This window comes from Chaetura pelagica, unplaced genomic scaffold (genome assembly GCF_000747805.2).
Source record: "Chaetura pelagica isolate M959 unplaced genomic scaffold, ChaPel_1.0 scaffold20, whole genome shotgun sequence".
NCBI classification, from domain to species: domain Eukaryota; kingdom Metazoa; phylum Chordata; class Aves; order Apodiformes; family Apodidae; genus Chaetura; species Chaetura pelagica.
The window spans coordinates 1,428,125-1,500,213 of NW_009951958.1; positions in this window are offsets into that span (position 1 = coordinate 1,428,125).

Genomic DNA, 72,089 nt, shown 5'->3' on the forward strand with positions numbered 1-72,089 from the left:
ATTAATCAATAACCATTATAAACTATTTAACCATTATAAATTTGGAACCTGAAGTAACTGATGAAAGTAATCTTCCATTTAAGTGATCCTCTATATGTATTCTGTTGAACACAACATCCCCTTTATTTCTTTTATGTTGACCAAGGAAATTCATTTACTTTAACCCTTCTGCTTGCATCTTATTTACTAAATCTTTGAATAGATTCAAGCACTGTCCCTTTTTGTTTCTAATTCAGACATATAGTAGAATGTACTAACCCCCAGTAATGCATTGTTCTAGGTTCCAAGTTAGCAATTCCTGTAAACAGCAAAGTGACTGCTTATATTTCTGTCTTTCTTTCATTCTCTAATGTTTTCACCCTAATTGTCATGTCATCAGCCATACCTATAAAATATACACTAATTTACCAGACAAATTAAGGTAATCTTCCCTTTCTAGCCTGTGTGAAAATGCAAGGCCTGGTTCCAGTAATAGTTTCTGTTAGGCTCTAGTTTCTTTAAATAAGTTCTCTAAATCATTTTTTTGAGACAGTTTTAAGAAGTAAGGATGATTAGAGAGCTTACAATGGCTACTATAAGCTAAAACTTTATTATCAGAAATCTGAAACCTGTTTTAAGATTTATTAGTATTTTTATTGTATTGGTGACTGAAGCTCTAGCTAGTGGTCCAGACCCTTTTTATTATAACATAAGGTATAAATACAGAAGTAAAAGATAGACCCTGACCTGAAGAACTCATAGTCAAAGTAGAATCATGAACAGAGAAAGAATGAGGGTGTCAGAAGTCTTTCATTAGAGTGATTGAGAAAAATGATGCATTTGGGGAGGTGTCAAAGGGGAGGCATTAAGAGATATTAGAGATACTAGTTGGAGTTAGAAGTAGGGAGAAAAAGACAACCTTGAGCTTATTTCTCAGAAAAGCTTTTATAGTAAACCTTTCAGTGCTATGAAATTCACTGGACACTAAGTCTATGTAGTTGAACTAAGGACACTCTTTTGAAAGAGTCATCTGCTCATTATTCTTTGCCAACTTGTTTTTGAGAATACCAGAAAAAAAAAATCATTTTTCCTATTCCATACAAAAATATAAGTATCTATACATAAGAACACCATATTTTCAGTTAGCTCAAATATTCTATTTAGACTTTTATGTGTGCTATAGATGCCTTTTGTGGGTATCCAGGTACCCATGCTCATGAATCCTGATTTAGATTTCTAATAGTTTTCATATTGATTCATGGAAGATCCTTATAATGCATCATTTGCAATCTTGTGGTTTTCAGTGTTTCAGTGCTTTTGATAATACTGTAGAGACATTCGGGTGAAAAGGGATAGATACTGTCAACTGATGATTGGGAAGAGCATAATTGCTTTTCTGTGACTTCTAAAATCCACATTCATCAAGAAAAATGTTTAAGTATTAAAAGGAAATCTACTTGCTTATAAACCTTTGGGAAATTGTCATTTTGTCAAATATGGTCGTACTGACAATTGTCTTAGAGCTTTGGTAATTGTCAGTAGCTCAATGATGGAGTACTTCAGATTACTGTGTCTGTTAGGTGGGAGGCTGGAGATACCTCTAGGAGGCTTCCCCAAATGCTTTTGTGCTCCTTCTGATTGTTTCCATCTTCTCTTGCTGGGTCCTAGGCCTTCCTGGCCTTCTGGACAACCACTGAGAACCCATTCTTGACCAGGACCTTTCATGCTGTTGCTTTCTTACAGTGAACAAGGCTGACAGGTGAAATAATAAGGGGAAAAAATGAATAATAAAATTATTTTATCAATTGCTTCCTGTTGGTCATCAGAACCTAAGTTAACATTTTGCCCAAATGCTTTTTATAGGTCTTATTGTTTATAGACACCTTTGTAAATTTACATTTCATTGATGGTGCTTTGAATAAGAAGGTTCTCTTCTTTACCTGCTTCTAGCAGATGACAAAGGAAGGAAACATAAAGATTTTGTTATAAATTTTATTTAACCATTTTATTGCTCAGAAGACCTTTGGCTGTCTTCCCTATATGCCCTTTCCTCTGGGGACAGAAGGAGGAGGTTGCAATCGGTTTCCCTTGTCTGCACTCATGCAACCTTGTTTCACGGGTCACAGATTTGTTAATCTGGGCCCGACAGGTCAATAGGAACAATGAGTGGGTGTTTGTCTTGAGACTTAAGCAGGCTACCTGCTTTAAACTGGGGGAAAATAAAAATTAAGGACTCTATTTCAGAAACTTTATTTCTGAATAGTTTTTTTTAAAAGATATGTAGAAGAAAGTGGAAGAAGTACAGATAGCTATTGTAGCTTCTTAATGAAATGTGACAATGGCTGGTTGATTCTTCTCTCCTCCTGCTTTCCCCCCCCAGAAGACTAAATCTAAGCAAAATTAAATATATTGCAGAAAATGTCAACCTTCCTCTTTCTATAAGAAATGTTTAAGAACTGTCAGGGTTGGGGTTTTTTTTTCAGTTTTTAAATTAAAATGTAATTGTTTTCTAAAAGCATGAAGAAAATAGTTTATCTGGTAGTACTTGCACTTACGTGTTCTTCAGTAGTGGAAAAAGATGGGCTGCACAGAGAGGAAGAATAAGACAGTAGTTCATGCTGTGAAGGACAATTAGAGAGGAACCTATGCTGAATGTGTAATCAGTTACTCAGAAAGGTGAAAGGCCAGGAGAAGACCTCCAGCAGAAAGGCCACCAATGGTGTGAGGTGTGAGGGAATCCAAAAAGAAGTTCCCTTGGCACAGAGAGAGGTTGTATGGCTTGAGATAATCTGTCAGAAATCCATCACAGATGAAGATATGCTGAGGAAGTGGGCTTTTGTAAAAGAGAAGAGGAAGTGAAGGTGCAGGAAAGCATCATAAATTTCATCCCCTTTCTGCAGTGGAAGGACAAAGGTATTTCCAGTGTTTGGCAGCTCTGGTCAGCTGGGTCTGAACTCTTTGGTTTTGTAAGTCAGGAAAAAGTGAGAGTAGGGTCAGCCAGTCTGGTGTCTGCAAATGTCTGGAAAAAAGCGAGTGGCCCGACACACTGTTGCTGATTTGAATCCAGTGAATGCTGCATGTCATGTTCCCTATCCAAACCAAAGCACACATGGGCAAAGACAGTGGAAGATCTTTACTTTAGACTGAGTAGTAACTGAATAAAATATGGAGACTTTGCTCTGTATTATGAGAAAAAACAGTAAAACAGGGAATTAAATTGATTGATCTTATTTCTGATACAGTCTCTGCAGTATGTACTAAGTCTTAGCAGAATCAAAAAGTGTTTTAGAACTGAGGCTATATAAGATTTTTGCTAATATGAAATCTCGCTTGACTGAAGAAGTTCAGATTATTCAGTATGCAGGTTCCTATTTGTTATATACTGACAGGTATCTTCATTACTGCAACAGGCTAAATATTTTCTACGAGTCAAAAGTATGAAAACTACCCAGATTTCTGGTAAATACTGTCAGAAAATAATTGCACATCACATCGTGTTGAACGGTATTTAAACACTTCTGCTTACTGGGGTCATATCCAGTGGTTTGAAAGATTAAATCTGATTTTAAAACCTTGCTATAATTAAGTGCATGGATCCAAACACTTCTACTTTGAGATCACAAGATGATGTGAACTATTCATTCAGTTCCAGTCTGCCAAATACCCAGTAGAATTGTGGATTCCTTTTATTCTGATTATTCTAACTTAGATGAGACCCCAACCAACCACATGAGATCTTTTTATTCCTTTTCTCTATTGTATGAAAATAGTGGGTCAGATTAGAGAATCTATATTCTAAACATTTCCAGTGCTGAAATGCAGACCTGGGACTACTTAAATTGTCACTGGGATTCTGTCTGGCTTTTTGGGAATCCCAAATTTACACAGTGTGTGTTCTTAGAGCTAATGATCCACATCCAAGTGAACTTTTTTGGAATCCCAGAAGCATCTGGGCTAATGCACTATTCCAAGCACTGTAGTTTATCTCTCAGGTTCTACTGAGACTTAAATAATTATGATATTAATATTTTGCAGCTTGAGTGTCTTGAACTCATCTTGACATATAAGCTGAAACAAGGTCAGAAAGATCCGAAGACTCAGTAGGATAGAGCAGATTTTGGTCATAGTATTGTGGGAAACAATTCCAGTTTAAACAAAACAAAGCAAAACAAATCCTCTAAAGCTAGAGAAATAATCATTAACTCTTTTGTGATACAGGATTTCTTTGGTTCAGAAGATATCACCCTCTATTACCCTTGCCTTTGCGTTTCAAGAGGGCAGGAATACACATGGTACTTGCTCTGCCACCTTAAACTTTGACTGAGGGAGGCAAGGGAAATGCTTAGAGCAGAGTCATGGGAGGGCAAGGTTTTAAATAAAAATTGCATTGTAACACAATGCAACTCTTCAGGAGTATGTATCCTGTACAATTCAATCCCTGTCCCTGAAATCTTCAAGGTGACCTCCCACTTGTGTTGAAAAAAAGTCTTTGGGAGGGACCACCCGGCTAGGAACTGGAGCTCTAAGTGTTGCCTTGTAGGTCTAGTAGAGTTCAGGAATGTCCCTGTTTAGATTGCTTTGTATTTTTTGTTTTAATTGTTCTCTCAAGTCTGAATGAAAAAAATGAACAATAATAGAGCTGTGTGAGATTGAAATATATGAATCCATAATAATTTCCCTCAGCTTTCAGGAAAGCTAAAGAGTAAATATCAAACCGCTCAGAATTAGTGATCTCTAAGTCTTCTGTCTCTTCTGACCCTTTTTAATTCTAGTCTTATATCGTAGATTCCACATTGCTACAAAGCAGCATTTAAAGTGATCTGAGAGCTATTGTAATGTTTTTGGGTCATCAGCTAGAGTGAGCTAATTTTAGGCCAGCAATTGTTCATTCTCCCTTTCTCTCTCCTAATTTTGTTTCATATTTGCACATATTTTGGGGTCTTTTGTGCGGTAGGTTTGCGTAAGGTTTGTATGTGGTGATCTTCTCATTTGCTCTCATTATTTCAAACTTAAATAAGAATTAATAACAGAACACTAAACAAAAACAAATAAATCCTGTTGTGAGGGTAACCCAGGAAAACTTGGTTTACTGGTTCAGGTTATGATAGAAGCTAATATTTTAATCTCATGAGAAGTGATGTTTTATGGTAATTTTTGTCTAAATAAGTTAAAACAAAGGTGAACAACTTCAGGCTAAACATTTCCTGCAGTCACTCTAATGACTGACTTCCTCTTACAGTTTATGGGATTGTCAGAGCAAATAGACTAATGGCAAATGTGCCTATTGAAATCTAAACTCTCTTATGAAAATGAGTTACCACTGGCATCTCCTCGATTTAAATACTATGCATTCTGCTGTATTTTCTGCATTTAAAGAAAGTCACGTTCTCTTCCCTGCTGCCTTCAATGCAGTCAGCATCTCTTTAATTTTTTTCCTGTAATATTGCAGTACTTTGGTACTCATTTTAAAGATAGATGGGTTGTTTTTTTTTTTCTCATAAGGAAGAACATTGTGGGGTAAAAAAACCCGCTGGATGTGATTTCAAAAAATGTCAAAATATGTCAAATGCAGAAACCACTCAAGGGTTTCATTAGCTGAAGCTTTGGTGATAAGTGTCATCTTGTCAAAGACCCACCCATCTCTCCCAATACATTACCAAATGTACTAATTTCCTTGCTGAGCTTGATGTTTATTGTATAGCTGAAATTGAAAATGGTCGGTAATGGAGTGAGCTTCAATCCAAGACCAATTCTGAATCTAAATTACTTGCTTCTTTCAATAGCATTGACAGAGGAGAGCTTTGTGCACCTTGTACCTAATCAACCCTTACTGTGACCCTAAATTCAGCAGTCTTCAGAGATTAATAATAAAATCCTCAGTTCAAACAAGTATTTGCCCTGAACAAGTTGCCCATTTCTTATGCTGAAAATGAAAGAATGTGACATTTTTTAAAGCTCTGCATGTTGTGGACCCTCACTAATTTTTGCTCTTTGACCTAAGGAGGCAGTTTTATGACTAGATATCCTATGTAGGCCTGAGGCACCTGCTCTTAAAGAAAACATCTTTTTTTAAGTAATAAATTTAGTCTGTTTTAAAATAGAAATTAAATTATAACATCTATTTATAGGTGTGAAATCAGTATTGAAATGTATTTTTCTCCAAAACCAAGTGTACTTCTGTAGAAGGACAAATAATTAAGAGGACTACATTAAGAAAAGCATAGGTAATTTAATTGTATTTCTTTATACATTATAAAACCTTGTCAAGCTAGTGATTTACCCAGTTTTCGAAGTTTTCCCTAGGCTACAAAAGTGTGAGAGCTGTTGCGTCTTGGACTTTGTACAATCTGTCCCACAGATGGTACAAGTCATTGTACAGAGTACTTGGTTGTCAATTTGGAATCTGAATCAAAATATTTTGAGACAAAGGGGGAAAGTTGGTTTTCCTGAAATCGACAGGGGGAAGTTGTTTTTACTAAAATCATCAGGGAGGAGTCCTAACTGGAAAAGGAAAACGATGATCCAAACTGATGGGGCAGAATGAAATTTCCTTTTGTTTAGCAACATTCAGTTTCAGGGCAGGAGACCATGACATGGTCTTTAGTAGCTGAAAAATGCAGGCTGCAGGCAGCTTAGGAAGCAGAATTTTCTGGCTCCTTTAGGTGAAATCCAAGAGCATGATGAACGGGATAGATAGATGGATAGATGTAGAGTGAAGTACACTGGTTTCCTTCAGGAGAGGGCAGTGGTGAGGTATGTGACATAGTATTTGTGTAGTAATTTGGTGGAAATAAATGTGAGTGAAATTTGAGATTAGCTGCTCCTTATAGAACTCTTGCATCAGCTGGTGTTTTCCACCCCATGTTTTGTTTGTGGTCCTTGGCCACAAGCTCCTTCCCGCATCCAGCAGGCTCCTGTGCATCTCTCTTGGAGTGGTTAGTTTGGGTGGAGCAGCTGAGTTATGATGTCCCAGTTGCTTTGGAGATCAGAAAGAGCTTGTTTCAAGGAGATCCCGTGTAATGAACCACATTAAATAGATTTTTGCTGTAAAACCAAAGAAGCAATAAAGTATTGTAGCTGTGGATAGTTAGCATGGTTAGGATGTATTAATGTTCTTCCCCACAAGAACTGATGACAGTGAAATCTGTAAATGTTTTTGATAAGCAGCAGTGGAGCACATACAGAAGTTCTTCTGTGTGCTGAAGCATCCTTTTTTATTATGGGTATTACCAAAACGTTGGAAAAACTCATAGGCTTTTGTTTCTAGACTATCACATCAGGATGTATTTCAGGGAAGGTCTGTGTGTGTTGAGTTGAAGACACCACTGACCCATTATCTAGAAACCTAATCGCTGACTCACATCACTGATCAGTGTCCCCCAACCTTGTAATTTGTGTTGACAGCTTTGGGCCCTATTTCTTGAATTTGTATTGATATAAACAAGATTTAAAACTCTCCATCATAGTTATCCCACTCTTGGTGTTCTAGTGTCAACACAGGGAATTTCAGTAACACTTAACTTTGTCCCAGTCAAATGGTGCAGAACACAAGAGATGCAGCCTCCACAGCAAGCTGCTTGTTTCCTTGCAGAGTGGCTGCAGACTACTGACTCAGAATTGCTACTTGGCAACGCTTATAACAGTGTCTTTCTTGCACTTTGCAAAGATTTAAATGAGTAAATAGCAGATGATGGAAAAACAAGCAAATTTCCCTGCATGCTGAGAATCTCAGATTATGGGGCAATTTTTAAGATCATCTTGCATATTCATTTCAATAAAAAGAAGAGGTTGTTTTCCTGCACATAACAGCAAGCACTGAAAGAAATATGTCTGCTTATTATTCACTCATCTCATCTGTAAAATGGGAACTTGTTTGCTGGGCTGAATTGAAAAAACTCTTAATTTTTTAAAAAAACAACCCCAAACCAAACAAAAGCCACAACACTTTTGGTGAGGCTAAATGGTAGCTGCGAAATTCTGCGTAGTTGTGTATGCTAATTAACAAGTGTGGCAGTCTTGTCTCTTGTGCTGCTCTTCACTGCATCTCAGAACTTAAGTCTCAATATTGTGCCTATAGTCCACTGAAATAAGTCATAAAAGAAAAAATTTGTTGCACTGGAAATAATAAGTGGCATGGTCCTGTTTTTTTTCTTAAGTTCTGCTCCCATAGCAGAGTGCTACTAATCTAGAGTAATTTCTGAGAAAGCATTAATACTTGAATCATTTCTGCCCAGAATTATATGCATAGCCAATATGGTTTTTAATTTAGGTCACTAGACTGCGTTTACCCCGGATGCTTATTGGCTGAAAAAAGGGGTCATGTAATTATTCTTCTGTCCTAAAAACAGATTCTAACAGAAACCTGTGTTCTATACTTCAAGGGCTATTTGCTGAATATTTAGTGAATTGCTGCCACATTGCTTTTTGATGAAGCTGCAGAGCACTTTATACTAATCTACCTTATCTCATCATGTACTAGAATCCTCTGACCTCTCAGCTTTTTTCTCCAGGATTATTGTTGCCTCTTTCATTCCCTGCATTCCAACTGCTCTTTTGAGTGATAATTATTTAGATAATCCACACCTTCCTGAAGTTGTTACCATATGCATGTTTATGAGACTGAACCTATAAGCTGGTATAGATCACTGACATAGCTGAACTTGCCTTGTAATAAACCTCCCACATATTGTATCCATATTCTAATTAAATATTACTTCTCTCATTAACATTTTAATTAATACTTTCTTGGCTATAGCTCAAATATCATGTGGTTATTACTTGCTTGTTTAGTAACAGATGGTTGTATCTGACAATACTTAAAGTGCCTGTGGGCCTGTGGTTGGTAGAAGGGCAATTGGGTGTGGGTTTTTCTCCTCTTTTCAAAGCCAGATATAATTTGAGGCTTAATTCAGCAAGACGTGATCACCATCTATAGAATACTTTGACAAATTATAACGCCATTTAATCTGTGTATGCACAAGTATGTGTGTTTGGATACTGATGTCATTCAGTACCCAAAGTTGTTGGATTTTTTGTTTATCTTAGCTATAGAGTAAGCTCATAGCTCCAAGGTCAGTTCCTGTGGGAAACACAAATGCATCTGTGGATATAAGCATATATCCCATTTTCCTGTATAACTTGGTTGAACTTGAGGTTCATCATCTTGTGAGCAGTTCCTTATTCTTCATCTTTTCATCTTTAATTCAGGGGATGGTATCTTTGTTTTGTTGGGGGTTTTTTCCACCCTGCTTCCCTGAGAGTTTTATTGAGCCTGGGTGTGATCTTTGGTCCCAGCTGGAGACCTGTTCTTCAGTGGGCCCTCAGGATTTTTGAGGATAAACATTTTGGCAGGAAGATAACTCCAGACCCTTTAGAGTAATTTTCCATATGCACTTTTCCTAACAAGATTAGACTTACTCAAGGCAGTCTCTGAATTCTGTATAAGACACTTGTAGCATCAATGTGCCATGTATGATACAGCTTATTAGTAATATCCCTTGTCTTGTGCACTGAACTAAATTTTGTGTTTAGTGCAACGTTGCACCCAGTGAGTGGTTTGTTAAAATCTTCCATTAGTGCTCTATATATCATTTTACAGGCTATAAGAGATGGCAATAACAGAACTTCCATGCTGTTTAATCAGTTAGCAAAACATCACCATGGATTTTACTATCCAATAACTGATCATTGCCTCAATTATTAATCTGAGCTGAAGATGTAGCTGGCTAATAGATGTCAGAGTCAATTTTCCAGCATAAAGCTCGTAACAAAAATTATCTGTAAGCCTGCAATAGGAAACAATGGCATTGAGCTTGATTCATAAAACTCACAACAAATTTCAAGAGACTGAATAACTTGCAAGATTTACTAACATCTTTTTCCTTGAGTGTTATGGGATTATGGAAAATAAAAGAGGTATATTTGGGTTAATCAGTCTTAGAGTTCAGAATTACTTACCCCTACTTCATAGCTACATGGGTTGGAGGATTTGTCTTTTGGGCACTTTAGCTGCATATTTGCTGTGTAATTTGAGGATTTCAGGATGTGAGCAATGCTACCATAATGGTTGGCAGGTACAATGGGAGTGTGTTAAGGCTTCAAGGAATCCTGTAATTTAGAAAAAAAAAATCTTTATGCCACACTTAAGTTTCTGGGGGGACCTTGTGTTAACTGTTGCACGCTTTTGTTTGCATATTTTCAAAGTGAACTGGTTTTAATTCTTGTAATTTTGTATATTTTTTTTATCTCTTATTTTAGTCTGTGCTAATACACCTTAAAGTGGAGTAGACAAGAATGATCACAGTACACATATATATTTCAAAAGTTCTGGATTTAAATAGGTGGTCTGTGTGCTTCCTGCTCATTGCAACAAGCAGTCATCATGAGAAGTCATAGTTATCAATAAACTGAGTAGTTAGCAGCTTCTCACTTTGAGTAAATGACTGACTTCCAACCTTAAATCTTCCTGCCAGTGTGCTCAGTTGTTCAGTAGTGTTCAGTTTTGATACCACCAAAACAAGGAAGCTGTTGGAAGAGAGTAGAGGGGAAGAGGTCAGAAGCTATCAGGAACAGAGCAGAGCTTCAGCTCTCCTTACAAACTACAGAGAGACACTGAGCAAATTAAAAGTCCAGGAAGACCTGCAGAAACCGTTTGTAGTCTTTAGCTGATTTTATTACAGAAGTACTGATGTCTAAACTGTATCTGGAGCCTGATTATACTACTCATTGTATAAAAACAGAACAGATACCCCCAAAGAATTTATACTCTTGATAGACAGGCAAACAAAAGAGCAGGAGAACAGAGGAGGTGATTTGTCAAAAGCATACTGGAAGTCAGTAACAGAGCTGGGATAAAACTGGGAGTCCTGATGCAAAGTTTATTCCATAATCAAGATTGTTTTACTTGACCGATCAGGTGAATGTAATAAAGTTAATTAGCTATACACTTTGATGTGTCAGGGCTCCCTATGACCATTATCAAGAAAATCATATTGATTTTCCCTGCTTCTCATTTTCAGATGAATTAAGAATAATTGTATTAGACTCTAGGAGATGTTTTTGTATTTTACCTGAAGTAGATTGAGACCAAGTTGCACGTCACTCTGTCACTGGAGGTCACGTTATTTCCTGTTCCAGGCAGCAAGACACAAAGACAGATTTAAACCGGTGCCTTGGAGTTTGCTTGCTTTTTTCTCTCAGTTGGACCCTTACTATTGATTGAACACACTTATTTCTGAGGCTTAAAACGAAAATTTCCTGAATTAATAGAAACAGCAGTAACAGCATTTTGTGGCATTCATGGATATTTGCAGCTGTTTGGTTAATAGTAGTGTTTACAGGTACTGTCAGACACTTTACTTATTAAAAAGCCCAAATACTTTAACAAAAGATCACAAAATAAAAAAGTAACTTGAAGTATGTTCTTTGAGAGCATGTGTATGCAGCCTTGTGACAGTGCTTCACTGGGGGAGAATTCAGACAAATTAATGAATGTAAAAATCTGACTTGTAAAGTTCTATTCATGTTGTTGTTAATCTATCACTGAAAATAACTTACAAAATATTTGGGGGTGTTTTGGATGTTTTATCTCCCCTTAGTATGTTAAGGTGTTAAATTGTCAGCAGATAGGATTTGACATCGCTCTATGAAGATTAAAAGGACAAAGATGACTTACTGAGGATCAGCATTTATATTTCAGTTAAGTATTTTTAGGATTTCAGACTTTACATTTTAGATAAAATCATGCTGCAGATACCAAGCTAAAGGGCGTTGTTTAGGTGAGTTGGTGGAACCTATCTTTTTACCCTTGTGTGTAATTCTTCACACAAGCATTTTCATAGTTCTGCAACCCCTTGCCTTTAGCTGATTACACCAAAGAATGACAGGGCAGTCTTACCTCTGTTGGGTAGATATTTTGGCCAAGCAGATATATCCTAGCAGTTTGCCTTGTGCTCATTGCTGTCCTTTCCAGCAAGCAGTACAGAAATAAGAATGTGGATCATGTGTATTCACTTTAGTTGTCTTCATCTGGAAAAAAAATGTACTAGGTTAGATTCATTAATTGGTAGAAATCATCAGGAAGAGTGCTAAGACTAGCAAATAAGTATGGGAATTTTGTAAATCATGAACTGAACTTATCCCCAGCAAAAAAATGGAAGATACTTTTGAAAAAGTGAATGTATTGAAGTACCTGAAGTGGAATCCTCAGCTTGAATCACATGGGTAAGTAATGACTGAGAAACAAGATAAATGGAATAGAAAATGCATCCTGGAATAAGCAGCTTGGGAAAACTGGAGTCCTTGAAAACATACTTTCTTGATTTAACCCATCTTTTGACATTACAACTTGCCTGGTTTCCCCCATGTTCTATCTGAAACAAGAATACAGAAAAAATCTCAGTATGTCAGCATTGTATTTGGGATCAGTATTAAGAAGTGACAAAAAATAAAGTGGCATCTTGAAATGAAAATAACTTGACTCTTCACTACACAGTGCAGAAGTCATGTTAAGATTTTGCACAACTCTCTGTTACATCCTACAAATGTTGCTTGAATTCCCCTGGATGCCACTGATTATCATACTGGCTTCTTCTATAGACACAGGTTGTCTCTGTGGAGGGGGAGACATGGGCATGTTAAACGAAAGCTGATGTTAGAGAAAGCTGCAATTAACAGCTGGAATAAAGATGACATCGGGGACACAAGTGTGGCATTGCAGCACCCTGGGCTTCCATGCAAGTTGTTTCCCTCTTCCACTGGTGCTGTGGGATCAACAGCATTTCTGAATCTGTTTCAAAACATTTTTTGGTTCTTCCAATGGAACAATCTTTTGTCCCATTGAGAACTTTTCAGAGACTTGATCTTATTTTATCCCCTCTTAGGAGTTTTACTGTAATTTTGTCAAAGGAGGTGACACTTTGTACTCACGTGTTGTGCTGTAAAATCTTTGTTAACAGCTGGGGAAAACTGGAATTCTTGAAAACAAATGCATTATTATCTTCAGATACTCATTACCAAATGTCAGAGAGAAAGCGCTGCAAATTACAACTTGAGGGAGATTAATCAAATGCTTTACATGCAGGGGATACCCAGGAGCTCTGTTGACAGGAATTATTATTCCAGCAGACCAGAAAGAACCTAAAATATTATACTTGCACGACATTAAATTGGTTTCTGGTGTTTCATGGCCTTATTTAGTTTCATTGAGAAACTATTTGAAAATTTAATGTTTGTCTTATTAGGACCTTTTCTTCAGTTGGAAGTGAGATCCAAAACTCCTGCAACTATGGATGTTGATGGGGAATAAGGTCCATTCCCTGAATTTCGTTTTAAATCTGCTCCTGTGGAAAGGATCAGTAGAGTAGGATCTACTGAGTGTCAGAAGGATGAGTGAAAATTAGCTGATCAGAGCTAGGCTGATTGTACACCCCCTCCCCCCCAGCCTCTCTGTCCGTTGCTGGCTCAGCAGAAATATCAGCACTTTTACTTAATTCATATGATGGAATGGACCAGAAAAACTCATTAATTTGGGAGAAATGTAACATGTTGGGATAAATTCTGCCAACCTATACTTGATGAATACCCAAAAGCTAAATGCAGAATAATTGCACAAGTTTCTTACTGACTTTTACCTAAATTAGTTTTCTGGCTGTGATTTCCAGACTTCCATTCACAATACACATAGCAAATTTGATGGAACAAATACTGCAAAATCTTACCTACTTAAATAATGTCAGAATTTTAAAGATCCAGAGTTTTCTTATGTGTTTTGCAAGTAATAATTAGATCATCATGAACTTGTTTGGACTACAAGTGTCACCTAATATTTTTCTTCTGTTTCAGAATCAAGTCCACAGGCCAAAGGTGACTTATATTGTGTGGTTTAGACTCATTCTTTTAATAGAATTTTCCCAAAGTTCTGAACTCTGCTGTCATATTTACAAAACACTAGCATATATTAAATCATTCAACTGCTCAGTTTGGCAAAGCAGTGCCCTGCTTGATGATTAGGTAGCACACCGCTGTCAGCTTGCTTAGATGAACAACTATCACAGAATGCTTTCACACTGTTTCCTGAGTAGAACTGCTTAGAAGGCCATTCAAAGGAGGAATGAAAGTTACTGACCTATAACTGCATTTTTTTTTCAAAATGGATTCTCTATGTTCACACTCCCTATCAATCTTCCCTTCTTAAAATTCTTAATTTCATTCTTGTATTTAGATAGGCAGCACAATTTAAGTTGATGAGCGTCACATCCCCTTTATGTTCTTGCAATTCAAAACCCCCAGGAATGAGGAGGACAGGAGCAGAACTGCAAGGCACCGCAGCACATGCTGCTATAGGAAGAAGCCAACGTCAGAGGATCAGTTGATGTGGATCCCAAACATACTGTTGTAAAGAATGATTAATTCTAAATAGGACTTGTTAAGTTCTAAAGTATGTTTAATGTAAATTTTCACTATTTTGTAGATTCTATCTTGATTTAACATATGTTGGTCTGATTAAGTTCTGGACAGCTAGGGATCCTAAGGCTCTGTGAAACTGTGGAATCGTGTCTTTGTTCAAAAAATTGATCTTTTGGAACAAGTTTATACTGGAGATTGATTGGTAGTTGCTTAGGTGTGCCTCAAAAATGCTCATGTTCAAAGAGAATCGATTCCAGCAACACAATGTTCTAATGCTCATAGCCACCCAAAATACAATGTGCTATGTTCCCATGAACATACAACTTGCTGGTTTTAAGCTTAGTTTAGTGGACAGTTGTAAAATGTAGAAATTCATCAAAATCTTAAGTTCTAAATCTGAGCTTTCTCAGGACATGCTAATACCACTTTTGGAGTAACTTGTAAAACTCTTCACTCTAGATCCTTAGCACATGCAAACTACTCCAGCTCCTCTGACTTCAGTGGAGCTGAGCTAATGTGCTTCAGCTACCATTGTCACACTATTCAAGTGAGTAAATTAAATATTTCAATTTTTTTAATCTATAGCAGCTTTAAAAAAACAAAACAACAAATGAACAAAAAACCACCAAAACCAAACCCCAGCATTCTGGTTAAATGATCCAAACTACATCAAATCTCACTGTACAAATGAGAAAGTTCCCTGCGTATTTCTATATGTTATTTCAATAGCATCCACAATTGGGGACAAAAAAAAATATTGAAAATAAGAATATAACAATCATGGTGAATGTAATATGCATATAGAGTGTGCATATTTTCAAGTACTGCTTTTGTAAACATTGCTGCTTTGGAATTAATTTTATGCTTCTTAATGCTAGTCCACACTGTTTCAGTTCTAACAACAAATGAGATTTTTATGAAAAAAGAAGGAAGGTTTGCCCCGTTCACATCTTGCAGGTTACAGTATATTTAAACAGATATATTTTCTTTTAGTCTAACCTTGTCTGGAAGATATAGGAAAACTAATTTGCCTTATTTACATATGGCACAATCTATCCAGTATTCAAGGGTTTGTCAGAAACAGGAACATTGTGCATTTCCATGGTAACAGATGGCATGCTGACAGTATCTGGCTCGTTGCAGCTTCGTCTAGGCAGGCCAGCAATTAATCAGCCATCTACATGCACAAAATTCTTTGTGAGTGAATGGCACTGCTCCTCTGTAGTGCTGCCTGTGCTTTTACAATTTTTGTATTCCTGCAGGGCAAAGTACTTTTTTGTCTCTTATGCTCATTTTCTGTAGATTCCAAAAAAGCCCCGGTAAAGAATACAAAAATAGAAACAAGTCTACACGTGATTTAGAAAAGACATTATTTCTTCAGCATGTAAGATGTTTGTGGATGTTGTTTTTATTCTACTGCTTTCCTTGTTTACTAACCCTCCCTTCTTTTCATAGGCTTTCTATGCCATGTGTTTCCTCCAGCCTATTTGACATAGACAAGGGTTTTGCACACAGATAGCTCTCCAAAGGTGTGTAGAGAAGGAGTTGTCAACCGGGTGACCAGTCCAGGGTTTTTATGCCAAGTGGTTAAAGCAAGCCTTGAGCATGCTAAAAGCCCCCCATTGCCTGTTTAAATGGTATCTTATACCTCACTGTTTCCCTGCTGGCAACTGCATTGCACCATCAGGGCTGGGGAACTGACCATGTTCTTACATCAAGTGATCAATCTTCTTCATAATTAATGGAAGACTTAATTTATCAGAGTTCTTTTTCTGCTCATTCTGTATGTGCTGTGAGAGAAAATAAGATCTCTAGGATGTTTTGTCATTCCTTGTCTATAAGGCAGAACTGAGTCAGAGCTTTGCTACTGATATTCATAGATGTAGTTACTATTGACAGCACTTCATATCCAGCTGCATAATGAGATCCCTCTCCCTTCATCTTCTGGAGAGATCATTCATGGAGTTTCCCTTTCAGGATGGTTATTTGCATGACTGCTGCTTTACTAAGTTCTAAGCAGAGTATCAGTGTTTGGATTGATTTCAAAGTCATGGGATGTAAGACTTCAGAGGGTTATATTGATGAACTTGGGATCCAGTGGCCTATTTCAAGGTCAAAATATTTGCAGTACAACTGGATCTGTGAATTTTCTTTATTTAAAAAAAAATCTGTGATACATGCCAAAGCTTTATCTCTGAGATTAAACTTTATGTTGAGTAGGATTTAGCTTTCTTTTATTGTTAGCCTATTGGCAATCCAAGCAATTAGGAGTTTTGTCTTTGTTAGAGGGAAAATATACCCAGATATAGCAATTTTAAGAAGAAATTTGTTTCTCAAATATTCAGTTTGTAGTATAGCTGAATCTCTTACTGCAATTGAAACAAATAAACAAATTCTGCTTCTGTAACTAAAGGTGATTCAAAAGAAAATCCAAGACTAGTCTTACTGTTTTGCTTCAAATTCATTATTTTTTGATAAGTTCCAGGTATCTAGCCTCTGTTCTAAAGAAGTGACAGCACGTGTTTTTCAGTGGTAAGAATGCTTTTGATAGTCAACTTCCTTAGTCTTTGTTTCATCTTTTGTACCAATTTGTTTCTCAAAGGTGTTTTATGCTTGTTATGGGTTTTAACACTGCTTGTTTCTCTTCTCCATTCTAACTGTCTCTGGACTCATGAAGAATCCACAGGAAAATAATGAGATGTAGTTGTGAAGGATTAATGAACCTTTCATGCTAAATGTTTTTCACTTGTAACTGTTTCTAACTTGGAGACTATATTAGGAAAGTGTGCATATTTTGGCTGGGATAGAGTTAATTTTCTTCATAGCAGCTGGTGTGGGACTGTGCTTTGGCTTGGTGCTGGAAACGGTGTTGATGATACAGGGGTGTTTTCCTTATCCCCTGCAGGGCTTACATAGTCAGGACTACTTCTGCTCCTCATACCACCCCACCAGGCAGTAGGATGGAGGTGCACAAAAAAGTTAGGAGAGGACACAGTTGGCACATCTGACCCCAACTGATTGACGGGATTTTCCATAACACATGATGGCATGTGCAGTTATAAAACTAGGAGGAAGGTTGGCAAGGGGGCCACTGCCCATGGACAGGCTGGGCATCGGTCACTTGGTGATGAGCAATTGTTTGAATTTTCATGACTTGTCATCTCTAGGTTTTATTTTTCTCTCTCCTTGGGTCCCTGTTCCCGCCCCCCTTTTCCTTAGTATCATTAACTATATTTTATTATTGTTATTACTTCTCTTATTTCAATTATTAAACTGTTTTTATTTCAGCCTACAAGTTTACTCACTTTTACCCTTCCAGTTACCTCCCCTGTCTGACTGGGGGAGGAGGGAGTGAGTGAGCAGCAGTGTGGTGCTCAGTTGCTGGCTGGGGTTAAACCGTAACAGCCAGAGCACCCAATCTCATCATGCCCTAAATGCCTACCTTCCATTAACTGGTGAGGAAACAAGCCCAATGCCCAGTGAGAAAGAAGTATGTTAAGTACAACCCAGAAATTGACTTCCCTGTTGTGTGATATTGTGGGCATTTTGGCTAAATTTTGTGTAGTATATTGTAATATATCACGTGTCTGTATTATATTATATATGCAAATTTGTCTGAAGAAAATCTAAGTTGTTCTATGGACCGCCCTCAGTAAAGCACTGCAATTATCTGTGTCAGACTGAAATTCTCAGACATGAGTGATGTAATCACTGTCACAGAATCTAGCCCTTTATTAGTTATGGGAAGTAAAGATAAACAAATGTTTTTCATCTTCATATTTGTGCAAGTTAAGTATGTGCCTACTTAAAACATGGAACTAGCCGTACTGAATTCAGTAAGGCTGCTTTCTCGCTTACCTAGAGCCAGTCAAATGCTGAAGTGCACTGCTGTGTTGAGGTCATAACAACTTAAATTCTTTGAGTATTATTTAGTACAGTTATGTATGGCTAAACTGAGCCATGGCACTTGCAGTGACAGAGTTGCATGTGCTTTGGTCCCTATCCAACCCGATTAGCCTGAGATAGTTTGTCCCTGACTGCGTCTTGTCCCAGAGCTGCAGCAAAGCAAACTGCTTGGAAGCTCTGCAGGAGAGGATTCTTGAGGGACTAGAGATGACCTGCTTGGTTGTAGTAGGTCTGATCCTATCAATCTTCTGGTATGTGTGCAGTCCTTAGGATACCAAACAAGTGAGAACTGAATTTACTGTTGCTGTATTAATTTATCATGAAAATTATGGTGTTATTAGTGCAGTTGCATATTAGCCAATGAGCTAACATAGAGGCTGTCAAAAAAAGCTCTTGTTTCATTTAGCAACATAAATAGCCTTGGAGTGTTACACAACATAGTCATGCAGCACTGGACTTGGTTAGTTGACGGAGCAGTTCTCAGAAGGTTAACTTTCATTTTTGTGTAGAAGGTGTGCTTTTGTTTAGGGATGGGTATATAAAAATGTATAAACAGAGAATGTGTATATGTGTGTATATGTGTATATACCCTTCAATAATGTTCTGGTTCATTTTGCTGTAGCAAAGAATCTGATCATCCGATCCATTTTTAAAGGAGTCTTTTAACACAGGAGTCTATCAGTAAATGTCTCTTTTGTGGAATTTTTAGTGCCTTCCTTCGTTACCTCCACTGAAGTAGATCTCCAGAAGGTTGATATTACAGTTATTTTTCTAGCTTCACCATGATTACAAATAACATACAAGGGTACTGTTGTCAACCTTGTAAAAACATAAATCTTTACATTTTCTTTGTAGAAGTTTAAGAACTTATGTCATCACTGTCCAATAATTTTCTTAAGATTTTTACAGAATATGTATATGGTTTTATTAGAAATAGATTCACTCATCACTTTGAAGACAGTTTAAACAGGAGAGGCATGATCTGCTCTTTGCCAGTTAGTGTATATGACCTGAGTGTAATGCTCAGACATCATACACTTGAGAGACTTTGCTGCTGTTTGTGCTTTCCGGAATTTCAGCTGCTACTTTAGTGTAGTAACAGTGTTACTTGTCTTGCAAGCTTTTAGCTTTGCAAACAATTTACAGTGGTTTGGGTTTTTTTGTTTGTTTGTGGGGTTGTTGTTTTTGGTTGGTTAGTTGGTTTTGATGTTACTGCAATTTAATATGGATTTCCATATGGTTTTTAAACACCTTTTTCTTTTTGTTTTCTTTCACGTTTTCCCTGGCCTGCACTAGAGAGTATAGTAAAGGAAATTTTTATTTTGCTGAAATTGGTCTGAAAGGCATTTTATACTGTGTTTTTCTGCTTGCTCTTCAGGTGTTTTGACTTCTTATCAATCTACAAATGGTGAGGGTTTATAAACCTTGTTTGTTTGGGTTTGTGGGGGTTTTTTAAGTTGTTTTTTTGTTTGTTTGTTTTTTGGAGGGTTTTTTGTTTGGTTGGTTTGGTTTTGGTTTTTACTAGCCTGTATAGCTAGCTACATTGGAAAGAATAATGAAGAACTTGAGCAGTACAGAATTGTAAGAAACTTGTTGGATCATGAGGTCCATTTTCATGGAATTACAGGAGACAATGACAAATAATCTCTTAGTCAAAATAAAACTGAATTATCTTGTGAAGACCCTGAATAAGGATGGAATGTCACAATATCTTCAGTTTAATAGGGCTAATTTTAAGCTGAGATCTGTGTGTGATGAGTTTCTTCTGTGTGAAACAAGTTAGCCACAGCACATGCAGCACCCTACACAATCTACATGGAATCAACATGCATAGCTGATGTCTGATAAGTGGATAAGGATTATTTAAATTCATTTGATCTCTATATTATTAATAGAGATAGTATATCTTGAAAGAGGAAAATAAATAAATTATTTACTGAATGAATAGTACTGTTTTTAAATGTTTTGCTCTAATGCATTAAAATTTAGGCATCCATAGTGAAAAAAATGTCATCAAACATTTGGAATATTTAATACTTTTCATTTAAAAATTAATACCAAATTGTATTAACTCATCACAAGGTATCTTTAAGGATAAATTTTGATGGCATCTTTAGGGTTCTTTAGATTTTTACATTTAAAATTTCCCAACCTCCTGCTCCTCCTACTTCAGACTTCATTTATCCCAGTAGGAAGACAGGGTTTCCTCAGCAGTCAGCTTAGGTAGGGGAAGACATGGGGGTTGATTTTGCTGTATGTGGCCAATTATGTTGACCTTTGTGATGGCAAGCCTGGAATCTTGAGTTTTCCTCTTATTTAGGACTCCTTCGTAGCAGCATAATACATTGCTGCCATGTCAGTTTGTGGTCTAATATTTTTACAACCCAGCAATGCACATTTGGAGATTGTGATTAGCATCCTTAATTCCTAGGAAAAAAAAAAAAAAAAATTAAAAAGCCTTGTTAGAACTAGAAAGCTGAAGTCTAAAATAGTCCACCTGCTGTTCTAAAGAGTATTATTTTAGTGCCCTGGGGACATGCGAAGTTGTAACCTACTGATGTCAGGATTAGATTTTATGAGGCTTTTTTCATCTAAGTGTTTTTGATAACTTGGCAAAGCATTTTCTGTTGGTTTGTTTCTGTTCAATTTTTCTTAAAAACAGCATTCCAAGATCCACAAAGACAGTAGCTTATAAAAGGGTTGATGTCCCATTTCCATTTGCGTAAGATATTATTTATTAGATAACAAATGAAGATTGTTATTAACTAATCACAGGAGAAAAGCATTTTTCCTAGAGTTATTGTTTTAAGTTGAATTTTAATCATTTTGTAATTCTGTGGTTACTGAATGTGGTGGATTTGGTTTTATTATTGTATGGCTAACTTTTCATATTGACAATTAAAATAACAATACAGACATACAAAAATAACATAAATATACAGAAATTTGTTCCCTGTAATGAGAGTGTTTATGCTACTCATTTTAGTGTGTCTGACTGACATTACAGAGGCAGACATGTTTATTCTGTGTTTAGTAGTGCTAGATCCACAACTGCTATAGCAATAAAATCCTTCCATTGTTCTGAAATGAATCAGTATTCAGGTAATCTTTTTTAAAATGTATATTTTCCTTCTGTAGATTTTAGGTTTTGTAACTGAATTAGGTGGCACTACCTTCTGTGGTGTTAGTAGGGAACCATCTCCCCCTCATAGCCCTAGTGATGGAGAGCTACCTGTCTCACCCTATTCACTCAGAAATTTAAACTGAACTTCTTTTCCCTATTTGCAATTGTTAAAGTCTCTGTAGGTAACCACCTCACCTTTACATGTCTGGTAATAATCTTACTTTCTGAGGGGGAGGAGGGGGAAATGAGGTTTTGTTGGGTTGTTTTCTAAGGGGGGGGGGATACAAGGCACATGGGGCAAAAGGGTTCATGATCATGTATAAACAACTACTGCCATAAAGACTTGTAGTGTAAGGCAATACCTGTCTATATCAGTCTTTTTCTTATGTCTTTTTCCTTGTTGAGATATTAGAGAAGGCTGTTATCTGATTATAAACATACCCTTTCAAATTATAGTGTGGAAAATGTTTGAGAACTAATTTAAACTTTTTTGGTAAAGATGATAGTGCTTAAAGTAGCTAATTTATTCATAAGTTATCACTTTTTTTTGTGTGCACCTTTAATTACAAGCAGCTTATGAGTTTCTTACATCTATTGAAATAATTCTATGGACTATTTCTGCAAGTAATTTTCAGTTAGCTGTGCTTGCACACTGTCCCTTACATTGTACTCACCAAACAATTGCGTTTTGCTATTCCAGTGTCTTCTTTATGCTCTCTGCCTGTTGTTTGTTTGGGTTTTTTTATGTTCCTAGACACTGGTGTGGGGAGTAAGCTTCCTCCTAGAGGGTGGGGAGATCTCAAGGGAAGAGAGATGCTGAAAGTTATTGTGGAAATAAACACTGCAGATCCCTTCCATTTTTATACAGGGCACCTTAACCTTCTAGTTACACTAAGTTAGATGAAATGTTATCTGACTTACAACAGAGAAGATGGACCAGACACAATACTTGTATTCCTCTCACAGAACTGCTGGGTTTTTTAACCCTTTCCTTCTTCTGCATCTTTCCTTCTCTCTTCTGTATCAAGGATGTTAGTCCTTTATCTGCTTGCACACTTTGTCCTCTGGGTGATCTTAAAGTTTGGCACAAGTGAGTTGACTTAATCTTGACTGTAATAGAAATCCAACGTACAGAGATTTGCTTGGTGGTGTGAAACAGTAGATTATATCAGTGGTTTCCATGTGAACAAGTAACTGTGTTTTAAGAAGGGTCCTTGCTGCTGAAAATGCTACCTTGGCAGAAGGACCTTGGACGTGCTGCTACATGATGGTGTGTGCTCTTGTGTTGTGAACCACTTGTGGCCCACTCCACCAGTGTCTCCAGCTGCCAGCCTGAAGGAGGAGAAATTTCCTGCTTGGACTTCTAGACTAATGTGGGACTTTTCAGAGGGTGCGTCTCAACTGTTCAGCTTGTAGCTTTGAAAAGTTGTTTTCTACTTGAAAACCAGAGTGATTCTTGCTACTACTGCTCTTAATTTGATTAAAATTCTTCTCTTTGCTTTCAGTCATACTAAGGTGAATGTGTCATTTTGCTTACCTTCTAAAAGCAGTTGCAGAAAACAGATGCTGGATGTTGAATCTTATCTAAACAAAATTTACTTTATACAGTCACAAACTTCACTAAATGTACAGTTGAGCTGATCTTTCCTTATCTGAAGGAGGTAGTAAGAAAATACACAGTCCTAAAGAAGAACTTCAGTGATTCCAATTTATGAGAGTGCTTAATTGAGTCTGTGAGTTTGGCCTTTTAACTGATGATGATGAAGCTCCTCAGGAGGCCCCTATTAACACTAAAAGTATTTCATATTTTATTAATCAATTACTGACTGTTTTATGCAGATAATGCTGCTATGGATGGTCCATTAATACAATGTGTACTAAATCCTTAAAACAATTTTCTAAATGTTGAAAAATGACTGATTAATAGCAGACTCCTAATAAATGTTAAGAAAACAAAATACACATTTTTTTTGGCACTAAAAGAAAATTACAGGTAACTCCAGATGAAATGATAATTAGAACAGCAAGTGGCACTGATGAAGTGAATTAAATCCTTTAGGTGTCTTGTGGTTATTTTGGATGAATCTCTGCTTTCTCTATTCATTTGGATTATATTGCTCAGAGAGTAAACTTGTGATTGGGGGATTAATACACATATAATTTGACTCTGGATGCCAAGAGAATTGTATGTCTCAATAGTTAATATTGTCTATTACTTATTCTGGTTGTATAATTCACAGTGCATCTTCCTGATAAAGTCTGATTCTAATGCTATCAATATATAGTAGTTTTTTGTGTTTATTTGTTCAGCTTGGTATGAAACATCATTGCATGTTGTATCAGAAAGAGAAAAAAGTGAGGAGTCCCATATACCTGCTGTTCAGCTCATCACTACCACAGACCGCACTGGGAGCCTTTTAGGGCTCTTGCCTAATCTCGGTGGTGCTATATTCTTTCTCATCCCTCTTCACAACAGTGAAGAAAAATGAGATTTTTCCAGCACAGAGATCACAACCACCTGCAAAGGCTTAAGAGCCTGCACCAGTGCTGTCTAATAAGTGCTCTTCTATCTGTCGCTAGCTGAGGAGGTGAGAAAACCACTGGTCAGTGAAATACCTATCTTTGTTTTCTTATAAGGCAAGACACTTAAGGATGAGTTTGGCTTTAGATATATGATTAATCCCATTTTAATCACTCTGATTTAAGACAGATATGTGCTGAAGTACCTTGTTGAATATCAGTATGGAGAGTGATATGCAGAGATAGAGATATATAATGGATCTGTTGGGTTTTTTTCCTTTTTCTGTTGCCTAAAAAGAAAAAAGGATACTCAGAGATAAAGAGCTGAAATCTGATTATTACAAGTAGAAGTTTAGGGACATACTAAACACATTTGAATCAGTCATGAGTTTTGTATCATTTGAACAAGCTCAGTAATTTTTTTTGTACCGATTATTTCATAGAAAAATATTAGGATTTATGGGATAGGCTAATGGGGAAGGACATCTTGAACACCTCTCCAAATTCTGGGACAGTGCTAATGGATCAGGTAAAGCTAAGTACTCTTGAATTAAATGGAAATTAATTCACCACTGATGAGAGACTAAAGAAAGCACTGGAAACCTGTTGACATTAAAAACTGAAACAAAATGAAGACTCAAGGCAGGGACCCTAGTCTAAAAGATTTTCAGCTATTTAACAAGTAATAACTGAAATCACAACTTGGACTGATTTCAACAAAAGCCCTACTTTGTATGTGTATCACAGATTTCTCGTAGTGATCAATAGCTCAGAGATATTAGGATTCTTCCAGATCTGGAATTTGCAGGTTTTTGCAACCATTATTGTTTCATCCTGTGAGAGAGTCACTTGACATCTCTGTGGTTCTGTATTTTTCCTAAAAGAATAGAATTCAGTCTTGCTGAGATTTGGGTTCATGTTTGTTTATGCATATTTTCAAGGCTGAGCTAAAAGGACACTTTTTCCTTCTACCACCAACACACTGTGTGTTTTAAGAGGGCAGGGGGAAACAGAACTCCAAGTATATATAAGGAACAGATTAAAATATGAATAACATAGATGTTATTTTATTTACAACCATAATTTATTTAAAGACACATTAAATAGGACGTTAACAAAAACAAAATTCAGCTCTGCTTGAGGTAGAAAATGGTAATTAAATCAACGAAGATCTGCATGACATGGTACTTCTTAAAAAGGAACTATTTCTTGGTTGTTACATATTTTCATTTTTAAAGTGTGAGTGATCTAGGATCTCAGCTACCACTGAGTCTGTGGGAGTGCTGGGTGCCGAATTGCCTTTTGTGTCTTTCTGAAATTCACCCATGTGTCCTCCTTGTGACAGTATTTTTGTTGATATCTCGGTTCAAGGAGCCCAGTCTCACAAATATGAGGTTGCAAGATGTAAAAGTGGTTGATATTCACCACAGCAGCCAAGAACTTCTAGTGCATCCTGACCTTGAGAAAATATTTTGCTATGTAACTAATTGGTGTGTGGCATACACAGTTTTTGTTTCTGCACAAAATCAGTTACAATGAATGCAGTTTGCAACTGTGTGTGATTAATGACTTCTGTCTCCAGTGTACATACAGTAGCACAACCAAGCAATACAGCCAGAGACTCCCATAATTGCCTGAAGACATTTTGTCACAACAAGACAATTTTTCATTTATTATGTAACTTTTTGTGGTTTATTTGGTATGGGCAGACAAATATTTATTCCTTTTATACAGATTTTCTCCGTATCCCTTGTTGTTCTAACTCATCTTAATAACACATGGGTCCATATGTAGCCAAGGTAAAACTGACATCGAACACTGAAACTTTAAAAGTAATTAATAGAGATAACATAATGTACAATAAAAGCATCCTAAATTCTCTGGCAGGGAATTGTTATTTATGGAAGCTAAAATGCACCAAATCCACTTATTATTATTTTAAAATTTAGGATTTGTGTGTGTAGAGGAGGATATTTTTGCAAAAGGCAACTATTATCAAGGTGCTGAAATTAATTGGCTGCTTTAATTGAGGTAGATTACTAGCTAATGCTTTCTTGAATACAGTAATTCTCCTATTAAATTATCTTTCAATAATTACCTGAAATTTCTCAGCTGCAGGGACTGATGGCTATTTAATTGCACAGTGATGTTGCTATATAATTACTTAACAAGGTTTCCTTTAATAGTTTAATTCCCCTTTTCCCAGAAAAAAAAAAAAAAGACACAAAAAAACTCCCCCCAAAAAAACAAAACCAGAAACAAAACCTACAAGTATAACTTTTATTTTTTAAGTGCTGTGATTTTATTTATTTTTTACAGATAACTTTATATATGAAACAGTAAAAGAAAGCTATTTGTGGAGTTTTTTAAGTAAGTATTTTGATTGTTCAAGCATAAATTTGGACTTAGAAGAGTTTTGGAAACAAACAAAAAAAGATTATTAGGAATTCCTTTAATTTCATTATATTTGTGGGGTTTTTTATTTGGTTTACAGTATATCTTTCATGAAACATTAGGAGCTCAGGTCTGATATCAAAGACTTTATTATGTGTTGAGTTTTGTGGATGGGCATTGTCCTCTGTGTGTGGAAACAAGGCAAACTGGCCAGGATTTTTAAACTTATGTTTATTCCTCCTGGCCACAAAGGGTGGGGAGATTGTCTTCTTGATGCTGGTTCCTAGCAACTGGAAAAAGCAAGCAGAAAAAAAGAGATTTGATGAAAAATGCCAGGGGAAAGATATGACTGTTTAGGCATCACAAGAAAATGACTTGGCCTCATGCTATATGACCTAGGTTTCCTTGATAGTTCAAGGACAGACTAGTTTTTGCTGACAAGAAATGCTCTACATTGATCAACACAAAGCTATGCAGCTGTAAAGGAGTTTGTTGTTAAGTCAAAATTTGAGGCTGGAACTGTGAAACTGGAAAATTAAGGAGAGGTATGATAAGGTCACCTCTTTAGTTATATAAACTTTTTTTATCAGTATGTATGTGCAGGACCCTGTGCATTATTCCCAAAAATTGAGTTCTGATCTTAGAACTGAAACCAGTGGCCCATCTTAAATATGAGGGCTTTTAAATTTCTGTTTTAAAACAGAATTATATGCATATAGGGGTTACTGATCATTATGACCTATGAACATCTTCTCCTGGGAGCCTGGCACTGTACTTCAGTCTGGGACTTGGGATTTTGGACATGCCAAGTTCCATGCTAAATGACTTTCAACATATATGGCAATCTTGTACAAATGAGTCAATGGGACTAGTGCAGAACATGTACAAAACAAAAATGTATGCCAGTAAAATACATTTTTTAACCTCTTTAAAGATGAGTTCCAAAACCTCTGTATATGCTACTTCAAGACCAGCAGAGAATGATCAATCCAGTATTACAGAAATATTCTCTGTCCACAGGGAATTTTTTTTAAAGACAAATCCTTGTAGGGTTAAGCTGGAAAAATGGCTGTACTGGATCAGAGCAAAGACACACACAGCCCAGTTGCCAGGAATAAAGACATCAGTACTATATGTTGTTATTTCATGAACATACCATCTTGATTCACACCATCTAGTGTTATCTGCACTTTATCAGAGTTGAATAACAAAGGAGGTTTTTTTAGTGTCATTGATTTTGCAAGCCTGATATGAGATATTTGTTGCCTAATTTTCAGAGGTGTTCAACTTCATGGGATGGCCAACAGCAGTCAAATCAGGCAACAAAGATTAGATTTTTAATTAGAATAAACTGGTGTAGGGCTGTTGACTGGATGGGATTTTTGTCAATTTGCATAAATAAGGCTGGAAATTGCAGGACACTCTTGAAATATTTTCCCTAATGCTTCAGTCAGGAATGACAAGCTCAAGAACAGAAAATAAAGGTCTTAGCCCTTATTTCTTGTCTAAGCACAAATCCATTCCTTTTTTTTCTCTAATTTCTTAGTATTTATTTTAGCAAGACAGGTTTTATTTTTTTTTTTCCCTTGGACATAGAGGCTTGGGCCTTTACCTCATTTGATCCTAAAAAAAACAAAAATAATAATCTTTGCAGAGTACCCCTAGTAACTTCTACTAGGGAAAGTGGCCCCGGCTGTATCTGGGAATGAAAGACTCCACAGAGGAGCTGAATATGGGCAGAGCTCTTGGCCACTGGTCTTTTACAAACACCACAGGTCCTCTTTAACCCAGAATGGTCAGACTCCTCCTACAGTAGAACTGCACTGTACTGCTGTCTTCATTGTTTCTTTAAGTGTTTGCAGTAATATGGAAACATAAATATAATTTGTTTGTACTTGATGCAGAGTTGTGAAAATATTGGTGGAGCCCAGCTGTGCTAGGTGCTGTAGAGTGGGGATTTTTGTCCTGTCTAGACATAGGGATATAAATAAAAGTCTCTGAGGCAAAATACTCCCATCCTAAAGCTCCTTCAGCCAGCTGGAAGTAGGAGGTGCAAAGCATAGATGATGTGATGTATAAACAAAAAGATGAAGGGAAATGTGAGTCACCTCTTCAGAACATTGCCAAGTCTCCCAGAAGTATGGAAGCCGCTTCTCTTGTTTCTTATCTTTCCCCCCACCCCGTTTTCTCTCTTCTTTGCTTTGACCTCTGCTTGCTCTTCATCTTTTACTCCCCCCATACAAACCCTCCCTTTTCATTCCCTACTCTTTCTACTTTACTCCTCCCCTCACTCATTTTCTTCAGCATTGCAGCAGTGATAGTCAAAAGAAGAAAGGCACAGAATTATCTTTTGCTCAATGGGTGGTGCTGTTGGAAAATTAGGGAGGAGGAAAAGGTGAATTAATTATCCATGATGCAAGGGTTAGGAAGTAAGATTTTCCTAATACCTGAATAAATCTTAAATTTGTGAGAAGTGCAAAAAATCCTTCTTCCTTCATCAGAAGGCTCTGTAGCTATAGTGTTAGAAAAGGAAAGAGAAGTTCAAACCTTGTATTTTATCTCTGATTTTTGTAAGTAACCTGCAAAGAGATTTTTTTCTCAAGGTTGCTGAGCATCTGCTGTTCCAATTTCTCTGCTTCTTAGGAAGGATGAGGTGTAACTGTAATCTGTTGCTTTGAGATCCTTTTAGGAAAGACATGAAACAAGTACAATTTGTTATTGCTAGGAGGTTGTTTATATAACCAATCACTGACTAGAAGACCATCCATTAATTTTTGTTTTATTTATTTTTAAAAAGGTATGCAGCTGATATGGAGAATAGGCCAAGTCAACAGAATGAGTCGGCACAAGCAACATGAAGTGAGTTTATTTAGTTGTTTGTTTTGTTTTTTTAAAGAAAGATATTGGTGTTCCAGGTCAATTTATTGCTACATTACATATAATTACAAACCCAGAAAAGTGCTGCTAACGTTTTCTTAGGTTTTGTTTGGAAATGTGGCTCCAAATCCACCTAGTGGATAAGCAGATGGCTAAACTACTCTACTTTCCATGTGATTGTTTCCCACCCCACCAAAAAAAACCAACAAAAACAAGTAGTTTCTACATGTTATTTTTTCAGTACTGTACTTGAGCAAAAGCTGATAACATATGTTAACACTGGAGAACTGACCACTCAGCAGCACGAATAAGGTTTTTGAAAATCAGTTCTTTTCTGCTCTGGAGTGCAAGTGCAGCAAACATTGTCTCAGTATGTGTGAGCAGAAACTACTTTTGTGGGCATTTTGGCATAATATACATAAATTAGGCAGAATGCTGATAATGATAACAACCTACTGTAAATTTAAAAACAATGTAAATCCAGTTGCAGGTTTATTTTACTTGAAGGGGCATGCTAGATGTTATGGAGACACTTAGACCTTCTGTAACCCTACTCAATGCTTGAGGCTGGAGAGCATTTGAGAGGGGAAATAATAGATGACATAAAGTGGGTGGCAGTGGAATTATATTTACCCTTTGTGTTATTTCATATAGAAAATTAACCAGAAGAAAAGATGTTTTGCTGCTAGAGATGTGAGATTTGTTCAAGTACCCACTGAAATAAATGGCAGCATTTGAGTTACACTTGGTGGATTTTGCGTTAGGACTGTGAATAAAGAGGCATCATGAAACTACTCTAAACCATGGGGTACCAGGAAGGGAAGGAGCCGAATTGCACTCAGACATTGCCAGAAATGGGAACTGCAAACAGGAATCATAAAACCAGCTCTTTCCACAAAGGCCTGTGATAAGCATGGTTTGGTGAATCAGTGAATCCAGGCCCCAGCTTCCTCAGCCTTCTGTCAGAAATTAAGGCTGTCCTGGTATCAGCTGCATGAAGATGAAGTGCTGCTATTTGCTTTTTCTGAAACTCTTGTTGCATTTTTTCAAACTTAGACTCGTTGAACACAGGTCATCATATGCCTCCATAGTCTCTATTGGTTTTAATTTCTTTTTAGTGCAAAACTTTGAGTTAAATGCTTAGGAATAATGACTTTCTAATGGGAAAGTGTGTGGTTTCAGTTTAGAATTGCATCCTCAACTGATAGATTGAAGAAGGAAATAGTACTTGTGTATTTTTTATGTGTTTTTTGCTATTTCCTTCCTTTCCCATACCTCAACCAATTGGTGTAATGGTTTGAAATTGAGCAGAGCAAATAAGTTGTTTGCCACGTAGTGTTTTTAATAAAAGTTGTGTATCAGCTTGGATATTTACTGCTTCTTTAAAATTAAATGTATCCATACTGTAAAACTGAGAAATGGAAAGATTGGGTTTTTTCCTTCTACTCTTAGTAGGCTGGCACTTGATTCCCTGTTACTTCTTGCGGTGTGGGAAAGACAAACTTTGGTCATCTAGAAGATTTGAAATTAAACATTTTCAAATGCTACCCATGCAGACAAGATGCTCAGGGATTGTAGCAATTATATCTGATGTGTAATTTGAAGGTATGTGCATATTCCTTCTTGCTAAAACCAAGTAGTTAGCAAGATTGCTCTGCCTTTAGATCTAGACCTTATTAGTAGGAAGAAATCTGAGTAAAATGTAGTTAGAGTTGCAAATGTAAATTGGATCAAGCACACTAAGTTAAATTCAGGCCCTTTGGATAACACAGGTTGAACTAGGTCTTGTGTGAATCTCGGGGGGAAAAAAAAATAAATAAAAATAATATATATATGTTAATTCCTAAATTCAATATCAATGTGTACACAACTCTCCTTCCTCTTCATAGCCTCTTGTGATACTGCTTTACACAAGTCTTCTTTTCCTGAATCCTGCAGCTTTCTTCTCTCTCACATTCTGGGTACTGTGCATTCACTTCTCTTTAGTAAGGGAATACTTAGCTTGTTTCTGAATTTCTGGTGAAGTTTGAAGTTCTTGTTATCTATATGATAAAAGGTAAGATATTCATGCTCCAAGTAGTCATAGTATATTCTGTCTTTGCTTTAGATTTACCTCATCTATATAAAGAATGAGGATTGAAACACAAGCTAGGCATGGAAAATTGACATATTGATATGCAACAATGCTATCTTACATATCAAGCCTACAATCATAACAAAAAAAGAACAATGTAATTGTATTCAGTTTTAAGCCATTAACCCCCAAATTCCTAAATGGTTTTGGAATTGCACTATCATCTAGGAATGCCTAGGTGTCCACCTTAGGTCATGTTTCCAAACCATGCTTGTTTAATAAAAAGAAGGTTTTCTTCTTCTGTAGTTATGATGTAAAGTTAGGAGATACTTAGCAATGTATCTGGGATTGGATCTTACTGGTAATGTGATACAAGAAAAAACAATGTCCTTTTAAATTTTTCAAACTTCTGTTGATCTTTCAATGAAAAGTTCTAGATATCTTTATTTTAGGATGTTCCTTTTAAAACCTTGAAGGTCCTAATATTTGGCCTGAAAATAATTGGGTTTTGTGTTATTGCGAGTGCATTTCAAATAGTGATGAGCAACAAAGAGAGGGCAAGTGGTTTGTGCCACCCGTGCCCTTGGCTGGCGGCACAGTGGGTCTGCAGCCAGGAGGGGGCACAGCGAGCAGCTTTTCCCCTAAACCTTTTGAAAAGTGGATGGCATAATCAGCGAAAATTTATGCGAGATTTCACACAGCATCTTTTTATCACCCTTCTAACCTGTGAGTGAAACAGTGACAAGGAGAAAAAGCCACAGTGATAGGTAATGGAAGAACTAAATTTTAATTTTCTTTTCCCTCAGAGATTTTAGTCTTTAAGCATCTTAAGTCTTCACATGGCACTTAAGACATAAAATGTCAGAATAGTTTTTCTTTGGTTATAATAAAAATCAGTTTTGCTGGATTTGTATGAAAACTCGTGTCTTCAATATTGTGTATCTGGAATAATGTAAAAGTGAGGTTGTCATTAATATGGTTCACAGGCATGTCATTCACATGAGAGGTGTAATCAGATCTATAGGTCCTGAGGGTATATAAGCTCCAAGCAGCTGTTGGATATGACATTTTTTACTTCGGGTAAGAGTTTTAGCACATTGGGCAATTAAGTATTTGTGTGCCCCAATATGCACTCAACTGCTTGTATAATTTACATGACTGCTAGATGCCCACATGAGTACATAATTAATTAGTCGCCTGTGCTATTAACTGCTGTGGATGTAGAGTTCTATCAGGTGGCTTTTTTAGGAGTGTTGGCGGGAAATTTAGTGCTTGTTGGACATGAGTAGAGAAAGAATAAACAGTAAATATGGCACTTTGTATGTGTAAGTATGATGCATGCAAAGTTGTTGCCTTCATAAGAAAGTACCTGCTCTTTTAAAAAATGCTACTTAATTGCAAAATGTCTAAGAATCCTTTTCAATCAACTCATCTTCATGTTGACCTGTACAATGCTGCTACATGCAAATTCAGCTCAGGTGTTTAAACCTCAGTAACAGCTTTTACAAGCCACTCTACATCGTGCTTTCCAAGTTGGTCACATAGTTCTTAGTTTTTACACGTGAAATATTTGTGAAGAAAACTGGAGCCCAAGGGCTGAAGTCGATGCAAATTCCTTCTTTGCCCTCTTTGGGCTTTGGGTCAGTCTCAACAAACCCAGAAGGGGCATGTCACTTGCACAACAGTTATAGAGGCTCTATCCTATGAATGAATAAACCATTTATAATTGTATTTTTTAAAGTGCACATTCACCATACATGATATGAGGGGTTGTTTTTTTTCTCTGAATTGGGTTCTTTGTACTGAAATGTGTAGTTAGCACAAATATTCATCCTGCTCTGCTGTAAGTCCTGAAAGAGTCCAGAGGAAGCTATGAATGTGCAAGTCACACTGACATTTCATTCCTCATCCTTTGCCCTGATATTGTAACTTCACTATTTCTCATCAAAGGCCTAAGTGGGGAACATATCCAGCTAATAGGAGAAAACTTTAACTCTTCCTGAGTGTTAAAATTCAGAGCTGAAAATGGTGATGCTATATTAGCTGAATTCCCTGTTCTTTTTTTGTATTTGTGAGTTTCAGGAGCAGGAACCTCATGCAGTTATGAAGCAAGAATGATGTGTGTAGACTGCTTACTGTTGAAAGCCAACAGTGAGTACTCCAGCACTTAGAAGAGAACTATGATTGCTGTAAGATTTTCCTCTTCTGGGGTGTATAGTACTCTAATCTTCATAATCCTGGGTATTGAGAAACTGAGTAACAGTCATCTTGTTTAAAGTAAAGTGAAAACATCAATTGCATCTCTCCTCCCTGATTTTTACACCAGTAGTATTGCCTAGAAAAGCAATTTTCCTCCAGAACCACTGACATATTAGTGTCTTTAAACATTCAGATGTTTCAGTAGTCCTTCAGATTGTGAAAGCACATCACCATCAATTTATTTTAATATCTTATATGGACATTTAAAAATGAAAGGATGAACTAACAGTGGGGTTTGTTTGTGTTTTTTTTTAAGAGACTTTTCATATTCAACATTTGTGGAGGAATGTTTCTTTCACGAGAATTGAGCTTCAGAATTAAGGAAGCTGTAATAATCGACATTGCCATGAAAATGTGAATACTTCTCTTACTTAATGCTTGTATTTTTCTAGCCACGATCCCACATATTTTATTGCTATGTCCTTCCACTGGTATTTCCCTTCAAAGTCACATTGGGCATAACTAATAGACAAAATACTTGTGCACACGCTTTAGAGAAACAGAAACAAACAAACAAAGCCATCCAAGTAATTGTCAACCCATGTCAGCAATTCAGTTATTAGGATCACATAAACTCATGTCTTATATATTCCACCCAGAATTGTTTTAAGGTCCTTGTATGCATAGAATTTTGAAATATATTATTTGAATATAAAAGTAGATTATGTATTTCCCCTGTGGCTGACCAAATGTCTTTCCAACAAAGGGTAAAATAAGAAGGCTATTTTTTGTGTAAAAGAGTGATCTTTTTAGTCATGCTTGATTGCTTTTTCAGGACTGTCTCCATTTATAATGAGATATTCTTGGACTCATTTGAACCAGAAAGTTTAGTAAAATTGTTACATTTTAGCATAAAATACCTTGAATTATTTAAACTGTCTCAAACTCAGTATTTTTTAAATATGTGATATATTGATATTTCTTGCTTCACAGACTGAACATGGCTTTAGATGGAAATATATTTAGCATATTTACAAGAAATATTTGTTTTAATCTTTCATACTTGTCAGCACTTCACACTAATTTAGTCTTATCTGCTGCTAAGGAGTTACACGGCAAAGGATGCACTTGTTATTCAAATCCCTGTTAATATTCCATATCATAGTTTGGCAAGAAAGCTGTTACTGTATTGGGCTATGATACAGGAAAGTTTTAATTATCTGTACTTTACAGAGAACTTGCTCTAGGATGTCTGTACTAGAGTGCCAAGAACAATGACATTAATTTACATCTATCAGCAGTTTAAAATGGCATTATAAAATGTATTCTGTTAAACTGTTTTTTAAAACATCTGCTATGCCATGAAATGTGTACAGCTTGAGGAAAAAGTGTATCTTTATTATAATTGCAGTCCCCAGATACAATGGCAAGTATGCAGTGTTTTAGAAATATTTATTTGTAGCTAAAGATTTATTTCACATAGCCTAAGTTTGTGTTTTACAATCGGAAGATACACAATCATGCTTCCATACTTAGCTTGAGACAGGATCTTTCAGTACTCTACATTGAATGTTTTTGATGTATTTTGTAAAATATTTCATAATAATATGAATAGAGCTTACTTAAGCATTTCTGTAAAAAAACCTCACCTCTCACATATAGATCAAGAAGCAAAACCCTACAGCAATTTTTTTGAAAGGAGCAAGTTGATTTATGTTCGAATTTTTATTTTACAGTATATTCTTCAGGCAGTAAGTAGCTCTTTTACTTCTGAACCCCCAGCAAAAGCCTCTGTCTCATCTCTCCTGTAATTGTCCATTCTTTTTATAAGATTTATTTTTGCCTGTGGTGCTGAACTGAGAAAGTCACCCAGCTAAAATGTAGTTACTTCATTTCCAAGTAAAAACAATAGTGTTTTCATGTCTGTACTTATTATTATTCTGAGAATGTACTAATTTGTTACATCCAAGATGACGGTTAGTTTGGTCCATGAAAGGGGCACTGTGCCAACTACTGCAGTTCAGTAAAAGGACTTCTTTCATGGGAAGTAGTGGGACAGAAAGTAGCCTGCAGTGCATGTGGGTACGGGGAGGCAGATTGCCAACAGAGTCACCCTGGTATCAGGCTTTACTGTGTTGGGTTCTGAATGAAGCTAAAACTATGATTTCACTAAATGTCAGCATGGGCAGCCGAATTTTCAAACCACTAGTTCTCTAAGGAGCAACTGATAAATGTTTTATCCCTGCGGGCTGTAGTTGATGTTGCACAAGGGTTTTGCATGTGCTCAGTGCATTATCATTCTTGGCATTAAGCTTAGATAATTGTCTACTTATATTGAGCCTGTAATAGCAAAATACAAGTGAAGAGGCATGTTTTACAAAGTAAAACTATGAAATAGGTTTAGCTATATTACTATGGATTTTTTTTTTTTTTTGTTCTATCCTACTAAATTTGAATGAGAATGAAGTATGATTCTATACCTTAATTCTGCTCAAACCAGGGTGGTCTCATAATTTTGTTTTACATGCATGACATTGCTTAAGGTCATTAGTTGTAAATCTTAGTATAAAAAGACTGAAAATATATTCACTACTTTGTAGTTACCGAATACATATTTAAAAGCTTCTATGAAAAGTCGGGACCTACATGGCAGATTTTCAGTTACTGAATGGTCAATTTAAGGCTGTAGATTAGCTGTATCTAAACAGTAAATGGAGATAGGCCGTTGCAAGGCTTTGATGAATCTCTCTGATGCATATCCCTGTTGATCAGTTCTCTAATTTTAGAGATTAGTATTCTGCTTTTCAGTCCTAGTATGCTCTCTGGTTACATTTGATTTGAATTTTAACTTAGACCAGGTATAACTTTATTTACTTTTTTGTTGTTTTGCTGTACCAGTCTAACACAAACCAGAGTTGAATTTGGCCTTTTTCTTTTCAGTGACTAATGTAGCAGTCTTGTTTTTTCACTCATTTTGCCATCGTGTTACCTGACTTCTAATTAGGTATTTGTATCACTTGTCTTTAAAAAGTGTTCCATATTCTTTTAAATGTTTTAAAGAAAAGTGGATTGCACTGACAAATTTTGTTCAGTTTAGTTAAATTCAACTATTAAGAGCTCAGCAGCTAAAACTTTAGTAGAGAAAAATTACTTCTTATCACACAGATAACCACTGCAATAGCTGTGCATAGTATGAACAACTTTATTATGTACATGAATTCTGTTTATGCAGTATCTTTTGAGACTATGCAGGGAGCTTTGTGTGTAAATATTCCAAAATATTTAAATTATTTCTCTAGGAAAAATCTTATTCTGTTTTTATTGTTCATGTTGCTGGAGCTGAAGTAGTTTCTGCAAGTGTGTGAATTACACTTTTTTTAAAAAAATATTTTAAAATGTGAAGGATACTAGGGTCAATCCATTTGGCAAAATACCCTCTCAGGCACATGCAAACCCAAATAGGTTATCAAATATACTATTAATTTAGTCTTTCCAAATACAGGATCTTTAACATACAGAATAATGAAATATTTGTAATAAAGCACTTAACTTGAGCAGTTTATTGCTGTGACTTGCAAAACTGCATTGAACCACTTTCTTTTCATGTCATTGATGGTGGAACAAACATTTCTTTAATAAGGATACAGCACATTCTAATTTTGTTGCACAAGCTTAGAGAAGGATCAGGCCCCCTCTGAATCACTGCTTTGACCTCTGACATCGAAAGTGCTGAAGCGCTTTGGCAAAAGAAGAGTTAGTCATTCATTATTATGCACAAGACTTCCCAGTTCTAAAGGGGCTCTGTGCTTTCTCTCAGACTTTGTTTGTTGGAAATGAGAACTGTATTTTGGCAGTAAAGGACAAGAACTGAAGCAACTCTGCAGGCAGACTCATTATGACATAATCTTTCATTAATCCTTATTCTCTATTAATAGATCATGACAGAAGTTTTGCTCTTATTGACCATCTTCATCAGCAACCTGTGAGCAAGCATTAATAGACAAATGTCCAAACTCAGCTTTCAGGGCTGTCATTTTATTTCCAGTTTTAAGAAAGTATGTATTATTACTTTGGAGAAGTTAGCATATTAAGTGATCTGTTCTCTTCAAGTGCAACCTAGCCATATATCTTAGAAATGTGACTTAGCTATTGAAAAATGGATTACTTGTATCACTCACCTGGCAGATAAATGCACTGTCAAAATTAGGTGTTGATTAAAGACATGCTGCAGCAAAAATATTCCATCAATAGTGGGGGTGGCAGTGAAAAAGCAAGAGGACTGAAGGGAGAGCAAGTGGCATGTGGAATGAATGTGGCAAAATATGACCAAAGAGAAGGGAAATCTGATGGCTTTTTTTGTTTCAGAGAAAGTTCAGGAGAAAAACGTGGAACATAACTGCACAGTTGTTTGGAGTATACATTTGTAACTGTTACAAAAATATTTTTGTATCTTTTATTATAAGAAAATAAATATTAGTGAGAAAAATGAGGTTCATGTTTGCCTGATGTAGCAATGGATGGTCCTTGGCCATTCTCAAGCCATCATAGACAGGCAGTGCTGAGGAACAAGAAGTGAGGAAAAATGAGTAAATTAAATATTTTTATTGTACGGTTGACAATTGACTGCATTATGTCTCATTCATGTTAGATCTGGATTTACCTGCATTATATCATGACCATGTCATAGTGTGTAGAACTTCAAGACCAGTTTGCTCATCTGTAGTTTTACTCCTATTGCTACTTTACACACATGCATGTATAAAATGTTGATAGCTTTGACATCAGCTGCAGTTACGTGAATCCCTTTGAGTGTTCAGGTCCTGACTAAAGCTCACTGCTTCAGCACATCTGTTTTTCATAGCTGATTTATGAAGAAGAGATTTCTGATAACATTGAGAGTAATTAGCCATCAGAGCAACTTACCTAGCAACAGGCTGGAATGTCTATTATACTAAACTTTAAAATTGAAATATCATGTATACAAATGGGTGCTATGCCTTGACTGCAAGTAACAGGTTGGAAGAAATATGAGGTAAACTTCCCCACTAGTCTGTTGTATGTGGCTTTAAAATCAGTTATTGTATCTTCTGAAGTGCAATCATCATTCATAAGTTACTCTTATACTACTGTATATGATTCAGGTTAAATTGTCTCTGATTACTGAAGGTTCTATGGTAAGCTAAGGGAAAAAGAATAATTCTTCATGTTTTCAAGTATTCAAAACTGGTGGCACTGTGCTGCCTTGTGGCTTGTTCTCATCCAAATCAGTAAAGAGGCAGATCATGTTTGCTCTACTACTATTGCTAGGCACGGTGATTTCTGTTTGAGGCTGAAGAAAGTTGATAGAGTATGTATATGAACAACAAAGAGCAAACTAGTTGCTGTAAACAGGTTCTCTCTAACTTCACAGAACACAGGATTTCTAAGCCACTTCGGATTGTGTTCCTTTGCATTCCTGTTTTGTCAGCTGTAGATGTCAGATCCCTGTTGCATGTATCGAAACAGTTTTCTCCACAGTGCCAGTCAGGACCCAGCTCCCCCATGCACTGGGCTCCTTAAAAACTGCATTGGTAGATGTGACAGTGCTGTTAATTACCATAAAAAGCATCCCTTTCCATGTCTAACTCTAATGTCTTTACACAGTTACTTGTTGACTTGGCTTCTCCGCTTCTATGATTCTATGAATTATAGCCATATAAATGGAGAACCAAAGAATACACAGAATTTCTAAGCTAACTGCCTATATCTATGTGTCTGGGCAGCTGATCAATGAGCTAGTAGTTAATAGTCTGACAGCAGAAAGTAGATAGTTTTGTATGTTGGAAAGGGTCTTTTTTGGCAGTAGGAGTGTTTCTGAATAATTTTAGGCTCTGGGGTGATGTGAGTGACCCAACACATGGAATATGGTGAATCTAGGTATTCAAAGGAAAGCGAATGGAAATTGCCATTTTTCATGACAGGAGAATGAGTTTGTTATGGTGCCAAGTAAAAACAAATACGTGCAGATTTGTTCTAAAGATCTGCCAATAGCACTGAAACTTCTGGTGTCCCTGGGATGAATTTCAGATTCTGAAAGGAAACAAACAGCCAGAAAAGCAGACTAGAACAAAAGTAATTGAAACCACGTGATCCCAGGTCTTGTGCAGAGATTTAATTAAGATCTCTACCTTCTAGTGCCTTTGCCAAACAGATTTTCCAAACTGTAGGCAAAATAGGTTGGCTAGTCTGCATTTAGAGGCACAGGCATTCATTTTCATGATACAGAGGGAATCTCTTTGTTCAGAACTATGTTACTTCAAATGAGTATTTCATTAGGGTGAATATTTATGTAAATTTTGGATATGCTCTGTGTACTGGAAAAACTCTTCCTGAAGATATGCGGCGCATCAGTAATGAGTTGTTGGGTTTTTTTCCCCACTGCCTTGTGCTGTTCTTAGAGATGTAAAGCAATACATCTTATGTTTCCTCCCCTTTTTGCACACAGAATAGAAATTACAGATACAGCTTAGCTTGTTTTGCCTGGGGATCAATGCCAGAAAGCAGTTTTGAAGGTGTTTTAAAATGAAGACATCTGGCAGCTGGTGTACTTATAATTCATTTGCCAAAAACAAGCTGCATGCTGTTGGAATTTTCAATTGAAGGTCATGCACCAGGTAAAAATCAGTCAGGTGGAGCTTGTGTGTGGTGAACCCACACACTTGAAGAATTGTTGACTCAGGGATGTGTGGGTGGGCTAAACTGTGAAGTATGTTTGTCTGTTTTTTCCTCTTTAGTATGTGAAACTCAAAGCTAAAAGAGAGGTCAGTAAAGCTGACAAGAAATCACAAGGCTATGATATTTCAGTGGAACCACCATCAATTAGTTTGAGCAGAGTGTGCCAAAAAACCCCACCAAAAATAGAAAGATAAATAACAGAATCTGACATAATGTTGGACACACACTCTGCTGTCAATTGAGTGGTCACACAGTTTTTACTCTCATTTTTTCAATAAGAAATAGCCTAGAGGATTATTTGTACACAGCTTTCCACTGACACTGAATTAGTAACAGTGTGTCATTGTGCATTCAGTTATTCAGTGACAGCTCTGAGACTAAGCTGTTTACATTAATTGATGTTTAATTGTATTAATGCAGTATGTTTTATCGTTATAAACTTTCTGTCTATCAGTATGTTTACTTAATAAGATACTAATATTTCTAAATGAAGGAATCAGCACCCAGAATAGCTTTCCATGTGTTTACATGGAAAATGCATGTCCACTTTCTGTGACATGGGTAAGCATTGTTCAGTTTTACTACCAAAAAAAAAAATATTTTAAAAAGTAAATATCGCTTGAGCATATTTTATTAAAGCAAAAGCTCCTATTGCTTTAATAGATGCTCATGACTTGAATTTGTGTAAAAAAGAGGAAAATCAGGCCCAGGATACATATGCTGCGTCACCTCTCCCCTACTGTTTCTGAGAAGAGAAATACAGTTCAGAAATTAGATTAGCACTGTTAGTGGTTTCTACTGCCTTGAAAGTACATTAAAAATTGCTTTTGTCATCTTCTACCCAAAGCTCTTTGGCAGAAGGACCAGAAATCCCAGTCATGCCAAGTCATGTCTTCTGAAGCCCCTAAACTCTAAGACTGACTGAAAAGATAACTTTGTTTTTAAGACATTTTTAATGTTAAGACTTTTCTGCACATCTCAGAGAAAGAAAGGGATAAGTGATGCTTGATAATGGTATACAGTGCAGCAACATGACTTTTCTGCTTTTAAGGGAGTTATTTGCAATTGTGTGATTGCACTGCCATGTGGACTCATGGCTAAAACACTGGAGGATTCATTGGAGCCAGAAACCCCCAAATCCCACAAGAATGTTATTTATGGCAACAAAAAACACAGAGGTAAATGCAGCTCTTTAAGTAGTTTGTAGTCAGTGAAGAGTAAAGTTATATTAAAAAAATAATAATTTTAAAGCCCTTAATCTGGTTTCTTACTAGATAAAAATCAAGTTATACCCTTTCTCTTTCTGCTATTAAATTGTAAGCTGCCCCTCTGGTGCTCAGATTTGAGACAGCTGGACTTTTACATCAGTCCCTACAAGTTTTCCTGTGATGTCCTCGTGCAGCTTGCAGATCAACAGTAGCATAATGTGGCTGAAGCTTTGACCATTACTGCAAAAGAAATCGTTGAATTACTTTGAACCAAAGACTTTGAGTGCTGTCAGAATTAGGTCTGCAAAAAAGACTAAACTGTTTCACTTTTGAGAGGTGCTATGTAAATTGTGTAAATGTAACATAATGTAAAATACCAGATAATTTTTTTACTTCATGTAAGAGGGAATGCAGAGTCTAGAGATGAAATATGAAGCTGCTTTGAGATGAGGATCTGGAGAAAATGCTGATGATTTGTCACAACTATTCATCATTGCGCTAAACCTGTTTTGTTTTCCTGCTCAAATTCCTGACAGATAATGGCAATCTGACATTCTTAGTGTTTTCATTTTAGTGCAGGAAAGATCTACAGATAAGGGACTGAAACCAAGTAATGTTATTACATTGCAAGGCTCTGAGTCTCTTAAGATTGATTTCTTGAGTAACATAAGCTGTTTCTATTGCAGTCATGTGAATATTTTGAAGTTATTCTTGCTTATTGTGTAATTCTGTTACTGGTTGACAGGAGCCCATGTTTACCCTGCAAAACTATCACCAGGCATATGAAATTGTGTTGTTTGCCCCTATGGGCAAGCCAGGGGGAATTATAAATATTGTGTGAAACATCTTGAGTAGTGCACCTAAGGAAGTGTTCTAATTTTATTTGTTGTTTGTTCATCTAAGGCTGTTACACTGTTGTGGGAAAGAAAAGTGTCTTTTTTGTAATATTTATGTATAGTATGATGCTTGCCAGTCTGGTACTTGAGTGTGGCAAGACTTGCATGCCTTTTTGACCCTTAGATTCTTTGCTACACTGCTTTGTATTTTATCTTCAAACCCTGAGGCTGTTGCAATAGGATACAATCAAGGTCTCAGACGATTTTACAAATTTTTAAGCAGCACTCCCAAAACCTTCAGCAGAAGGTGCTTGAGCCTGGCCCTGGCTTTTATTCAACAGCAGACTTGGTGCTCCATGAGATCATGGCCCAAGTCTGTTATAGTAGAGTCTTTCCTCATTGTTTGTTATGGGAACTGAGATTCCCTAAACCACTCTTCTGCTAGATCTTGGTGTTGCTGACAAATTATAAGCATGAGAACTCTTGATTCTGAGAATCACTTCACCTTGGGTGCCAGTAGATCCAAAGTTAACCCCCCCAGAGCAGCTTTAAAAGCCCTGAGTAATGGAGATTCTACTTCAAGTGGTGCATCCATAAGGAGTGTTGTCACTTTTGAGATGAGGATACTGCCCTTGTATCTGTGTTCTGATTATGCTGAAAGGTTAGCAGTAAATTCAGTGTTCATATTGAAGCCTTTCCTTGGCATAATGAAGTCTGTGGTTTAGTTACTGTTTCTGTTAATTCTAATACCCCTGCTGCTAAAGAAATGGCAGGTGCTTTATAAATGGAATTATAAATATGTTAAAGGATACAAATTCTGGTATTTTAAGAATGCAACTGGGTATTTGGGAAGTAAGAAGTAAAGTATATTAGAGTGCAATAACATATTTTGGATAAAACAGATCTAAACACATTATGAAAACATAATAAGAAATTACTATAACCACACAACTATTGTGGGAATGTATATAAACATATGTGTGTATATAAATACACACGCAAAGTGTTTTTACACTTTTCTGGTGATACAGTACAGAATAGAAAGGTTGGTGTAATTAAATTTTATAAAAATGCAGAACCTTCCAATATTTTCCTATTTTTCTTTTATAACTGATTTCCTTTGTCTAAATGTCCCCCATGTTTTATCCTTCTCTGAAATAAAACCTGTTGAGCCTTGGTAAAACTTTGCTACTTTTATGGGAATAAAAAGTTGAAGGTAAGAATTGATGGGTGACGTGATATTTTATGCAGAGAACCTTTAGTCACAGAATTTACTCTTCTGAATTAAATAATGCAGACAATTTAATATTGATTGAAACTAGCTTGTCAAACAGGAAGTTTCCTAGTAGGTCTGGTTCTAAGGAAGCAGGGAGTTAAAGACTAAAGACTGAATATGATTAAGTTTTCTTAAAGACCCTGAAGAAGTACTTCAATGTTATTTGAAGATGACATAAAATTCAATAGTGTTGTAAAAGAAAATTAAAACTTTAGGTAGAATGATCCTTTAAGAATGCAATATAAAGATATGCTGTAAATCTAAACAAATCTCAAGAATTACATTTTCTTGAAAAAACTATAATTGAAATGCAGCAAGAAAAATGATTAATTGAGGAATATTCCTTGGGAAAGAGAACCTCGGAAAAGAAACCAGAGAAAATTATATGAGGATAGGAAAGAAATGCATCAGCAATAATTATTAAATAATGTAGTACAGTAGTCACCTCTCTGGTCATCAGAAGAAAGCCCCTTGACATAGTGTATGTAAAGCTGTAACTTGTAAAACTCTCAAAAAATGTAAAGAAAGAAATAACCCATCTATTTATTTTAAATATTTTAACCTGCCTGTATTTTTAATGTATTTGAATATAAGTTCCTTTATTCTTTTATCTCATTTATATTTCTCTATTAACTTCATTCCCTGAAGTGAGGTTGTCTTATTCTTGTATTTAGCTTAGGTAGCCAATTGCACCTCTCATGAGGCGTGGAGAGAGGAACCCCCCTACCCAACCATTAATCCAACACTGGTTAAGAACTCTAGTAGGGCCAGCCCTGCTTCCATCATTCTTATGGGGAAGAAAAAAAAATGCTTTGTCATTCTTTCTCATTTAATGCATTCATTTCAAACACTTTTTTTTTCTCGTAAACTTCCTCATATTTAGAGTCTAACTAGCAGTCAAATTAAAAAATAATGTATATGTTATATATTTGATATGTAATACACAATGAGTGGCTTAAGACAAAATTCATGTCCACTGGCAGTAGGGATCAAGTAAAGGTATTTATTGATTTAATTATAAATTGTTTTACACTGCCAACATGCAATCTGGGTAGTGAAGTAGGTTGGAGTAAAGTCTGGACTAGGGTGAACAGAATTAAACTATACTGACTTTTGGTAGTTCACATGCCATTAACACATGCTTTCTTTTTGGCAATAGAATGTGATAAAGAGAAAGATCATACCTTCCAAACAACTGTTCTCTTTCAAAGAGACAGGGGGCATGTTCTTTCCCACATTCAAACAGCTGCTACATGGCATGGAGTAAATGACAGCCATAAAATATGGGCTGCCTGCTTGCCTGAAAAGAGGTGCAGGCTTGCAACCTACATCAGAAACAGGGAACTGTAGAGCAATTTAGACCTTCAGCTGTGGAAATGCCCAAGGAAGATCTAAGAAGCCTCTGAAAACCAAAGTTACCTGGTTTATCAAACTTAGATTTGCATTTATTTTATTTTTTGAAAAATGCACAATAAGTATTTCCTAAATTGTGTGAATTCACTATTAAGAAGGATTTTCCTTAGTCTTCTCAAATCCCTCACAGTCCTGTGAAGTATCAGTTCAATTCCTTCAGTTGCCTATCTGCAGAAAGACTTCACTGAGCCTGATAGCATAAGAGCATTTGTAACTTAACACATCTGGAAATTATAATTTATTTTTTTATGAGTCACACTAGTGGGTCACTTAGTACATGTCCATGAAATTAGTGTTTTCAGCTGCCAGTGAGGTCAGCAGAAGCTGAGGCAGTCCCAGGTTATTAGCCGTGTTCTCCTGGACCAAGCCTTTTGGCACCTTCAGCTTAATAGTGATTCTGACCAGCTTGGTAATTTGGAATCCAATTCTCCTTCCACATTAAGCACCTTACTCATGTATCAAAGAGGTTCAGGTACATACCTGAGGGTATAATCTGGCTCAGTGTGATTCTCACACACCCTGTTCAGAGCAACTATTTGACAATTTTCATAATCAGTATCAGAAAGTTGGAATGAGTGTACAGTCTGCAGTGTCTTTACCACAGAAATTGTCTGTTGCAAGCTGCCATGCTCAAGTGTGCATTTCTTTTATCAATGAAGGTCTTTTGTGCATCAAGATTAAAATCCTCTGCCTCTCTGCTATGAAGGGGGGAAAAAAAAAATCTCTTTGAGAGTGCAGTTCATGTAAACCATTTCTTTAAAAACAGAGCCCTTAAATAGCTCCAAGTACGTTTCTGTGTATGACACATAAATGTCCACTAATTGCATGAAGGGAGAACTGAGATTCCAATAGCAAATTCTGTAAAAAGTAGATATACAAAGAAAAGTGGAAGCATCTGTTTAATATATACGACATTAGAATTTAATTTTACCTCTGTGATGCTTTTGTGTAGCTGCAGTGTTACAGAGGAGCACATAAGCATAGTAGTGCAGTGTCAGCAGGTGCATGCCACCAAATTACTGCTTTTAATTTGCATATTCATCTGCTAAGAAGCATGTCATTATCATATCAAAGGGATACTAAGCAACATCTAGCTTCGAGAGATGTGGCATAGTTTCAATACGAGCAATTAATGCAAGATGAGGACTCTCTTTTTGTCATGTCTCCTAGGGCTAGCTGTAATCGGGCTTATTATTGGATACCAATAAGACTGAGGTACCAGTTGGCAGAGAATGAGAGAAGTACAGAAAAACAGAGCTGTATGAGCCATCTTAACTATACACTTGATAGCAAACAAATTCCCTGGTCACTTTTTTAAAACAAAAGCTGCTACTATTTGCTGAATAAGTCTGATCAAAGATAACCATTATATGTAGCATATCTTGAAAGGGAGACCAAAGAGAAAAAGTTAAAACAAAATAGGCTGTATTTTCTATGAAATGAGGAAGTAAAGCTGACTAACAAAATGTAGAATCGGGCTTTTAGAATCCTCTACTCCTAGAGAAATAGATTTATAAGTAAGCTTTTATTTCAAAGATCCTTGTTGCAATAGGTCACTAGTCCATGAGAAAAAGGAGATAGGTGCAGATCATATGTTCAAGGAGGATGGCAGATCTCCTGTCACTGTTTTGTGCAAGGCATTGTGCTTTGTCAGCTCTTACAATAGTAGAAGGAGTGGTGTACAAACTAGTGTTCAAAAATAGTTTCTTGTGGATGAAGGTCATGTTCTCTGGTGGGCTGTTTTGAGAAAATATGCCAGAGGGAAAAAAAAAAATTGGTTACTCTTAAATAAATGAAGAGATGTAGCTAAGGATTTCTTGGGTCAGTGTAGGGTCTGCTGTGCTCAGCATGCTGTGTCCAATATGTAGGAAGCAGGAGCAAGGCAAAACATACAAGGGTATTTCTCTCAGCGTGCCCTCTGCGTTTCCACTATCTTCTGGGGTCCTGACTGAGTTGACATCTGTCTTCAGCAGCTGTGAGTAAACTTTGAGGAACATTTTAAACTCCAGCAAAGACAAATGGGTCCTAAAATATGACAGATGGAAGATTCCTTGGAGAGTCAGAGTTCTCAGACTGGTCTTTCAGAGGGACAACTTTAGCCATGAACTGGGTACTAACATTTCTGATGTAGTTCAAGAATATTTCTGCCATCGTTTATCTCTTGCAGTTTAGATCTTTTGGGGAACCTAGCTCCATAGCTGTCTAAACATGATCAGTTCTCATCTGAGAAGCTGATCCATGAATGTAAAGAGTTTGACTTTGTTTTTGCCTCTGTACAAAGAAACCTGAAGTACCTTGACACACTTTTTCAAGGAGGATTTTTTTTCCTCTTTCTGTTACAGGGCTGTCATCTTCTGATACATACTAGGTGTATAGGAAGTCCTCCTTTGCATCTTTTAGTACTTCTAACTCCATGCTTGCCACTGAGATTAATTTGCATTAATTATTTCCAATAATTTCAATACAACCAGGGTTTTACCCTCTTTGGGCACTATTGAATTGGATTCATGGCAGTAGCTGCCCCAGTCTCATTATAATAATCAGTTGTTAGTAGCAGTTAGTCATTACATTGTGGGAATGAGAAAGCAGCTGTAATGTTTAAATATCATGATTATAAGGTTAGTAGTAGTCTTTCATGATTTATGCAATTATGTATAGGTACAATGACGTGCTTCATGTCAGCAATAGGAATACAGATAAACAGAAAGATGTGCCACATACAGGATATAGTGGCTTTTGTTAGTTTCTCTAAACAACTTTCATTGTGTTTCATAACAGGTGTTAGTAGTCAACATTTTACAAAATATCTTAGTACACTTGGTAGAAGATAATTTTGTAGTCCTTCCTGTCTCACTGGATTAACTGGATAACCTTAATAGTATTTTCCTACACTTGGGAATTGACTGTTTAAGTTCTCTGCCTGCCACATCTATAATAGTGATTGTTGTATTATGATTCATGTAATGGTTGACAACAGGAAATTAAAGAAATTTAAAATTTGTATCATAACCTCAGTGAGATCTTGTCCACTGTTTCAGTGTGTTTCAATGGTTTCAAAATATCATAGGCAAAACTGGAACAAAAAATTCCAAAATACTTTTAAAATGTTCATATTTTTAATCACTGCACCTCTTGTCATTGTGATAGTGAAAAATAAAAACTAAAGGTTTAGATATTTTGGAATAATTGTCATAATTCAACCTGAAAACACAAAAGGAAAAATGAAGTCTAGAGGCAGTTGAGTGGTCTCTAGCTCACTAAGAGTTCACCAACAGAAACATCTCTCATGTTCTTTGCATAAAATAATCTGAGGTATCTCTGTGGAAAAACACCAAAACCAAATAAAACCTCAGTTTTTCCAACCTATCTTATCTAACTCCAGTTGTGGTATAACACCAAACTAAAGGAAAATGTAAAGGGTCTGTTCATCCTCTCAGAGATGAGCAGCTTCCAACAGAGAAATAACCTTGGAAAAAAATTGAAAGAAATGAAAGTTGCCTTGGCCTTCAACTGAGACTTTGAAATACATGTTGCTGATAGGAAGGAGTGGAAGAGGCTTTTGAAGGTATTGCAGTATGTAATGTTTCCAAAGCAAAGTTCTATTATATTATAAATCCTGATTGTCTAACTTCTTCAGCAAATTATGAAAAAGCTTTTTAAAATGAAAGTCTGTGGGCTTCTCACCAAGGGCTAAACTTTTATCAAGCTTTTAGAGATGTGAATCATACACGATAGTCTTTAGCTCTGCTAATTCTAGGAAAACTTTTTTGTAAAAGAAGGAAATTACATTGATGAAAAAACCCACATAATTGTGTTTTCTTGTTAAAATTTGTAGCCACAACTGTCATCTGGGAGAAGGATAGTTTAATATACTGGATTGTTATTCTTCAGGCTTTGCAGTTAAGGAATTATGAAGTGATGTGGAATACTTTATTTTTCTGGCAACCTCAGTTTCCTCATCTGTAAAATTATTATATTCTCTGCTTCTGTGAAATCTTACGAGCTGTTGTAATTTAGTACTGCAAGTTCTTACATAAATGACAAAAAAAGTGAAGTTCTTACACTTTTACTGACATAACATATGAAGATTAAGCAACTGTAGCTGATATTTTGTCTTCAAGAGATGACTCAAGAATGGGCTCTACATTTTGCATGACTAAAACAAGGATATTGAAGTAGTTATGGAAAAAATACTTTTTTGAGAGATGATTGCTTATATACTTCCTTGGTGTTTAATGCAATAGAAACCACTATGTAGTAATTTTTTGCAAGGTCAAATGGAGATAGCAAAAAATAAAATACATTATGGGAAGGGGGGGTCTACATAATTGTTAATTCTGCTTGTAATTTGGCATACTCTGTCTATGATGCTAAACCGCTTTATAGCCCAGGTAAATAACAACCTGTGTACTCAAAATCCCTCAAAATATTTACTAAAATGGATCTAAAACATATTACCTTATACTGAGATGTATACTGAAGCATACTGCAGTATAAGGACCAAACAGAAGCAGCTAAACTCATTTTTCCAATGGCATTTTGGACTTGAGAGTTGAAAGAGGACTGAGTTAAAAGGCTTAGAACCCTGTCTGCTTCAATAACCTCTGAGCAAGGCTATACAGTAAAGTTTAAGCTAGCTCTGTTACTGCAACCAATGTTCACCATTGTGTTCACTGTTCCTTACAATCCCAGCTCAGTCTCTCTCTCTGGTGTCAGGAACAAGGTCTTATTGTTTAGAGTGGCAGTTGGCTAGAGCCAGCCTGTGCTCACATGTCGCTTTCTGCTCTCTTAGCGTCTGGTCCTGCCTGGACCTAAGTACCCTCAGCTCTCTTTGGTGATTTAAGGGGGATTTGGAGGACCTCACAGAAGGATGCTTAATGCCTTCCAACATCAGACACTGATAATTGAATCCCACAAGGCACTGGTACAAGAAAATTGTTTTCTTTCCAGTTTTACACTGCTGAAGTTAGAGAGACTTTCCACAGCATGTTTGTAAGTGCCCAGGGCCAGATCCTACATGGTGATACCAAATATTTGCAGTTCTCCTTTGCTTCATTAGGAACTGAGGCCGTTAGCCTGTGGTTGAATTAGACCTTTTTACTGTACCATGAGCAAAGCTGTTCTTTCTCTCCAAATCTACTGAAGGAAGTATTATTTCTTTCAGAAATCACAGATCATCTTCAGATGATGAGAACTGAACAAGAATGATAGTACAGGCTATGTAATATTTGGCACTATTAATAAAGTTTAATGTGCATTTAAAAAGAAGCAGAATTTAAGCAAATTATAGCCCAAATTTTTTTGCAGATTTATTTTAAACGGATGGTGTAAATGCTTTGAAATAATAATTTGCTGGTTAAAATGAAAAGATTGATGTAAGATTGAATTAAATCACATTTTTTTAAACATGATCTTTCAAATACAAATAGAATTACTATAAATAGACTGGTTATATTGTGAAGTAATGTGTTCAGTTAAGCTAGACTAATAACTTTAGCTATGTATTATTCTACATTGTTTTAATGTCATAAATGTTTTAATCAGCTCAGCTGTAGCTTGTGGACATAAGACAGTCACTGACTGCAAAAAGTACAGTTTTAACTTACCAATTTTCATTTAATGTTTACGTTTTTATCCTTTATATGAAACTTATCAGTACTTCTATTAACTTGTTTTCCTATAGCAGATTATCTTTGTTAACTCTGAATTGTAGAAGCATCTGATTTTTCAGTGTCAAATGTTTTTGCATAGTCTTTCATGTATGAACTTCTCAGTTAACTGAGAACTTGGTGATGATTACTAAAGTTTCATATTTTCAGTCTTCTCCCTTACTAAGTTTTCTCTCTAAGACTTAGCAGGTGAGACACTGTGTATTTTACTCCACTTCAGCAATTAAGGGCTCTTTTTCCCCTAAGAATTAACATCTTCATGTCAGTGGTTCCCTGCTTTCAAAAGAGATGTGAAGCCATTCTGGAGCTTCAGCCATGAGTAATTCAAAGGAGAAGAATCCAGAAACTGCTTCTGCTGTGATCACTACAAATCACTGATGAATAAATGCTTAGAGATACTTACCCAATATGACCTCACCAGTTGCTCAAGCATTAGTGAATTGATGACTTTATTCACCGTTTGTGGACAGCTTATTGAAGCCCTTAGTTGAAGTGATTTAGTTGGGTCTGTATAGGAGACCATAACCGAGGTAGCATTAGATTCCAGGAGTTCCTGATTCTTGCACTTAGACCTTTATAGTACTAGAAAAAAGGACTACTGACCGACCAGGCATGTGAAAGACTTGCAGCCATCCAGGAAACTTAGCTGAATATAATGTCATATGGACCATTTTGAGTCAATATTGAATAGCATAGTTATATGTCAAGGTCTGTTTCCCTTCAAGCACCATAAATGCCAGCAACGATGTTGGCACTGATATAAATTCTCTGCTGGTACCAGGTTTGGTAAACTTGAGTCAGTCCCAGCTTGAAAGCATATGGCTGTGCTTTTCTGGGAAGCACCAGGACTGCCTGCTTCCTCTTAGAAACCAGAAAGTTTGGAGACTTCTGGTGAATTTTACTTTTTTTTTTTTTTTTTAATGTGGTAAACTAGAAAGATTCGATACAAGAAGTAATACAAAGTTAAGATCAGGTTCTTCTGTATGAGAAAATTACATGATTGAAAGGAGTGAATCCTTTGCTCTCCTGAAGGAGAGCCCAGAGGCAATAGAGGAACATTATCTGAAGTTCTTCTAAGCGAGCCAGCAGGGCAGACTCATCTTTTAACAATCTGCCAGATGTGACTTAGCATTAAGATATCCTTGGATAACTCCGAGGCCATATTAGCTGCTCATAGGATCCTAAGTTTTGTGATTGACTGTGAACTCTGACTATGTATTATACTTCCTCCAAATCACTTCTGTGTTGAAAATGTGATCTGGTTCCAAGGTTTCTCATGCTATCGTAAGCTGAACTTGATTCAATTTTCTTAGTGAAGGTAGACCCACTTATTCTTTTGTGAGTGGGTTCCACACTTTTCTCCCTTCCTATTTACTAAATGAATGGTCCGTTCCCACAGAAATAAAATAAAATCCCAACTCCCCTGTGTTCTCCATATAATTGTAACTGTGACTTAGATGTATAACAAGAGAACAAGAATGTCTAAACTTCCAGGGACTCCATCAGAAACTTGAATTTTTAGTATTTTTTTACCTGGAGGATCCTAGAATATTATGGTGATTTGAGAAAATAGAAAATCCACATACAAGTAAAGAGATAGCAAGAGGAAGGAAGGAAAAAAAAGGAAAACAAACCAAAAACCTCATATAAACAAGCAAACCCAAAAAGGATGAGAATGCATGCACTCCATCTCTAGGCAGCCATTGCATTTTCTTCACAGCCATTATTTCACCTCTACCACTTTTCCTCTGTCCAAGATACAATTTTATTTGCAGTATAAGATATTTGAGCTCAACTTCATTTTCAGAAAGAAGCCCATTATATTTTTGGGTGCTGAAAAAAAAAGAATAGTACTACTGCTTTAAAATTAGTCAGTGCTGCTACGATGTGCAGCTGCTGAGCACACATTGGAAGGAACCAGCTCTGTGGTGAATGACCTAGACAATACACCACCTCACCTTTGAAATGCTGTCCATATCTACACATAGTTTCTTTGTCACCACCTTAAAATATAACTTCCTCAATTGTCAAGATACTAAAGTGATTAGGAAGAATACAGTTGTAAATATTCTCATGACATTAGTAACTAGATAAAACTGCCTGTAATATTTGGATTAACTACTTATTTATCTACATCTAATCAACAGAGAACCTCATCATCATAAGCAATTCTCTTTTTTGGTGTCTTCATAACTTTTTGAAAGACAAGATTAACTTCTAAGCACAGAATATCAATGCCATTTTTCACTGTATAATGCTTCTGTACATGTTGTTCCTCTGTTTCTATGTTTTGAACTATACCAAGGGCTTTTCACTGTTGAAATTATCTTTGAATTATTTCCATCCTTGACTTTGAGTCCAAGTAGAATCCAGCTGGCAGAATTTGTGTTATATGTTTATTTGACTTGGGTTTATTGTTGGGGTTACTGAAAGGAGAACTATGAATTCATTCTACACTAGTATGTAGTAGAGTTCAAAGTAAAGTCATAAACAAGCAGATGGTAGCCTCAAATGCTGCTGCTATTGGGATTAAATTGGTACTTTGGAATTGGATGCTAGTGCCAGGAAATATTTTTTCAACAATATTTTTTTCAACATTTACTTCTGAAACAGTAGCTTCCTTTTGGAACATTTTCTTTCATGATGTAGTCATGGACAGGCAGAGAATATGAGCTGCTTGACCTTTTAGCAAAATACATTTCTTCCAGCATGAAGGACTTTGGGATTTATTTAGTTATCACTGGGAATAGGATCCCATGCAAATTTCTTACAGTGTTGATGTGGCAAAGATCTGTGGCACAAGTGGTTAGCTTCTGAGCAAAGAAATCATATGACAAAGTCACTGAATGTATGTATATGGATGAGTAAACTCTGAAACCTCCAGCACCCATGAGCTGGAGTTTCTTTGGATTCCCTGTGGATCAGAAGATCTGCAGTCTCTCTGCCAGCAAACACGTTTCTTATTTTGTGCTGACAAACTGTTTTTCTGATAATAAGCCTCTTAATAGCATGAATTTCTAAATCAAAACTACGGTAAATATATCAACTGTACAATACTTTCCATGTCTAAATAAACAGAGTTTTTTCACTTTCACTTTTATCTTCAGGATGTCAAGCAAGAGATTAGAAGGCAATTTTCCAACTGAAGTGGGGGAGGGGAACTGTGATGTTATTCTGTAGAAGTTATTTGATTGCTCTTCATAGTCTTTTCATTACAATTGGCATTTAGAAACTCAACCACACATGCTGCTCCACACCTTTCTACATGATACTGTTTCTTCCTGTTCTCCTTATCTGTAACTGTGATGATGCACAGCTTTCTCCTATTTCTTTCTTGTGGGTTTGTGCAGTTTCTTGATGTTTGTGACAGGCCACGATAGGGGAAGCTTTTATCACTGTGGGGTTTGGAGGCCTCAGTAAATTGAAAATTGCAAATGAAATCCACTGGGCTTGAATTCATCAGCTATTATGTCAGATGACCTTTGGCAGCTGCTGATAAAAATGAGAGAATGTTAGCTCTGATCCAATTTTCAGCACTAACCATTCCTTTTCAAATCCATTCACAGTCAGGCAGCAGACACATGGGAAGTGAAAATGATAGGGTTTCAAGAGAGCTGCATTGTGTTGCAGATTAAGATTTTCTCCCCCTATTTCTAGAGGTCGGCCCCCAGGCCCCTGTCTGGTATCTACCTATTGTCCAATCAGTTTCAATATCTGCTTCAGAGGACATGTTAGCCATCCTTACAGATAAGTGCTTACAGGAGAAAATGTTGGACTTAATAGTTTTGCTTAGGAGGCATCAAGGGTCACAGTGTACCAATATTGACTGGCACATGTTAGTTTAATCTGACATTCTTTGGAATGCGACACTAGGTTCTTTTGGAGTTGTTGATCTCTCTGAGATTTTTGTTCCCAGGTCTAGGTTTTATAAATTTTATTTTCCTCTAACTGTTTATATTCATGAGCCACTGATATTCATAAAGAAGTCTGCCATAGCTGGGCCCAGGTGGCCCTTACCTCATATGACTATCTTATGGGTTGCATAAATTATGAAACCAGAGCTGCACGTTGGCACAAGGCGTGATAGAGAAAACTGGTAAGATGTAGCTGTTTGTCTGCACTTTGAAACTATGCACACACTAAAGTAAGCTTTCCAACCACAATTAATGTAATACATATATTTTTAACTGGAATAGATAAGAATTTTGCCTTCAAAGACCTTGAAGTATATGCAGCCTTTCCCTTTGCCTTTGACTTCCTCATGAATGAGTGGACTCAGCACCTCTCAAAGTTATGCATGAGCTCCAGGGCTGAACCTTAGTTCAGAATGACCTGTTAAACCAGCATAATATTAATGTGTGCATCCCATTCCCTATCAGCTTTATTTCTACCTAATTTATTAAGGAAAAGAATGAAACTCTGGACTCTGCTACCTTGTAATAATGGATGTCATTACAATTTCAAAGTTTTAGAATAGTACCTTCTACTGCTTAGTTCTTCAGTCTTTACAGAGTCTTAGCTCCCATTGAATTCTGTTTTTAGAAGGCAATAATGATATGTAGATTGGACTTGTTTGGACAAGAATTCAAAAATCAGATTCCTTGACTGATCACACTGTCATTCTTCAAAACATCACTATTAGGTCTTCATTGGAAAATATACTCCTAACATTCTTACCAAAATGTTTTAAAAGTACAATGCCACTTTAGGATTACATACATTTTATATTTAACATTTTTACTGATTCTTTTAGATGCACTGTGAATAAATATTCAGTGGCTTGGCTTAATAAATAGATTAAGCTTACTTTATATGATAGTGAATAAACATCGGTAAAAAAAATAATATTAATACTGCTAAAATCCAATTGTACTAATTTTTCTAAGGTTATTAAAGAATGGGAAAATATGCTCATTTGCATATAACTTAGTGGTCTGAACATTGAAGAATGAGGAACAAACCCACTTCTTAAAACATTAATCTGGAACACACACACTCATTGTCTGTGTCTTCTTTGTGAACTAAGGTTAAAACCAAAGTTAATATGATTTATTTCTCTATATAACATAGAGAATAAGTTTTGTTAACTATGAGTCCAGCTGTACCCTTTTATCATGGGCAAAATTTATAGTTGACTCAGAAAGTAATTGTGCACTATTTTACATAAGCACTTTGTCAAATTTTACAAATTATCATCTTATGAAAATTGTGTATCACTAATATTGTTATATGCGTGCGTATCTGAATCTTCAGGAATTCTGACTGCAGATCCAAACTTCTCTTTTCTCTGTCTTTGCAACTAGATAAATAAAAAAATAATCATTATCAGTTTTCTCTATCCACATGAATTTCTGACCTCTACAATGGTATCACTAAACCCTTTGCGGTTTTCCCATCACTGTTAAGGAATTTGAATGAAGTGTCAACAAAGCTGAAGCATCTGTCTCTTAAATATGTGCTTATTTAAAATTGTGGTGTTGATTCAAGCTGTGTTGGAGTGAGATTTTTAAAAACTAGAATTTCCATGGAGGCAGCAATTTATCAAGCTTGCAAGCAAAACTGGCTGCAGCTTGCTCTGAAAGAAACGCAAGGACCAGGCTGGTTGGTGGGCTGGAGAGGGGTTTTTAATATATTTGGTGTTTGTGGCTTTCCCCAGGAGCTCTAGAGTTGTGTCTATTCACTCTGTTCCAGGAGTTTGACTTGTCTTTCTAGGACTCTTAAAGTATAAGGAGCAGCTGCTGCTGTTCATTAATTTCTCCGTTTTTAAGCATCATTCTGAACTTCCTGTGACCACCTTCTTTCATGTGGAGTAACTGGAATTTATTTCAGTAGAGGAAAACACTCCACATAGGTGGGATTTGGCTAACTTCTTCTATATCCTTTAGCTGAACCTTGTTACATTTTAGTTTGGGTCTTTAATTATTCAATTAATGCTGCAACTGAGAACAGTTACCTGATTTGCAGTGAGAAAAAAGAATTTCAGGTCATGCTCACAAAGCATAAATTGGCTAAACTTGATTTAAATACAACTGTGTCTACTATTCAAAGCAAACAGTAAATTGTGAAAGGTATTAAACAATATTCTATCAAATTTTAGTATAATTTTTTGAAGTTTTTCCAGAAAACAGAGAATGCAATAATGAAAGCAGTTCTTTTTTCATAAGAATTTTTTTGAATCTTATTTTTTGATCTGTATTTTCTGTGAAATATTCCAGAATATCTTAAAGTATTTAATATTGTATTAATTTATATGACATTTGAGTTGCCATATTCTACTACTTGGAAGAGAATGCTATTTTCTACCAAACTCTTACAGCTTTTATGCTCTCTTTTGGGCAAGTTATACTTACACAGTATTAAAGGAACTCTCCTTTAAATCCTTTAAGCCTTCCAGTAGTATATTTAAAAGGTGGCATTAATGATCATGACACCCTTAAGAGAGTTTCTATGAAAATGAAAACAGTTCACAGCAAACAGCTGGTGAAAAGCAGTCCAAAACATGTCTGCAATCCATTATGTTTCTGAAATACCAACAACACTTGGAGGTCTTGCAGTGCCCCAAGTGACAGAACCAGTGGATTTCTCTGTGAATAAGCAATGGTTTCTGTGCAGAAGTGGTTACCTAAGGGCTGTCTAACACTTCTCTGTCTGTTGCCTCCCTGCCCAGAGAAGTGCCAGGGCTGGCCCAGGGATCACCTCTGTTATGTCCAGTGTCTTCGTATCTTCTCTTAGATTCCTTGTGTACCTGTGTCACAGTTTGACTCAGGTCCGACAACAATGCTCTCGATCCCCCCTCCCCCCAACCCAGGTAGGGAAGGAGAGAGAGAAAAAGAGAGAGACTTGGCTGGATTGAAAACTAAACTACACAGCTTTAATTAAAACACTAATGAATCATACAAGAAAATATATACAATTATATACAGATAGATTCAGGTGTAGGCAAAAGCCTCTCACCACCCCCTACCCTCAGCAACTCCCACAGCACTTCCCTGAACTGGGAAGAGTCCCGAGGAATCCCGGAGCTGCTGCTGGAGAAAGCAGAGAGTTATGGGGGTCACAAGAGATCAAGCCTGAGGATCGACGGTGATGGATGAACAGAGTCCTCCCTCTACGCCGGCCATGGACGGAAGAGAAGGGAAGAAAAAGAAGGAAGGAAGTTGTCTTCTGTGATCTCTGACCTTCCTCTGAGCTTACGTAGATATATGGAATGGAATATCTTTGGCCAATTTTGCTGTCCGTCTAACTCAGCCTCCTACGGGGGGGTCACAGATCTCCCCATAGTGTCTGAGCCGGCAGAGTGCAGGTGCGGCCTTGAAGCCTCAGGAGTTAGAAAAACATTCCACTGTCTTATCAGCCTAGCAGAACACACTGTTGCTAGTTACAAGAAAGCTTACTGAAGGAAAAAAAAATCAGTAAAAAGAAAAATTGGCTTCATCCTGGCTCAAACCAGGACAACCTGTGCAGCTAGTGGGCCCAGTTTGACTCTTAATGTTTGCAAAGCTTTTTAAGTCTCAATTTTAAAAAGTTATATCCATCAATGCATGCTTTTGAAAATGTTGAACTTCCTATGGTTTACATATAATAGAGATTTTTTAACAAATATTTAATAATTAGCTGAGTCTAATTATAATCTAAGCAACAGTAGTTTGCTGAATTCTTTGGAATGTGTCCCTTTTATAGTGTGATCATAAATGAGGTTAAAGCCTGGTGTTGCACACCTATTAGGGAATCTATTTAAATTCTGAATTCATATCCCTAATTTACTACACAACAGAGATTTGAGGAATCCTTGGTCAAAATTAAGACCGTGTTCCCTAGTGCTACTTAAGAAATGTGTGATGGGAAATAATAGAATATTTGTCCTGCTCAGTTTATGGTTTAATTAAACAGGAAAAAAAAAAAAAAAAAAAAAAAAAAAGAGGCAAACACACAAACCAAGAAGTGGCAGAGTGTTGATGCAGAGAACAGGCATGCAAATGTTTAGGGACATATGTAATCTTTTTTCATATTTCTGTCTCTATAAATGTTTTCATTCTAAGAAACTGCTGTCCTCAGGAGAATAGTTGAAGAACATTCTTTAAAATAGAAAAAGCATATTTTTTGCCTGATCCGGCTTACTGATTTGTTAAAGAACACTTTTGATTTGCAGTTTGATTTTGTCTTGTGTTTTTGTGTCATCTCCTAACACATAAACACCAAGTGTATGGCAGATAAGTACTATTTTATTTTGTTTTTCTCAGCTTCCGTTGATTCATGTATTGCTTTTCATAAAAATATTGTTTCCTAAAAATGGCAGCTTAATCAATATTTGTTATGGTTAAGATAGTTTTTCAAAGTGTTAGTCATTCTCTCAGATTACTTTTTCCTGCAGTGTCCAACATGACTCACTTCTGGAAAACCCATCTTACAAACAGTGCTTTTCTCATCCTGGTTTTGAAAAAATAAAGTTGAGGAAAGAATTATAAAAAATAAAGTATCTTTGGGTAGGTTTTATCATGCAGGTAGTTGTTTGTCTACTTAAAAGTTTGGGTTGTTCAGCCTCGAGAAAAAAAGGCCCTGGGGAGCCCTTAGGGTACCTTTCAGTAACTGAAGGGACCTACAAGAAAGCTGGGGAGGGTCCTTTTTATAAGGGCATGGGGAAATGGCTTTACACTGGTTGAGTGTAGATCTAGGTTAGACATTAGGAGGAAAATCTTCACTGTGAGGGTGATGAGACACTGGGACAGCTTGTCCAGGGAAGCTGCAGATGCCCTGTCCTTGGAAGTGTTCAAGGCCAGGTGGGACAGGACTTCGAGCAAGCTGATCTGGTGAGAAGTGTACCTGCCTGTGGCAGGGGGGTGGGTACTTAGGCTGTTCACTGTTTGGGAAAAGAAATCTAGATGTGTGGTTGAAAATCCAGAATAACTTCACTGAAGTCAGTGGCATTATTCCAGTGTCTGTTGGTGTAACTAAGAATAGATTTTGTTCACTTACTGTTCACTGTATTTTTCACAATGTGAGACGTGCAGTTGCCATTTCATTAATCATGCCTGCATTCCCCAGGAACATTACCAGTGCTATGTCAAGTAAGCAGCCTGTCTGCTGCACTGGTTCTTGCTCCAGTGTGCTTAACTGCTGACTCCATCAATGAGCATTTCATGTATTTGTTCATGTCTTTTTTGAATGATGCATCAATGATCACACTTATACTGAAGCTTGGAGAGCAATTAATGTTGCTGCTGTTAAAGAAAATGTATTTGCATCTCTTTAATGAAGACATCTGGGGGGGAAATGCTGATCCTTCTGTTTGAAAAACTTTCTTTGAACGTTCAACTTGGAAAGGTTATAGGCAACGTTGCTGTATGTGCAGATAGAAAATATACAGAAAAAGACTAAAACATCCCAAAAACATATTTCATCTTGGGAGTGAACAGTCATTTAAAATCAGGCCATATATTTCACTTTGTCACTCTACTTGAATGAGTCAGGAGTCCTTGAATTGGACATTAGTGTACACAGAACCATCTTTACTTATAGAAAAATTACAAAGGGAAAAATGCAGTTAGTTTAATAATTATTTATTCCTTTGTAGAAACAATATTACTCATGAGATGGAAATTAGTAGATTGTTTAAGAAGTCTAAAATGCTCAAAAGTTCTGCAGAGAAAGTCAGCAGCTATCTGACAAATACGGTAGTTTGGCAAATTTCCTGCCCCAGTGGTATTCTACCCATTCATATTTTCTGATATGCAAAAGGTATGATCTTCATCATAAACATGTACTGGAAAAGCTGCTGTTGGCAATGAAGTGAACCAGTGGTTTCCCACCAGCCAAAGCTTTCAGTCTGTGAGGAACATCAGTAAGGTCTTGAGAACAGGCAAGCATGTCTCAAAGCTGCTGTTTCTTTTTTCTCGTTCCTCCCTGCAGTTACACAGGCACATGTAACAGTGCAGCTCTACATGATTTTGTAAACTAAAAGACACAGTTTTCAGCAAGCTGTCTTGCTGAAATTATCAAAATTGTTGGATGATCTATAATTATAATTTTCTATCTTCATCAGGTGAATTGCTTTTTTTTCCCTCTTAGAGGATGCAGATGCTTTGCAAATGACTTCTGAAAAGGAATTGTACAAAGGAATCAAGTTAGTATCTTACAAGTCTTATGTGATGTTGATGTGCTGGTAAATGTACATGGTTAACAGTGTAGGAAGAAGCACAAAAAGCCAAGATGTCCCAGAATACAGTTCAACAACCAGTAATTTTTATTTCTTTTTCAAAGTGGTAAAGACAGTGACCTGAACAAGTGAGATCTAGACTTGTTTCTTCTGTTGGAGTTTATGCTAGGTGTCCTTGCTCTGTTTTACTAGAAATAGCTATAGAAAGCAAGTAAGATTTCTAACAGATTTCTAAGATTTGTGACACCAATCTTCTCTGACAAATGGGTTTCCTTATATTTGTGAATGAATGGAAGGAGAGCTGTTTTCAAATGCTGTAGATTTGGTTCAAGATCATCTGCAGTCGACAATTTTTTTTTAACTCTTTGTTGCCCTTGTGTGATCTACAAGATACTGACTTGTAATGCCAAATTAATTTTAGTTAAATATGGTGAGATAATTCATCAATGGTTGCTTTTCTGGTGAAATCTACCTAGGGTTCTTTTATTCTTATGCTACTTTAAAGAATGGATGAGCAATACTTGCTAAATCATATTTGCAACATGTTAAATAAAGAACAAAAACAAGGTTTTAATTTACAGAGAAATGAGTAATTCCTCATCTCCTGGTCTGAGGCCTGATTAATTTGTTGTACTATTGATTTGTGGTAGTTTTCATTTTTCTTTGTTTTTTAAAATCATTTTTCACATTCCAAATTATTCCAAAGCACAGCAAATTTAAACCAGTCCATCCTTCACTTGGATTTTATATCCAACCTTCATTTTAAAGAAAAACCTCAGGTTTATGCATATATACCTGGGAATTGATTCAATTTAATTAAGATTACATGAAAACATGGTATTAAATGGTGCAAAATCACCTTAAAAAGTTGTTAACAAGTTCAGCATCAATTTTGATGATTATATTTGCTCTCTCTTTAGTTCAGTACAGTGATAACACAATTTTCAAATAGCGATTGCTGGTCAGAAACATTGATTTTAAGGTATATTTTACTGATGGATTTTTATACTCACTGGGATTGTTTCTGTGTGATTATTATGTACCAGTGGAGAGCCCTACAAGGTCTCATTCTGCTCCAGTCAAACGCTGTAAAAGCACATGGTGAGTGAGCCTGGCAGCTGGGCGCGCTGATGCCACACAGTGTCTCTCTATCAGTGGCATCTGGATGTGAGATTGGCCTCTTTCCTAGGCTGTTGGCTAGCTGCACTGCTGCCTGTTCAGATGTATCTCTACCAAAGCATAAGAAATTTACATATGTTTTGCATAAAGCTTTCAAGCTATTCTTTCTATGTTTCAGGTTGCAAACTGCTACACTGAGGAATAGTCAGAAAACAGAAGTATTCTACCTGCCAAATTATTCACAAAATATATTTTAATCTCTGTGCATTTTTAATAAATTGATCATTTGTGACTTTTATATTTTCTGCAGAAATATAAAACAAATGAAAATGGGGAATGGAATGGGACATTGGTACAAAAAAATAAATTGTAGACTGGAGGTTATTGCAGCTTTCTTTTCATTATTAAAGAGCAAGTACTAGATGTACTTACATACTTATACTTTCTGCTATAGAGCAAATACTCATGTGGATTTCTCCCTAAGTTCCTCCACTGTCTTCATTTCAACTCTAAAAGAATGACTAGGAAGTTCATGGAAAGTTGTTTCATGCTGAGAGGTTACCAGGTGTCCTAAATGCCATCTATTTAAGTCCCTTCCCAGAGTTGTCTACATCTAATACAAGAGCTCTTGCAACAACTTATGCTTAAAAGCAGGTTTCAAATCAGTCAGTATTGAGAAATTAAATCTTTCTTTTCTGCTGCTGTTAGAAAACACTGAAATGGAAAAAACATCTTGTTGGTTGATACACTGAGTCTGGCAGGAGGAGCCATGGGCCAATTCCATGTGTTCAGGCTTCTTCATTTAAGACTCAAATGACTGGTATTTTTTGTGCTGTAGGCAAGGATATATATTATCACTTCTCTGTAGGAACTGATATAAGCAGCAATTTATTTGCCTTTTTTTTTCTTCCCATGTATTCTGATGTGCTATGTGATATAGGTAAATCTCTGCAGGTACAATATATTTAATTACATTTATTGCATTTCTTTGGATAGATCCAGAAGTTGTTCTAAGGAAAATATTGAGCTTTATTTTTCTAACAGACCAATCTTAATGCTTGACATTTCTGAGTTCTCATGGACAGAGTGATGTATTAGGTACAACAAGTATTATATTTTTCCCATGCACATGTAAAATTCTGAAATTGTGAGGTCTGATTTGTTTCATTTTTACTTGGCCTTGTAAAGGGCTCGTTATAAGAAGACAGTGACTTGACTTCATGTTTAGGGTTTGAGAATGACATTAGATGGATGACAACACCTGTGTTTATTGTTTTTTCTGAGTCTATGTCCATGTCTTCTCACCTGCTATACACAGGCTTTCTAATAAATGGCTTTTTGCATAAGAATATATACCTTACCTAAATCAGCATGTCTGTAACCATGCATGAGGATGAAAAACATGCTCTACACTATCCAAAGAGTATCCTGGTATAGCTCTGAGTTGTTCTGGGAATTGATAAGATCCTACTGTGCTGAGCATAGAGCAGTCCCATAAATGGATGACTTTCACACCCCATTATTATATATTATAGGACTTGTGTAAGTCTAAACCAATGAGATCAAAATTGTCCTTCAGAATAAATCCATGCATCTTTGGCAGTGGAATGAAGGAAACACAGATTGCCCGTAGCAGTCAGTGTGTGTCAGAACCACGGAGATAAGAAATAAAACTGAGTTGACTTTTAAAATTACAGGCTTTGAAAACGTACCTATACAAATATACAGCTACATATATTTGTACAATATTTCTGGTTTTATCTATGTAAGCTTATATATGAATAAATTTCAGTTCCTTAAGAATATTTAGGAGTCTTGCTGTTAGCTGGACATGGAACAAAGTATTTGCGACTGCTCTAAATTTGTCTGCACATTTGAACTCCGCTAGGTCATCTTGTCAAAACACACTTTGTGCTCTGAAATAAATGAACAGAAGAGAAACAAACATGCTAGATTAAAATACTCTTCCAGTGTTGTCAGATAATTACCAAAAAGAAAGTGCCTACACTGGAAATATCAGTAACTAATGTGTGAAATTTGTTAAAACAAGCAAACTCGCTCTCACAGACTGTCACTAATATTTATTCGTCCAGTGACTGTTAATCACACCAAGTTTACAGTCCCATACAGCACCTGTCACAGGTGTTGATCATTAATCAGCTATTACAGCAGTTTATTCTGCTGCTGACAACTTGCAATTTTCTACTGATTCAGCTAGTTTGTCAGGTGGGAATTATGGCATAGCACATGTGACAAAACACATCACACATTTCTCTCTCTCTCCTCTCTCTCTTCCCCCTTCTTTTTTTTTTTTCTTCTTCTTTTTTTTTTTTTAATTTTCAGGCTTCTCTCTCTTCCTCTCTCTCCCCCTTTTTAGACAAACAATATCTGGGAACTCAGAAGTAATAAGGCGGAATGTATAATTAATTACCCAGCTTGCTCTAATTAGGGATGAATAAGTTGTGTCCCTCTCATCATCACAAATGTGGTGATGGGTAATACCAGTTTATGCTGTATTAACTGCAAATATGCAATCCTTCTGAGAGCACTTTTGTTGATGAATTTGATGAATGTGACAATAATTAGCAGAGACAGATGAGAGCTAAATTACTACTGACAATGTAATGCTATCCCGCTCGAGGGTCTGAGAACGTGGCAGGCTAACATGGCAGGGACCAGGGCCTCATTTCTAATTAATAGTCGTCTTTTTTTTTTTTTTTTTCCCCTCTTTTCTTTTTTTTTCCTCTTTTTTTTTTTTTTTATTTGCCAGTGGGGGGAAAAAAAAGGAGGAACGGTAATTGTTTTCGTCAAAGGCTGCAGGGAGTTATCAGGGTAATAAAGTTAATTAGCAGAACAAACATCCTTTCACTGCCTTACCAGATTGAGGAAAAGAGGGTAATTCAAACTGCAGAAAGATATGACGAGATGAGATGATAAGGAGAAAAATTTTACACAGGAGGCTACAGAGAAGAATCTTTTTTTTCTCTTCATTTCTTTTGACTTAGTCCACGGAAAGGAATTATGCATTCTCTTCTTTCAGCTCATGAAGTTGCTTATGTATAAAACTTTATTGTTATGATTTCTGCAATGGGTGGGAAATGAAGTTAAGGAAGATCATATTACATTGTTCAATTTTTTCAGGGCCTTCCAAATAGCAATTGTTTTGTTACATTATGTGCAATTTCCTTTTTATTAAAGTGACTTTTCCTAATATCCACAGCACTGTATTGATCTCATAATGTTCTTCAAAAAGAAACCTGTTTTTACTTCGTCTCCAGGTCTTCAATGGACCCATTGAGCATGGCCATTGTACTAGGTTCTGAAGTAGCTAGCTCAGAGTTTGAATTAGTTGATGGATTTCTTTGAGCAGCATTTCTTTTACTATCCTCTAGTGTAAGTATGAAAAGAAAGTCCTTGTTCCTGCCAGCGTTAATGCATGTGACCAGCTTTATGCATGAGTAGTCCTATTACATTTGCCTCCATTCACTTACTTGTACACATAGGCAGGGCCAAGGTCCAAAAGGAGAGACTCTTTCAAAGGTAGTAACACTGAGGGGTTTAGGTTACTTTGGATGTCAGTTCTTATTCTCATATATTTTCAGTGATGTTACCATTCCTTGCGAGATTTTGGCCGCCCTCCATGATATGCCTGGCATCACCCTGTACTGTATTAGCACAAGCTATTCATACATATGAGCTCCCAGCAGGTTTTGCAAACCCAGAGGGATCTATCAAAGCAAAAATGGGTTCATATTATAAGGTATTTGAAAAATTACTGCAGAATACCAAATTAGGGTGCATCAGCTGCTCTGAGATGTCTGCCCATGTTATCTGCTTTACTGTCCATGGTAACTATGAGGTCACACAAGGTAGTCTACTGTCCAGGGAGATAAAAACAATCTACCTTGCATGTACTGTAAAATAAAAGTGAAAGGGTAAGTAGTGACCAAATGACCAGCTGCTGTCCTATAAGTCTACACTCTAGGTTACCCAATGATCCAATGTGCTTCTGTCTGTAGGTTTGGTTATAGCTACTGCATTGTCCTCTTAAACCATTGTGAAATAACTTCTGACAGAGATGATTAATCTCCTGCCATATGCGATGGACTGAAGTGTGGGAGGTTTATGTAAAGACCCTCTTGGTTGCAATAAGCTGCCGGGCTCCTTCTTCCAAAGAGAAAGAAATTCAACTGTCTTAGATTGCACAACTTTGAAACAAGAGCACAAACCTGAGGGTGATCCAGGTCTTGGTAAAACGTAGCTAGAGTTTTCCTGTGTGACTGCACCCAAATTCCTTGACTTGACCTTCTGAACCCCATGTAACTCTACTGAACTTATCCTAAAAGCAGGATTTTTAGCCTTTATCTCTCTGGATATCTCTCTCCTTTAGTAGGTAAAAATATGCTCTCGTGGGAGGTTTATGTAAAGACCTCTCTCTCCTTTAGTAGGTAAAAATATGCTCTGCTTTTACTTTCATCTACTGAATGTAAATACACAAAGATTGTGAGGTTCTCAACAGTGGATAACTGTCATATAACTACTTACAGTAGACAAGGGCATAATCCTAAGTTTTCCATAAACTTTCCTCATATCTGAAGATTCAACTTCTGTAATCAGTTACTGTCTCTTCTATGCCACTCTCTGCCTCTCAGGTTGACCTGAGCCAACCCTTTTCAACAATTTCAGTAAGTTTTTACTTCCCCTTCTTCCTCTCTGTGATCATCTCTCTCCTATTTTAACTTCCCTGTCCCTTTTTTTTTATTCTGGAGCTACCAGGTGGCAACTTTTGCTATGTCAACAGTGCTGGCAAATGCAATTATTGTTCTTGGAACAGCAAATCAGTTTCATTTGCAATCATGTTGGTGACTTTTTCTGTATTTGTTAACAGAACTTGTAAAGGAGAGATTGAATATAGAGCAGAGATTTGATGATGGTTTTTCATGGTTCATTAAGCATGTGTTGGCTACTGCAAAGGGCTGCATATTCCAATAGGTGCAAAACTGGAATACTGGGACTCTAGCAGAGTGAGTGAGACAGTATGGAGCTACTCAGGATCAGATGTTTTTCCACAGTTCTGTTCATTAACAGTCTGTGCAGGCAAAACTCCCTATCAGGAGGTAAAAGCAGCAAATTATGTACAAAATAGAACCAAACCAGTAAGAAAGAATTGTGCATTATTTCCTTTAAAAATTCTTCCCCATAAACATACTTAATTTATTAATATAAAGGACTGTAGAGTTGTGTTCCATATGTTTGTTTTCTGTCTTCAAACTCTAAATTATCAGTGGATAAAAATATAGGCTGTGGTATTTTAGAATCCCATAATTTAAGGCTGACATTAAGATTATTTAAATAAACCAAAATACTGTAGTGAGGAATGTTTATTTTTAGCTTCTTATTCAGGGGAGCTTCCTAGACACGTCAGCACTTAACCTGAAGTCCTTCCTGTCTGTGCAAACCCACTTTTAAGATGATCCAGTTGTTCTGTCTGTCTTTTAAACCCTTCACATCATTGCCCTACACCACTCTGAAGCTTTCTGTCCCTGTTACTGAGTCCTGCATGACTCTGCCTTGCTTTTTTAACCTGCTGTTGCCCAGTCACATCCAGTTTCTTCCCCCATCCATCCTCCTCTGCCCAGTTACCAGCTTCTCATATGCAGAGTGCAGCTTCTTCTCTCCCAGTCTTTATGTATGAAATATTTTTTCCTGATACTAAGCAAAAAGCCCCTTCCTCCTCTGCACTTGTGTTTCTTCCTTCAAAGATTAGAGAAAACAGCAGAAATATTGTTTCAGTATAACATGATTTTCAAAATAGTCAGCCAGTCTGCAACACTCTAAGTATGTCTTGGTCTCTCTCTTCTCAATACTCCTGTGTCTTTCCATTATAATAACCTGGAGGAAGAGACCATGTTTTCTTTTTGAAAACTGCCCAGAGAGTGCTGCTGTGTGTGCTGGCAGGTCAGCAGTAACTGAGAGAATATTTTAGCTCAGTAGGGCTAATGTTTTCCTGTGGAATTTTTCACTTGAGGGTGGGGAACTTCCCTGTTATTTCCTTCTTGTTTTTCCTCTCTGGCTACCACACTTGCACTAACTCTGATAAAAGAAAACCATCCTGTCTAAATTAGCATGATCTTATGAGATTCACTGGTTAGTACTTACATGCCTCATATTCGCACCTTTTCCACCTGCCTTATGGAGTATCTCATCATGCTTATTGATCCAGGTGTGCTTTGTAGCCATGGATGACCTGAGTCTTTAAAACCAAGTGTATGTTTAAAATGTGAGGAAGTTGGAAGTCCTTCTAAATGTAACAATTAATGGTTTCACCAAAGAGTCTTTAATTGGGAAAAAGGCTGTAGAATTTGGCTGAACATACTCTATAATTATGACTCTTACCTTTATTTGTACTTTTGGAGGTGTATTTGCCACTGCTGAAATCCCATTCTGTTGGGTTTTGACTGTTTATTCCAGAGAATAGAGTTTGTCCACAGTGTATTGGAAGCTTGCTGTTAATCATAACTCAGATGAACATAAAAACATAATTAAACAAACACAAAGGTCTCAAATTTTAAAAATACTTTTAATGATAAAGTTATTTAAACATTCTTCTGTGCAACTGAGGTTCTATAGTGCTTTCTACTGAAATGACAGCACTGCCTAAGATCATTAAAAACTGCATGCAAACAAATATTTGTACACAAGGTGGTGATGTTAGCAACCAGCTTCTTTTTCTTAACAACCCACAATAAATAACAACATGTTGTTTTGGCTGAGAGGTATCTTCAGCTTAATTCAGGTACTTGTGTAAGGACAGATCTGAAATACCAGCAACAAAACTGAGAATTGGCCTCAACATATCAGCCTCAACATATCAATGAAAAATAACTGGAAGCTTAAAAAAATCTTTGTATCTTTCAGGGCTTCTCACTTTCTTGTGACATAATTGCACCATGAGAATCATATAAAACTTCAAATATAATGATGGTAAAAGCAACATGTATCAGAAAAGGTAGACAATGCAACCATTTATTAGAGATATCTTTAATGTTTTAACTATTTCACATTCTATAACTAACTGGTTTAAAAATAGCAGCAGTTAAGACTGGGAAGAAGGGAACAACTTCTTTTTTTAAACTGACATAGAACAAGGATAGAGCGAAAACCAAGGAAAGAGGTAATAAATAATGACAACAGATGTTTGTAAACCTTTTGCTCCTGTGTTCACTGTTTCCCTGTGTTTTCTTGTCTTGATGTGCTGTCAGCCTCGTCTCACCTGGGACTAGTGATATCTTATCAAAGCCTAAGCAGTTCCTCTTCACAACAGGCAGATAATAGTGCCTTTCAATTTATCATACTAGAAGTCTAGAAGAACCATGGGAACGATTGGTCAGGTGACAGTTTGATGGACAGTTTGACAGCCCTTAAAGCATCATGGGAAATGGTTGTCACCTGATTTTTCAGAACAACTGGGGAGATAACCTTCAGCATGACAGGAAAAACAAAAATCTGAATATTTGTGTAGGGTTTGCTTACAGCCCTAATGCTCAATTAAGTGATAATGGGGATGAATTTAGATTACTTGAAATGGAGTTATCTGAGCTGGGATCTGTTTAGCCTGTAAATGTTTTTTTGACATCTTTAGCTGCTTTTCAACACTTCTACTAAATGTGTAATTCTTCAGACAGAGGTAACGTAAGGAGTGCAGATAGATTATTTGGTTCGTATTTTGTCAAACTCTCCACACAACGTGTAGATTGTTGAATGAAACCAGAGAAACCAAACTCCTGAATTTTTTTTTCTTTTTGCTTTGTATATTATTTTTCTAACTACCCAGAAAAAGCAGTCCTTGCTCATTGCAAAGTGAATCTCTGTTCCTGGCATTATTTTACTGTAAATCTGACAGATGTTTGCACCTTAAGTCACCCTCACAATGGCCACTGCTGTGGACTCCTGCTGGGATTAACAAACAGGTCAAATATTGACCTGACAAAGATATCAGACTCTAAGGCAAGACTGAGGCTTTTGAAAATAAAGTATGTAAATTATTACATTTCTGCCACCCTGGTTTTACTGCTGTGTATAAAAGTAATGCAGTATTCCAGGTAACGTAGTACTGGTACTTCTCAAAAACACTGAGAAGAAAAAAGCATGAAAAATAAAACCACAACTGTAGGTTTTCAAGAAGAAACTGGATGGCAACATGGTTAAGTATTTATTTTTATCTCCAAAACGTGGTTATATGTTGCATCTGTGATACATTAAATTAACGTGAAGGTCTCACAATTTGTCCTCCAAAAGGAACGGAGTAAGTTGATGTGATGATGGACACCACTTGGGAAAAGCCTGCAGTGCATCTCAACTGATCAATATGACTAGAAGGAGACACTTTGCAAACCATTCCTATACTTATCTTAAAATTGCACAGACAGTTTGAGGAAGTTATAGAAGTTTCTCACTTTTTAAATAGTATTTTATTGCGTATTACAGACTCTTTCTGTTTGATTCTATCCCCATCAATCTAACCAAGATGGCATTAAATTTCTCCACTCCTCTTTGTATTATTGATGGCCACACCACCTTCAGCCCTATTTGCAGTGTTCCATTTACCATTGGTTTCAAGGTCCTGGAAAACTGAGTTCTTCTTGCAGCTATTTTCTTTTTAGTTTTCTGTTCCCTGATCTCCATTTTCTCTGTTGCACAAAAAATGACAAATACAATTCCTCCTGACTGCAGAGCCTTGTTCTATGCAACTTTCAGCTTGTATCCTGCCATTTTTTCTCTTTGAATCCCTTCTTTTGAAGCACACCTCAACACTTTTTCTAGAGATGCTTGTAAACCATCTATTTCTTCTAGAAGAAGTCATAATAGCCCTACAGTTCACTCTCTCTCCTCTGCTGAGGGAGTGACCATACGGGTATGTATTTATGATCACTGACTGATATAGAGTTACACACAAATTAAGTAAATAAGAGGGATTTTCTAGTGTTTAATACATATAGTCTTCTTCTTGTCTTTCCAGAAGCAAACTTTACGGATTGTCAAAAGTTTTAACAAGCTGCAGATGCTGTAAAAGTTCTGCCATTAGAAATGTCAACATTTCATTCAGAACGTATTTAGTATTTTTAATGATATGTAGAATCTATTCTTAGTTAAATTATTAATAAAAATATCTGTTGTCCAGATAATGTAACACGTTTTCTGCTATAGCTGTAAATTATAACAAATATATTTTTTTGTTGAAATTCATATATTTCATAATCTGAAGCCAGCTCATTATTAGGATTGCAGTTTAAAAACAGTAGTTTAGGATGTAAATGTGTTCAAGCATCAATAATATGTCTACACACACATCCCACCCTAAGCTGACTACCAGTATAGCAAGGTACAAGATAATTGCATGCTGGTTGTGCCTGTTGATGTCCACAGTACTCAACAATACCCTGGCTTTGGGCAGGCCATGGCAGATGGTGTGTTTGGATGTGGGTTTTTCCAGATGAAGGTAGAGAAATCTCTCTTTAGGCTGTCACAGCTTGCCATGTAAATGCTATTGTTCCGGTCAGCTCTGATTTATATCCAAGGCTATGGTAAAATAAAAAAGGGCCCTTACCCTTCTGTCACAAACTCCTCTTTGTTGAAGTTTCTTTTGTCAAATAGCTCATACTCTGACTCATCTTTTTTTCAGTACTGTGTTTAGTTTCAGAACTCAGGACTGTTTTATTCAAAATATACTTTAATTGCAAAGTTAGTTTTCCTGAGTAAAAATTGCAGGTTTACTATTTGCTTGAGGTTTAGAATTTTAAATAGAGTTAATATAATTTTTGCATATTGATACTGAAAGAATAATCTAAGTTGGGCTTTTCTACATTTTTGTTTTGTTTTGTTGGGTTTTTTTTTAAATACTAGTAAAATCTACTGTATATGAGTTTAACAAAACATCTCTGAGTGTATCCAGAGCTTCTACAGAATAGGAGTTGCAACTGAAGGTTTTTCCCTTCACATTTTTGCAAACAAACAATGTGGTTGTCAGAGAACCTAATCAGTATTTGAGCTGACAAACAACCAAACAAAAAAGGTATTTAGCAGGGCCTCTGATTTCCCTAATGACAGAATATACCCATCAAGGAAACTCAGTAGCAGCTGCTCCATTGTGTTAAAGATTTGAAGATGTCTTCGTTTATAAAAAGTTTGGAATGTTTTCTTTACTTTCACCAGATAATATGTA